The 64,734-nt window shown below is 36.7% G+C and overlaps 4 protein-coding genes across 6 annotated transcripts in view; 2 read left to right on the top strand and 2 right to left on the bottom strand.

Annotated features, from left to right (window-relative positions):
- The window catches only part of LOC107754581 (HLA class II histocompatibility antigen, DP beta 1 chain-like), a 5,010-nt gene extending 3,084 nt beyond the window's left edge, over window positions 1-1,926 (bottom strand). Inside the window, exons 1-2 of the mRNA XM_016571073.1 lie at window positions 1,799-1,926; window positions 1,351-1,626 (exon numbers count right to left, since the gene is read on the bottom strand). Coding sequence (XP_016426559.1) covers window positions 1,351-1,626; window positions 1,799-1,871 — 349 coding nt within the window. The 5' untranslated portion in view covers window positions 1,872-1,926. The remainder of the gene's footprint in view (window positions 1-1,350; window positions 1,627-1,798) is intronic.
- Window positions 1,927-2,107: 181 nt separating this feature from the next.
- On the top strand, window positions 2,108-3,579 carry LOC107754580 (H-2 class II histocompatibility antigen, A-F beta chain-like). The gene is made up of 4 exons (XM_016571072.1): window positions 2,108-2,264; window positions 2,562-2,831; window positions 2,985-3,257; window positions 3,350-3,579. The coding sequence occupies exons 1-4, from the start codon at window positions 2,213-2,215 to the stop codon at window positions 3,565-3,567; spliced, it is 813 nt and encodes a 270-aa protein (XP_016426558.1). The 5' UTR covers window positions 2,108-2,212; the 3' UTR covers window positions 3,568-3,579.
- A 781-nt stretch (window positions 3,580-4,360) lies between these two features.
- LOC107754576 (zinc finger CCCH domain-containing protein 6-like) lies at window positions 4,361-14,812 on the top strand. Of its 3 annotated transcripts, none has more exons than XM_016571069.1 (12): window positions 4,361-4,805; window positions 7,044-7,239; window positions 7,322-7,444; window positions 7,527-7,758; window positions 7,895-8,028; window positions 8,108-8,236; window positions 8,335-8,449; window positions 8,586-8,695; window positions 10,513-10,730; window positions 11,183-11,610; window positions 11,723-11,896; window positions 12,738-14,812. In XM_016571069.1, exons 1-12 carry the CDS (start codon window positions 4,720-4,722, stop codon window positions 14,213-14,215), a joined length of 3,423 nt encoding a protein of 1,140 aa, XP_016426555.1. In that variant the 5' UTR covers window positions 4,361-4,719; the 3' UTR covers window positions 14,216-14,812. The 3 variants fall into 3 exon arrangements, with proteins under 3 accessions (XP_016426555.1, XP_016426554.1, XP_016426553.1); XM_016571068.1 differs by having other exon boundaries at window positions 4,362-4,805; window positions 7,029-7,239; window positions 11,183-11,607; XM_016571067.1 differs by having other exon boundaries at window positions 4,362-4,805; window positions 7,029-7,239.
- An 11,371-nt stretch (window positions 14,813-26,183) lies between these two features.
- LOC107754575 (integrin alpha-9-like) lies at window positions 26,184-57,495 on the bottom strand (the record flags this gene model as incomplete). Its single annotated transcript, XM_016571066.1, has 13 exons — window positions 26,184-26,990; window positions 30,552-30,671; window positions 32,939-33,034; window positions 34,035-34,154; window positions 34,391-34,516; window positions 40,443-40,550; window positions 41,916-42,024; window positions 43,211-43,300; window positions 44,263-44,342; window positions 44,443-44,529; window positions 50,940-51,087; window positions 55,700-55,776; window positions 57,295-57,495. Coding segments are annotated over 13 exons (1,461 nt in total), but the record flags the coding sequence as incomplete, so codon positions are not given.
- Between the last annotated feature and the right edge of the window lie 7,239 nt (window positions 57,496-64,734).

Below are 64,734 nucleotides of genomic sequence, written 5' to 3'. Positions count from 1 at the left end.
AAAGCCCAAGGGTCATGCGAGCATGGCCCGTTTATGACGGCCTCCAAAGCTCCCACTTTTGGGGTGGTGGGCAGGCCCGACAGGACAATCGGACATCTTCCCATTATAGCTTTTTCCGCCACTCAGGTGCTCCGGGATCCTATACGGGAGAATCAGGCGTACGTTCCAACCGAAACAGAACGCGTGACCATCGATCTAAAGGATGCATACTTTCACATCCCGATCGTCAGGAGGCACAGGAAGTTCCTCAGGTCCTCCATGGGAGGTTCCCCTCAGACACGATCTGCTAACGCAAGCTCGGGGCATGATTTGGCATCCTCGACCGGAATTATGGAAGTTATGGGCGTGGCCCCTGAGTGGGGTACGCTAATGTGTTCTGGTCTCTCGGCTGAGATTACCGACACTATTATGAATTCTAGGGCTCCCTCCACGAGACGCTTATATGCTTTCAAGTGGAGACTTTTTGCCTCTTGGTGTAGACAGCGTATTTTGGATCCAGTCCACTGCCCTATCGGTTCAGTACTGGAGTTTCTTCAGAGTCGTTTCTCTGAAGGGGTTACCCCCGCCACTCTTAAAGTGTACGTGGCGGCCATATCGGCGGGACATGCACTCGTAGGAGGTGTTTCGGTTGGTCGTCACCCCCTGGTCTCACGTTTTATGCAGGGTTCGAGACGGCTTAGGCCTTTCCGCCCAGCTCGAGTTCCTTCTTGGGACTTATCAATTGTGTTGGAGGGCCTGACAGGCCATCCCTTTGAACCGATGGAGTCTGTGTCAGAGAAGCTCTTGACCTTGGCTTTATCCTCCCTTAAGAGAGGAGGGGATCTGCAGGCTCTATCCGTCAGTCCTTCACGTATGGACTTTGCCCCGGGGCTGGTCAAAGTCTTTTTGCGACCTAGGCCTGATTATGTTTCGAAGGTTGCTTCGACTCCGTTTCGTTTTCAACAAGTGGTCTTGGAGGCTTTTTCCCCAGTTGAAGAGGGGTCAGTTAGCCTGAATCTCTGTCCAGTTAGGGCACTTAGGATCTATGTCGACCGCACGGTTTGGTGGCGTGGATCTGACCAGTTGTTTGTGTGTTTTGGTGGTAGGAGCAGAGGTTCTGCTGTCACTAAACAGTGAATGTCACACTGGATAGTGGAGGCTATCTCTTTAGCCTATGAGGCGCGTGGCTTGACTTTGCCTCTAGGGGTGCGTGCTCATTCTACGAGAGCAGTGGCTTGTTCTCAGGCCTTTTTCAAGGGGTCCTCGATGGAAGATGTTTGTGCTGCCTGGTGTTCCCAAAGCGATGATGTCATCGCAGCATCTCGTTCCCCCGTCGGTTTAGAATGACATCATAACTTCTGATCAGATTACCCAAAAGTGCTTTCGATGAATTTGTTTCTTGTTTGAGTTTCTCCAGGTAATTAGTTTGTCGATAAAATCCTGCTAGCACCTCATTCATGCAGAACGAGCGATCGCTGTCTTCTAAAACTGAGAACCCAGCGCTTGCACTGGGACGCAAGACAAATGTATTTTTTGCCTGGTCGAAGTATGCAAATGTGGCTTCATTCACCAAAACAACCAGCGCTTGGTCTATGGAGCCATTCTCCATCGTCCGTGTGTAGGCCAGAATATTTGCTGTCTGGTAGTCTAAAAAAACAACAACTTATTCATTAATATTATTAAGCAGTACAGTATTTTCAAATTAATAAATGCAATGGATTTACACATGCTAAGATTCTTATCTTCCTGTTGTCTAAATGATGCATTACTTCCTGTTGAAGAGGAGGGATGAGAAAACAAAGCAATATTATAACTTCACCTGTCCACATGATGATCTGAGGAGAAAGCAGAAGTATTAATGTGAATGTCTGTATGATTTCCATGTTTGCCATTCACACAGTTTGGTTCACAGAAAGTAACCAAAAGCCAATGTGTTCCTGTTAAAACCGACCGATAAAATATCAGTCACATGACAATCACATGATGTCTTGACCAGTTTTTCTTTCCATACTTTCACTTTTGATATGCCATGGTTTCCTTTTACAGGCTGGAATTATTTTTTCCCTAAGAATTTTAGTCAGTTCATTAAAGATTAAACCCATATAAAGTGATTGCAAATATAAAAGTGGTAGGTGGAAAATAACTTGATTGCACCATTACGGCACAGCATATAAAAGACCTACTTTCAAGTTTGAAATTCAACTTGTAGTGTTGTGAATACTGACAAAACAAAATGCAAGTTTTTCTTTTCGTCATGGCTTTCTTTAATACCATCCTTGCAGCAGGTAGGACATTTTGTCCAATATATTTTTTATATTTAATGTAATATTGTGTGGGAGAATATAACAAAAAAACAATGGTAAATGTTTTAAGGAGATTGTGTGCAAGCCTGAATCATATCCAAAAAGGAAACATCAGTCCAGATATGCTTATTTATTAACTTTAAACTGTGAAATTTATAAGACAAAGGCTTAACAAAAATTTCAAGTGCAAATAGGTTCTGTGTATATTTTAACATCAAATTACCTGCATGTGATCTATAGATATTTAGTAGTAACCATTTTGCAATTTATTTATTTTAGAAGAACATGCATACCAGCAGTTCATTGGATGTGCATTCAACAATGAAGGACAAGTAAGCCGTTTCTGGCGCTATGGGTATGATGGCAGAGATATCATGCATGTGGATTTGGTGAAAGAAGCTGTGGTTGCTACGAGTGAATCTGGTCAGCTTTTAGCAGAAGAGAGAAAGAGCAAAGAATACATTAAGAGAAAAGAGGCACGACTAGTAAAGGTGTGTTCTGCAGTGAAAACTGTCTTCCTAAAGTCCAACAACTCTCTCTCCAGGGCAGGTAAATCTGCAGTATATGTCTATCACTGTAAATTGGATGTATACTTTTGATGCATAAATATGTTTAAAGTACATATACTGTATATTCTCTGTTTATATTCAGTTGGTTTCACATTGCAAATTTGATAAACAATTGCTTACTTTTCAAATGTAGCAAAACCTGCATTATATGTGTCGTCTGGAGGAGAAAAGGATCAGGAATATATTAAATGTGTTGTGCGTGGCTTTTATCCAAACATCATTAAAGTACGCTGGACCCAAAAAGCAAGGCCAATCTATTTTGGTGTATCAACTACTGGAATACTCCCTCACAAGGATGGCACTTTCCAGATGACCTCCTATCTTAGCCTTAGTAACGTGAGCGGCCACGATGTTACCTGTGAGATTGAACACTTAAGCATTGATGGGAAAATGAGGATAACCTATGGTAAGTCACTCACAAGGGCATGAATAATTTATAGGAGCATAATGATAAAATATGTGAAAACTCAACTGACTTGCTCTGTCTTTTTGTTTCAGGGGAGAAATCTTTGTTTCTGTCACAAATTACAGAACATGTACTTACTGCAATGATTGCCTTTCTCCTTGGATTTGTATTACCAGCGTGCCTAACTGTACTATTTATATTCATATGGCAAAAGACATCAAAACCACCCGAAGATGAGATAAAAGACACAAGTAATGAATCAGAAGCATCCTTATCTTTGAATTTAATGAATACCTCTCAGGAAACATAAAATATTTAAGGCGAGTGTGACTCCAAACCATATATTATTATTATTATTATTATTATATTTTGGCCACAGACAAATACTTTTATTTTCATATTTGTGTAGAATTGAATCTCAAGTATAGTATGTACACAATGTCTGCATCTCTATAGGTATCAAAAGTCTATGCTTAAGCTTGTTGATCACTGTTTAAAGAGTTTGTAAATGTAGTGGAACTTGTATAACTTTTTCTGCAGTCTAACATACATACTTTATTGTCATCTTCACTTGTAATCATTCATTTACACAAAATAAACAGGCTATTTATGACAAATTCTTTATGTAGTACATTGGTATTACTTTGGGAATGTGAGTTATTCCTTTAAACTTTTAAGCTTATACATTGTTTAATTTTGCTCCATCTGTTTCACTTAGATCTTGGGCTATTTTTGAATCGCAGTCGTGTTCAATATTTAGTCTTTAAATGTATGTATTTATTTGTTTTCTTGTTTATTAAATTCCAAAACACGTACAAGAGCTTAGTACATCGCATTGCTTCAGGAAAAATAAATATTGGTCAAATAAAAGGAAAAGCAAAACCGTTAATAAAGTAATAAACATAAGAATATAAATAGTGCGTCATCCTAACATGTACGGCGAGCTCAAAATGATGGCATCCTTAATAGCCAATAGATTAACAGAAAATTGTTCTCGCGCTTAGGCGCCAGTGCTTCAACCAATAGCAGAGCGAGTCTTTGTGGCTTCGCCACGGCGGAAAACCCAGCGATTGGCTCCGCTTACAAACTGGGCGGGACCACTGGCTTCTGCAAGATCCTCGCAGCCATTTTCACGAAAATGTTGCGGGCGCCATGTCCGTGGAAGAACCAGAAAAAGCCTTCGAACATAAACACAATATTCTGCGTCTGCAGTCTCGCACCAGGGCATCTGTGAAACCGCCGGGGACATAAACAAAGCTGAGGGTATCAAAGCTGTGTTGAGACAGTGTTAAACATGAGAGCGGATATAATGTCTGTTAAGCGTCTCATGTGTTGTTGAGACGCGTAAACCGTGAGTTTTTCTCCAGACTGTCAGTAACGTTATATCAAAACCTTCAGCCAACGAGTGACTGATGCTCCTTACTCTGGTTGCGGAGAAGGGCCAGTTCCGCTTCCAACCATCATGGCTTTTGTGAGCCTCTTCTCCAGTCCCCCAAGCCCCGTACTTGACAAAAACATGACAGACTGTGAGCTGACAGGGGAAGAAAGGTCGAGTAAACGTTCTTATCTGCAAATGCTTCACTGTGCAGGTTCATGTGTGCGTATATCGAGTGAATGTGGATATTTTGACACCTATTTTGTTTTTTTCCCCAAGTACGTTAGGCTTCGTATTTGGACAGGCCTTTCCCCCAGTTCACTAACTAGTGATCACTAAGTAGTGGTCATATTTTCCTGCATGTACTCTCATTTCAATATCTGTTGCAGAGGAAAGCAAGTGACTGTGCTCATCTTTGATCGCTTTCCACACTTGTTTGCGCTCTTATTTAGCTGATTTTGAAGGACATTTGGGTTTTTGTAGAAGGCTGTAGTAGCTGGTTATTATTACAGTAATGTTAATAAGTCGTTTCAAGGCTGTTGAATATGTAAATAGTCACGACGCGTACGATGCCCCGCCCACTCACGTTCCATCGGAACGCCCCGCCCACCTGGGAAAGGAAAACATGTCTGGTAGGGATTCATGACAGGACTGTTGAGGCATTGTAAGCCATGTGTTGAGCTGTTTTAATTATCAGCCAGTGATGGGAGGCTCTGGAGTTGGCCAGGTTGGCTGAGTCTGTCTTAAATTGACCCTTGACCCTATTTATTTTCTTTCATGCGTTCCTGGTCTTTTTGTGCATGATTCATCATCAACATTTTTATAACATCACACTGAGTGTTGTCCATTTATATCAAATGGCATTATCAGAAATAATGTTGAATTAGTTCATTGAAATGTCATAATTTCTGAACTCATAACTACACAGGCCTAGATAAAATATTTATCAAGTTAGGTAGCAGATAACATAATTTTGGCCCACACTTTTAAATATCTAGGCCATTTTTGGAGGATTTTTATGTCCTGATTCTTGAATAATTTCTGACCCCAATTCAGATGCATTTATATCCTATTAATGTAAGTTGCGCTTAAGTTGCAAATATTTCCAATGGTGCTGTGTAAACATAGCATGCATTATTGAATAAAGAGATTGCTGGCTTGGCCTTGACAGCATCCAGATGCAAAAAAATCTCATTGCAGCTCCAACCCATGCTTATTACTTTTTGCAACAGCGTAACACCTTGTATCTGTGTGCATTATCTAAATTTACCCATGAGTACATGGCTCATATGTTCAATACTGAGAAAGTGCTATGTGGTTAAAATGTTGTAATAATTATTGAGTTTTCTTCCATTTCCTATTGTTTTTGTCCTCAAAGTTTAACACAGAAGACACCAAGTTAGTCATCAAACCAGTAATCTCACATACATAGTCACTACATCATCCCATTGACAAACATTGACTTTGTATTAACTATGTAGAAACAATCGTTCTGTGTTTCAAAGCACACTAAGGTACCATAGTGCCATATTTTGCCTGCTCCATGCTGCGTTATGGTATGTAATGCCATTTAGCTATATAAAATCCCAAAGATCTTGGTTTCCTTCTGTAGTGTCATGGCCTAATTTAGTAAAACTGAGATCTTCAGACTCTCAGTGTTATTGTGTCCTTGTTCTCACTTCAAACTTTAACGCTTGGAAAACTGTTGGGAATTTGACACCTGGCAAAACAAACATTCACATCCGTATTGGTTTTAATCCAATAAGAGTTTGCTGCTCCATTCATTTTGCATTGGGCATTTAAGAGGAAGGTTTATGCTGCTTCATTATGTGACTCTGGAATTACTCAAAAAAAATTAGGTTTTCATTTATTTCATCTTAAACATACCAAAAAAAAAAAAAGATTACTGTTTTAAATACTATGAACAGAAAAGCAAATTGCAGTGTTCATATCCAGCATATGCTCTTCAGAGCAGAGTAGACACTTTTTTTGTTTATTCTTTTGTTTTTAGTTATTTTTTTTATTATGGTGTTTTTGTAGAGGAGTTTTAAGTTGTAACTATAATTTTATATTTATTGAAGGCCTATGCAAAGCTCACTGCCACAATACCATGGTGTTGTTGTGGGTGTTTGCCAATGCATTGCTATACAGTTTGTAGGATGTTCTCTCTGGTTGCTAGAGGATTGTGGGTGGCTGCTTTTTGGCTCAAGTCTTTAAAACTTCATCATAAACCCCTAATTCTGTGTGTGAGCAATAATAGTAATGATGCTTAGCAAACACCATTGAATACTAGTGACTGTTTTGCTCAGAATATTTAGCTACTTCACTGATTTGATAGCACTTTCTTGGCTCATTGTTTTTGTTGATTAAATTCTCAAACATGTTTGATCTTATAGGGAGGATGGCGAATTGGAGGATGGAGAAATAGATGATGAAGGCATAAGCATAGAAGAAGTGAAGGAAACTAAGGAGGAGTCTGAAGAGGTTGAGAAAGAGAAAGGAAAAGACAGAGAAAAAGATGAAAAGTTACACCGGCATTCCCGAAAACGACACAGGAAAATTAAAGAAAAACGACGGTCGAAGAGAAGGAGACGAGACCGTCAAAAGGTACGTTCTGTCCTATCTTTTTGTGCAACTGTTACTAGCTTTGACCTTTTCTCTTACCTTTTTTCAACATTTTCCAACTCAGCATCACTCTCCATCCAGTGGCTCCAGCTCAGACAGCTATGACTCAGAGCACGAGCGTCAAGACAGACCTAAGAGCAAGAAGAGCAAAGGAACATATCGTGACCATGATGGAGAATTGGTGCAGGTGAGTTCAGGGTCAGGTACTGGATTTAACATTTCATTAGCAGCAGCTTTCAGTTAATTTTCTTTTCTACCCACGTCTCCAGCGGGAAAATGAACCCACAAAACCACCAAGATCAATGCAGCGCAAGAACAGCGATTTAGACAAATACAGTGACTACAGTGAAGAAAAGTATGACTATGATGAAGAGGAGGATTTCTCAGAGGAGCTGTCTAAATACAAACATGCTAAAGAGTCATCTGGTCATGGCAAGGCAGGGCCTAAAGACCAGGCCAAGAGACCAATCATGAAGGGACAACAAAAACAACAACAGCAGTGTATGTTGTTTACTTCACTAACAAAGAAAATAAAAGACTGCATGGGAATTCATTTGAAGACCCAACAGACTAAACCTGTAATTTTGGGCATTCCTTGTTGTTATCTCTCATTATTTTCTTTTACTTTTTTATATAGTTGGTGGGCAGCGTGGTAGAGGTCGTGGTGCCATTGGCAGGGGACGGGGAATGCCGAACAAGAATAAGAAACAGAAGGGCAAGAACTGGGGCCGGGGTCGTGGTCGAGGAGGAGAACAGGGTGGAGGAGATGGGGTGAGAATTTCTCATTTTTGAGTGAACCATCTCCAGTAAGATCTCAGGGCACTCATGTTATTGTCTTGTCCTCATACAGGATTCTAAAGGTCCACCCAATTTCCAGAAGAAGCGGCCAATCATGAGCCAGGAATTCATTAATCAACATACGTTTGAACACAATGGGAGGCACATTTGTAAATATTTCCTGGAGGGTAGATGCATCAAAGTAAGCTAATTTCACCCTTATCACACACAAAGTGGGTTAAACAGTACTTTGTTTTATTTGTCAAAATTCAGTTGTAACGTGATCTTAATGCGTCACAGGGGGACCAGTGCAAGTTTGAACATGATAATGTTGTCCCAGAGAAGAAGAAAGAACTGTGCAAGTTTTATGTCCAGGGATACTGTACCAAAGGAGATATCTGTATATACATGCACAATATCCTTTCAAAACATTTCTTGGATAGGTTTTTACAGATTAACAGTAGGAAATAATCATAACATGACATTAGTCAAAAAAGATAAGGGTTTTCTGTTGTTTGTTTCTCGTTTTGGACCTTGACCCTAAAGTGTATGTGAGTATCCGTGCAAGTTCTTTCACACCGGAGCAAAGTGTTATCAAGGAGACAACTGCAAGTTCTCCCATGAACCTTTAACCGATGTTACCAAGGAACTTTTGGAGAAGGTATGGACTAACTTGTGACTTAATATTCAGTTTTCTTACAAATACATGCACTGCATGCATATTTAAAATACACACTGATTGCTGAGAATTTTAAGTAACTTGGGGTAATAAAATGTGTTCTTAGTAACTGTCCAGTTCCAGGGTCACAATAGAGGGGGGGAAATATGACGTCACTTTGTAGGCGGATCGGCTGTTAGCATCGCACTGGTTCCCTCCACAAAAAGCCAATGGGATTTTTCCATAGGCTTTTGGATAATCGCAAAAAATAAGCTCCGTGTTCAATCATAGTTCATGAAACTTACACGTTTTGTCCATCAAGATAATCTTCACAAAATAATATAACTTTTATGAATTCTGAAGCCAAAATAAAAGCGCCAGAACTTAAAAGCTAAACTTAGGCTATAAACGAACTACAGCACCACGGTCGCTCGCTTTCAACGTCACCACCACCATGCTTCCCACAACTTTTCAAACTTATTTTTAACACTTTCAGTGAAAAAGATTTACTCTGTATATTAATTTTAATCTACGCTACATGAACTTTTTCATATAAACTGGAATAAATACAAAACTAGAGCCAAACTAAAACTGAAATGAGACATTAGTAATAAATAGTATAGTGAATAAATGAAATAATCATAACTAAAGGACATATGAAAGCACGTATTTCTGTACATTTCGAAATAAGGTGCATTAAAAGTGAATAAATCTTTGATTAATATGAATATTTTAATTAAAAACGCGTCTCCACGGACTATTCAGTAAAATTCTAGTGCATTTCATCTATTAAATAATGGCAGAGTGAGCGAGTTTTTGGATATGGTAAGATTAAACTTACTTTAGGGAATAAAGTACCACATTTCAGCTATCGTTTTGTTAGGATGGGTACACAAAATGTTATTTTATCTTTGCTTCTAGAAAATCCTCAATCTATATGTTTTCTAACAGCTGCTTGTGGCTGTAAACATTTTATTTTAACGTGGCTTTAAGCACTATGCATCGTTTAAGTTTCACTTTCACCGCGACTAAGCCGGTAAATGTGCTGTTTACATGGAATAATCATATGAGTGTACCTTATGGTCCGAACCCAGAGTCTCCGCATCAGTAAGTGGTAAAACGAGCATCTTCCATCCGAAGACTTGTTGCATTTCGGGAGAAAACAAAAAAAAACATTGTCGAACAACAATATAAAATGCGGTAAACTATTAAAGGGTTAGTGAAATGAAAATTGACAATTTTTAATATAACTCCGACTGGATTCGTCTGAAAGAAGAAAGTCATACACCTAGGATGACTTGAGGGTGAGTAATTTATGGGCTAATTTTCATTTTTGGGTGAACTAACCCTTTAATTGGTTATTCTACAATTAATTGTACTATAAATTATACTACAATTGGAATATACTGTAAGTTGATAAACTGTTCAGCGTGATGACGTTTAATGTCTCCGACATCGCCTGTAGTCCCATTTAGCAACTTGTTAGCAACCGTCTTTTTTAAAAGTATCTTGAGCTTGTGTGAACCACGGACCTTATTTTAGGGGATTTAACCAAACTCCCGTTCAGAAAACCCATTGACTCTGGGACGATGGAACCGGAAGTGCTAAAATGCTAACTCGCTTCCGGGTTTTTGCCTACAAAGTGACATCATAGTTCCACCACTCTATTAGAGTTATTTTAGCACTTTATAAGAAGTCCAGGTATGAAACTGTCACATCTATCAAGGTATACGTTTTAGCATCAACTCTTGAAACTATTTGATGTCACATTCAATGAATAAATCACACATTGGAAACCTAATTGCTGTTGCACATTTTAGATCCTAAATATAGACGAGGAAACTGTCAATGAGGATGAGCTGGAGTTAGAAGATCTGAGAAAACAAGGAATCGCTCCACTACCTAAACCACCTCCAGGAGTTGGATTGTTACCCACTCCTGGACCTGGAAGTCCACCGGATGGAGGCAAGAAGATCCCCTCTCTTTTTGAGATTAAAGTTCAGCCTACTGTGGACTTGGCACAGAAGATTGCTCTAAGGTACTGTTGGCATTTATTGACTTAATCCTCTTAACACTGACTGTTTACATCCAGAATATTTGGTCAAGTTTGGTCTGTTTACACATCATATAACCTGTTTTAGCATTATCATTTAGCTTTTTCTTATATCCCATTCACAAGATGGCAATATCAATAAATATATTTTCATTCTACAAGTCAAAATGAACAGTAGATAATTATTTCTACATTCATAAAGGTCATTATTTCTAATGTTTTGCCAAACTATAAAGTTCAGAACCACAGTTTCAACCAGTTACTTCAGATTGGCATTGTATAGATTACCTATTCATTATTATAGAAAATTTTAGAAAGATGTTTTTCCCCCAATAGTCCAAGTGAGTGTCAATTATATTACATACAATTACATAAACAAGTTATGTTTTTGTTTGGGCTTTCATTTGTTGCATGTTTCATTGTGGTTTTCATTGCAGGCCCAATTTCTACAACAGTACATCTCCCCCTGCTGGACAGTTTCAAGGTGGTCCACAGTTTGGCAGTAGCCCTGAGGATATGCAGGCTGGCAATATGATGTCTTCTCCTCCCAATCCTTCCCATTCCCCTCATCCAGGCTCCATAGGGAGCCCTCCCCTTCCATTCACAGGTCCAGGAATGCCCCAAAGCCCACCAGGCCCACCTCCACCCCAGGGTTTTGGCCAGTGCTCTCCTAGGCCACCTCTAGGTCAGCCGCCTGCTTTTCATGGAAACATGCAGCACATGAACCGTCCTCCACTGACTCAACAGGGGGCTCCATTTCAACCTGTGCCTGACATGCAAATGAACATGCCTTTCCAAAACATGGGCCAGATGCCCTCGGAGTTCTTCAAGAATTTGTTTAGCAGCCAGTCTCTGGCCCAAGGTAGTAGGTCTTTATTTACTATTAATTTGTATTTTTTCCATTAATAGATGCCCTTAAAGTATGATATTTATTAAATATGAATCTATTGACGCCCTGTTTTCCATTGTATCTACAGATGAGGGACCCATGCAGGACTCGCAGCCACATGGTAACGCTGATTCCAGTGGGATGCAGGACTTCCTTCCGGTTGTACAGAAGGCTTTGCTTTTACATCTCAACCAGAACAAGCAAGACTCTGACTCTCACAGGGATGAGGGACAAGGGTCTGCACCTCCCAACAGAGAGAAAGGTTAGAGTGGGATGTTGGAAATAAACATTTTGAAACAATAATTGCTTTAACCCTGAACAACAGAGTGCTGCAGGTGTACTAAAACCTGGAAACAAGTTAGTTTTTTGAATTTCTGGATCCATCCTCCTGAAGTCACTGGTTTTTTAAAAATGTTTTTTTGGTCTGTGGTTAACACAGGCTTGTCACATTTTATTCTAGGACATAAAATATATGATTAATACATCACTTGTGATATTTTGTGTCTTGAAAAAAGTGGTTTCTAAGTGGGACTATAGAGATTGTTGGGGGCGTTAAACGTAATCACAGCGAACAGGAAAATTAATCTATTCACTGTTACAGCATACTTTTGTTTATACTAGCACTCTTGCAAAATATTCTAACTCTAACTTTCCAACTTGTAGATTTGAAGTAAAGACTAAAAGAGTTGTAGGAAGCTTAATATTGATGACTCTGAAGTCATGCATTCGTGGTGTAGTTTGTTTATAGCCAAACATTAGCTTTTCCTTTTCTGCAGATTGTTTTTAGGCTTTAAAATGCATAAAAGTTGTGTTTATTTCTGAAGGTTATCGTGATTAACAAAACTTGTTAGAATCATAAACTTTTGTTGGTCACAGAGCTTTTTTTTTTTTTTTTTTGCAATTTTGCAATAATCCAGAAGCCAGTGGAAAAATCCTTTTGGCCTTTAGCGAGGGAACCAGCATCATAATGTTTTATATATAGTCAAATCAATTTTAAAATTGAATAGTAATACATTAGCAAAGTAGGTTTAAAATATGAAGACCCTGGTTCCGGTTTGATTCTATTTGAATGTTCATACTCTAATATAATTTCTGTTTATTAGATGAAGCCCCTAATTGGTACTCCAGTGATGAGGAAGAGGGCAGTAGCGTAACAGCCATCGTTAATACTCTGAAGAAGCAGAATGACATGCTGAAAAACCAGCCTAGCTTGGGACCAGCCGACCCCAGACTCCAGAAGGAACGAGTTTTGCCCAACGATCCTCGAATAAAAGCTGACCCACGTCAGCGTCCCCCAGATCCCAGGAAAGACGCTGGAGATGGTATCGGGGACCCCAGGCTTGCCAGAGACCCACGCAAGATGAAACCTTTGGACTCCTCCAAACCTGACCCTCATCGCCACCCAAACCCCCCCGTGTCCCACAAACCTCCCGCCAGAGAGGATGATGACGAATGTGAGAGAGAGCTAAGGGAACGAGCAGCCTTGATCCCGTTGGATCCCAGCCCTGGAGCCGCGCTGCGAGACCCCCGCTGTCAAATCAAGCAGTTCAGTCACATCCGGGTGGATATTCTCCTCCAGCGTCCGGCGTTTGCGCAGACCGTGGTTTGGGCTCCAGAGGACCTCATTCCTCTGTTGATTCCCAAACAGGAGCCCTCCATAAATCTTCCGCTCCCACCTTTAATCGCAGATGCTCAGCTGAACCGTAGTCTTTCCTCCCCACCGGATCACCCTCCATCATCAACCCCAACACCTCCTGATCCACGTCTGGCAGCCGCCCGCTTCAAAGAGGGAGTCGGGCGACTCGGCAGTCCTCCTCGTAGGACTGTGGATACTCGTCACCACCACCCGGACAAGCCCGTGGACCCACGTACACACAAGACTCTTGATCCCAGAATCAGCCGGTCTGGAAGCCTGGACTCCAAGCTACCGGGAATAAGGGAGAGTACATCTGGAGGAGGAGCCTCTGACCCGCGGCTACAGCGTGGATCTTCAAACCAACCGGTTGGCGCTTCCACTAAGCCCGAGTCGGAAAAGTTGCCCCCATATGCTCCCCGCCTGGCGTCTTCAATGGGTGCAGGTCTTGAAAGCCCAACCACGCTGTTAGGCGGGATAAGTTTATACGATCCACGCAATCACAGCCTACTCTCCCCGAAACGTGAAAGTGAGGAGCACCCTAAAAAACCAAGTATCCTAAAGCCGTCTGCGAAGCTTCCAAGCTCTCCACCATATGCCTCGCCGTCACAGGGAACAGGAGTAGAAAAAGACGAAAAAAGTCCACTTGATGACTCTGAGAGCAACACAGGTGGCTGTCCGTCAAATCCTCCTGTGCCTACCGTAATGCCAGCGTCTCCTTGCTCGCCAGTCCGGGCGGCAGCTCCCGCTGTGCACAACTTGCCTATCCAGGCACTAGCAGGACTGATACGGCCTGCTTACACTGACCCGCGGCAGAACAAACCTGTGGGCCCTGCTGCTGGGACTCCGCAAGAAGATGAGGAGGACAAAGACAGTAAGAAGAAAGACAGGCCCTTGAGGGATGTCTTTAAAACCTTTGACCCCACAGCCTCTCCATTCTGTCAGTAAACACGCCTATACTGAATATAGCTCATGCATTTACTGTATTCTGTACATCTGTTCTTTGTATTCACCCTGCATGTATATGAAGCTTTTCTATTTATTTATATTGGTTTGTACATATATTCTCCACTGCTGCATCATGATCTAACCAGATATATTTTTCTTTTGGCCTCTTGTGCATAGATTCTCATTGGATAGGCAAGGACTTTATTTGCTCAATAAGCATTTTAAGTACGTTTGTATCTGGTATATGGAGACTTTGGTAAGCAGAGTCTGCTAAACTGGTGAGTATATGTAATATCAGTGACGCAATGGTTCCGTTGCTGTCAGCGGTTAAAAGGGATGTGTGGCTTAAAGTATTCATATTTGTAGTACTGTGTAATGCATAAAGCTATAAAAAAATATATAAAATTTAGCTAAATTCCCACAGTATTTATCACATAACTACTTACAAAGTATATATAAACACTGTAATATAACAGCACTTCTATGTCTCATTCATGTCAAGTGTGCATTTCATCAAAGCATTTGTGATTTTGGTGATGAAAAGGTTCGTATGAGATTCCATTCAGAGAATCTCTGTTGTAAATGGTTTTCTTTTTAACAACTTTTTTTCCATCTTTTTTATGGTGATTGTTTTTTGCGTAGATAATTCTATTTTATTTGTATATGTTTTTCCACAGAAAATGCTGAACTGTTTTTGTGTTCTTTTACCAGTATGACTGAAATGCTAGTAAGGGAATTTAAATACAGCAGTCACTTTTTTTTTAATTCGATGTCTAAAATAAAATAAAAAGGATTAAGTGATTCTGATATTAGTGTTTTTAAGTGGATGTCACTTTTGTGTTGTGAAACCCATCACAATAGCAGCCAGCTGAGCAACTTCAGTCATTGTTTTAGCGTTCAGGCTAATGCATTTTACTGTACAATGAACTTTGAGGATAACATCTTTTTTTTATTTTTATATCACATCATCAGTGTCCAACTAAATTTCACACTTGATCTCATTTATAATTTACAATCATACTTCTAAAATGCATTTACCATAACTCTTCAAATACATGTTGATATATATATGCATACATATAATTCAGACAAAAATGTGCAATGTGAAAAAAGGACCAATACAAAAAAAAGAACCTAAAATGCTAGTATAAATAATCATACTGAAAAATAAAAATTATTGAACAGCTACATGTAATGTATACCATTTAAACATTTTGTTAATATTTGTAGCTTTCAAATGCTAAAAAAATGCTAAAAAATAGTTTTTAAAGTTTGATTTACATTACAACATATTTTTTGTTTATGTCCTTTTTCTACAATTTTTTTTTTTTTTTGGTTAGTAGACATACCTCTTCTAATACATGTATTTATGTTTGTTTTTAAAGTATTACAGTAAATGATTTATAAATGAGATCAGGCCTGCAATTTTACTTGGACATTGATGATAAAATGATACTGAAAAATTTTTATCTTTTGACTACTCACATTATGGGTACTTTTTAATATTATTTTATGACCGCAGTATAAATATTTTTGAAGACTTTTTTTCTTAAAGCACAGTGTGTTCATTGTGCATTTTTAGTTTGGTTTGTGAGGCTCAAAACAACTATAAATCAATGTGATATACCACAGTGTTTGGCATGGCTGTTGACTTAACATACAATAACAACAGAATAGCCAAAAGTTACAGGCAAAATTTAGACCCTTTATTTTGTGTTTACTCTGTAATTATCTAACACATTGATGGGTGGTGCAAGGCTGGGCGCCGTTGAATGTTGGGAGGTCCTACGTAGACCCAAATCATCAGTTTCTGGGTTAAGCTGTTCTTGAGCTCGGTGCATAAGGAGACTCTTTTTCCACTGGAAACAGAACGCTGCTGCTTTTGCTGCTTCCGAGTTTGGCTCAGGCTGTTTCAAACCCTGTAAAATCAGAAAGAGCCATTTAAACCAAAGTTAAGCATGCTAAATATCATACAAGAGAAGATAGACACGACTACTTTTGACTTATTCCCTGGTGCATAATGCTCCTTCACAATCTTATTTCCCCAAGTAGTTGGAGGAAAACTTTCTCAGTTTCTCTTACCCTGATGCAGGCAGTCTCTGCTGCTCGTACTCCTTGGATAACTGTCTGGAGTAGATTCTGTGCATTCTTCACCAGGATCTCATCTGATGATTTGCACGCAGGAGTAACTGCATTAACACTGGAGAGACACCATGCACCCCTTGGGTCACATGACATTTTTGCATGTTTAATTTATTGGTAATGTTGTTTGCACATGTTTGAATGTGTCAGTGATTTAAGAAAGAAAGTAACTTTCAGATGCTGCAAGAAAGACCTTCAATCAGAATTATTGCAAGTCAGGGAGATATACTATTGATTGTCTCTCACCTTGAAATGATGGTAAGTTGGTTAGAAATGGTCAGAATCTGCTCTGCAATGACAAAGAGCTCCTCGGTGCAATGCTTGTCCAGACAGTGGTCTGCTATGACATGCACAAACTGGGTGATTGACTGGCCGCTTGAGACAAGATCCTTTGCAGATGTTACAAAAGCATCTTTGGTCTACAGGTGAAACAAACTTGTTTCAGTATGGGAACATAACCTTTATACAAAAGAAAACTTTCAAAGCTTCTGACCTGGATTGGCCCTTTCTTCTTTAGGTACTGGGCCATGTGATAGAGTTTATCTGCCATTTCTTTTGTCACCTTGACAATCTGGTTACCCTGGTCATCCCACTTCTCAGTCTCTCGTTTCAGAAAGAGAGAAGTGTAAGAGAGGGTCGTATCTACTAAGTTGAACACAGGACCTCTTGGGCTCCTCTGGGATGTCTCTTCCTGAGGTAGAAAAATATGTTACATTGCTTGATCTAAAATGTTGTCCATTCTTCAACTATAACATGATTCATCAATTTGTATTACCTTATTTGGTTCCTGATTGAACACATCTTGGACACCTGTACTTGGTTTGCTTTTAGTAGGACCTTGATTATTTGTGGATAGAGAATGTAGTGTTGCCTTTTTTGTGAAACTTGGTGTCCGGGAGACTCCACTAGACTCTTTGCCCTGCAAACTACACTTGATCTGTTCCTTTGTGACCGCAATAATTCCATCTACTTTACAAATTTCTTCAACAAGGTAATGTGCCTTTGCTGACCAGCACTGTGACTGAATATCAAGGGTGAGAGTGTCTCCAAGAGTTTGCGTCTCTGCTATTAGTCTGGCTCTACTCATAATGTCTGACATCTGAAATGTCAAGTGGTCATTTATGAATCTCAGATTGGACCTTTCCTTTGGCTCTCTAATGAAATTGAAACAGTCCTGAATGGACTCTGTAGCACTTTTAACATTCTGCATAAGCAATTCTGCAGCACTTTCAAACTGTGCCAGAGTGTCTTCAGTTTCCATGTCACTATCTTTTGTTTGGACAGAGCATGCCAAAGCTATAGTATCTTGAATGGCCGTCATATAATCATGGTTAACTTTGCTCAGGAGACAAGAGAGTGCTTTCATTTTAATCTGAAGCTGTCTCTGATATAGCTCTGATTTAGCCAGCATCAGGATACTTGAGAGGGACACCGTACCAACTTCTTCAGCAGCCTGTAGGTAGGAATCTGTAAGTGTCTTCACATCTTCTTGTAGTTCTCCTAGCAGTTTAATTTTATAGCTATCTCGACAGTTCAAAGAATACAGTCTCACAGCTTCTTGTATGCGAAGTGAGTTCTCAGACATTACTGACAACCATTTTTTGGGTGCCATTTGATGTGTGTTTATGTGCCCCTTACCATCAGTCGTAGCTGTTCCCACAACCTTATCCAATGAGTTCAACAGTACCTGGACAGACAAGGCCCAAAGCATGCAGAGACCGTCAAGTTCATCAGTTTGAGTTGGTCTTGAACCCACTACGTCTGTGAGATTCTTGGTGTTGGTTTGAGCTTTTTGGAGCTTGCTCTGCAAAGACATTATACTCTCATGACAATCACCCATCACCTTTATATCTGCTGATGTCACAAGTTGCACGGCATCTGCACATAAACACATGACCTCGGTGAGTTCCTGTGTGATGGACTCCAACATATTGGGTACATAGTTTTGGAACATGGAGTAAACGGCATGGTACCACATCCCTACCACTGGCAGCAATGTCTTACGGGCATTTTTGATGATGTCAGAGAAGTCTGTACTGTATTTATAAATGCCATCTGTACTCATGGATGCACTCATAGCTGTTTCCTGCGCTGTCTGGACAAGCAAGGGTGTCAAGGACACGAGTTTGGACCGCAGACTTTCCACTTCCTCACTATCAGCCATGTCTATGACACTGGTGGCTTCTCTTGTAGCTTGGGCATAGCTGTTTGAGAGTACTAGAACTCCAGTGCAAGCCCTGTTAAGAGCCTCTACATCTTTACCTTTGGTCATGCAGACAACTTCACACAAGAGAGGCAACAAATCAATATTATGGAGCTGTACGACAGATTTAGATTCCGTGACAGGTGCAATCCATGCTTCTTCAGGGTTTGGTACATCATGCTCCACTATTAGATGAACAGCCGGCTTTGCTAAACTATCTTTGAGTTGACATGGAATTTCTTCACCAGTGGAACTTTGCACTGAAGACTCAGATTCTGTTTTATCAGAATGATCTTCAGTTGATCTTTCAAGTTCTGAAATGGGCATAGCACATGGTACAGTACCGGCAGACTGGCGAGCTCCCTCCCGCAGTGGGCTAAGCAGATGTGGATGCTGCAAACCGTCAAGTCCTTCACGTAGAATGTCAAAGTGTTTTAGGGCTGTTGAAACACAATCAGAGAGCAATGAGAAAGCCTCATTGCTAAGACTGGTATTAGAGTAGATATCAGTGACACAACTTGTCACCTCGGCAGCAGATCCTTCCGCTTGCTTTATCAGTACCAGAAGTCCATTACGGTAGATTGGATTGTCACTCTTATTTACATGTTTTCTCACGAGCTGGATTACCAAGCTCATATGGCCAATAAGCAAGCTTGCCTGTTTTGTGAGATACTGTGCATCTTCATCTTCATGTGCCTCAACAAACTCCATCCAGTTGCTCTGGATCTCCTGAAGAGCAAGACAGACAAAGTCCTTCACGTTTATGATGCTACTACATGCGTGAAAGAGCTGCTCAATCTCCTCTGACCATCTCTGTTGCATCTCTTTTAGTTTTTCCAGAGCTTCACTTGAACGCACCTCGTCTTCCTCTAGATTTTGCATAAGTACACAAATTGCTTGATTCAGTCTCATGATGCATCCCCTTGAGTTCTCTACGCCCTCAAGACTCTTTTCATCACACGCTAAAGCTGAGACGAAGCCTGCCACTTCTGAAATCTTGTCAGCATGTGTTATGAAGGATTCAGATTGAACCTGAAGTGTTTCCACATGCAACTTATCTTCATCTTGCACATCCTGGAAGATACAGCTCACGGTGTGCACCAACTGTTCCAAGGGAGTTGAAGTTGTGACAAATATGTCCATTACCCGCAACTGTGTGGCCTTTACCGTAGCATTGTCAAGTTTGTGGATTTGATTCAAAAGAGAAGCACATGTGTTTGCAAGCTGTTGATCATCACAGCATTTCATTTGTTGTGACATCTCTGACCAGAGCTGAAGGACTTGCTTGGAGTGTGCAGCAACCTCAAACTGAATATCCCTGCGAGAAGTGTTTGCTACTGCCATGCTGTGGAACACTAGGTCACGAAGCATAACGTCAAAACCACCATCTTTAACACAAGCAGGATCAGAAAGCAGTCTTAGTAATTTGTTCCGTATTACGGTGTAGCATCCACATGAACCCCTGGCACCTGGTTCACAGTTGCTCTTGAGTGTGGCTGTGATGCCATTTACAGTTGAGTCCACCTGGTTTAAGATGTACTGCTTTGCACTCTGTGCCTCCTCGCTGTGTGGATGTTTGATTGTCGTGTACATGGCAGTGTGCAGCATGGAAACACAGTTTTTCAGTGTTTCTAGAGAAGCCCTCAAACGCTCCTGTTGTTTGTCGTCACGCAGCTCCTGAATTCTTTCCACTACCAAGTTGTGAAGAAGCAGCATTGCCTTTGAGTATACTTGAAATGCTTTCAATAAGGATGATATGTCTGCTGCAGCTCCTACTTGAGAAAGATACTGCAAGAGCCAATCAGCAACTGCAGTGATCTTCCTTACAGTCGCATCATCTTCCACTAGAAGGATCTATAGAGACCAAAAGAAATGGAATCAATCATTAGGCATTTCAGTCACAGAGGTTGGTGGTAAATATTTTTCTACGAAACTCAAGATATTTGAAATTTCTAACAAGTTCAGCTTTAGGGGTAGGCTCTAAATAAACTAGGAATGCCATGTGAATTTTTCAGGTTTTTTCAAAGAATGAAGATTGTCATCTACACCCTGTTCCTGGAGACACTCCAAGACCCTGTCCCAAATCACACCCTAAACCCCCGCGTTCTTCCTTTGAGTCCACATTTCGTGACGTAATGGCACTTTGACTGTCGGGGAAAAGTCTGCCATGGAGCTCGGCAGAAATGCTCACCGAGTAAGCATAGCGGCCGCAAAGGCGGTGCTTGCATGCACCTTTCTGAAAGCTAAAATGACGAATGGGACACCCTACAGCCTCATGGACTTAATGGACATGTTCACATGGCGGCCATTGTAAGTCCGCCAGTCCGCAAGTACACGTGACATGAAGTGTGCTATTTGAGACAGGGCCCAACATTACACAGTTTTTTTTAATTCTTCCTAATCAAACACTCCTAAATCAGCTCATTAACAGAAACTCCCAAGACCTGAAATTTATGGGTCAGATAAGGGAGATATCCAAAATCAAGTCACCATTACCAATTGGGAACCGGGCTGCACTTTTCTTCTCAAAAAAAAAAAAAATTCCTGGGCCAGTGCCCAGATCCTGGTTCCAAACTGGAACCGAAACTTTGCTGATCTCGAACAAAGGAACCTATGACATTAGTAGGCGGAGTTTCCACTACAGACCGGAGTTTGAAAGGCCATCTGAGTTGAAGTAAATTAACCACATTAACAACAACAATTAAATACATCAGTTCACCAGTGGTCGGCAGAAGAAACCAATGCTCTCCTTCCGCAGAGGTAACAACTGATTCCGGTCACATGTTTGTGATGTAGAGGGTTCTGCTCCCTGCCATGGACATGCGAGCTAGTTCTGAAGGAGTGCCACTCTTGGCCGAGCACCGACTCCAGCTCCGGCACCAGCCCCAGTGGAAAAACAGCAAGGGAATCCAACCCTGCTTCTGGAGAGCTACCGTCCTGCAGACTTCAGTTCCAACCCTGCTCCAGCACATCTGCCTGTAATTATCAAATAACCCTAAACACCTTGATTAGCTGGTTCAAGTATGTTTGGGTTTGGGACGGAAATCTGCAGGACGGAAGCCCTCCAGGAGCAGGGCTGGAGGTTTGGGAACACTGATCTAGATATAACCATGAAGGCCATGTGGGCCAAAATCAGTTTCCTGGAGAGTGACATTTCTGCAGTTTTTAGCTTTAACTTCAATTAAATTAAACTGAACCAGCTAAAGGGCCTAATGGTTAAAGAGTTGGACTTGCAACCCTAAGGTTGCAGGTTCAAATCTTGGTACCGGTAGGGATTATAGGTTGGGACACCATACTTGGCTACAGATCATGTCACTTTAATCAGGTCCTCCAGGATTATTTGAAAACTACAGGAATGTAGTTTAGGTTGAAACTAAACTCTGCAGGACTGTGGCCCTCCAGGAGTTTTTATAGGATAAGAACATATCCCACAACTCTATGATTTTTGCATGCAGCTATTTTCCTTTACAACAAATAACGTATTACCTTGACCACACCTACTAGCACATTTTGAGTGGCTTCAATGAGTTCTTCTCTGTGCTCTATGATCTCTGGTTGTATGCTGAGCTTTTGGGTGGCAAGGAGCACATGCTGACCAGAAACAGTCAGGGATTCCACGAGTGGATCCATTTCCATCTTCAGGACATCATCATCGGTATCTTCCACTAACCTGAAAGCAAGGATATGTGGTATAATGTGAATGTCTGTTCTCTGTGGAGCCATTAACACATTTAGTACAAACCACAATGCAATACCATGGTGTGTCCTTGTTTTTGGTACCAAGCTAATGTCCCATAGTAACATTATGTTGTTTTTGAACATGTACCATATTACCACCTAATTCCCCCCACTTTAGTACTTTTTCTTTAAGCAACAAAGCACTTTTGTCAATGATATATACAGCTATGTTTTTGTTTTATGAGGCAAAGTAACTTTCATGTCAGCGTTTATTTTTGTAATGTATTTATTTATATGCTTCATCTTCTACCCCGTCAGGAAAAATTCATGCAACTGACCTTGTTGCCACAGCTGCCATGTGTTTGGATGCTTTGGCCACCGCTTTAGCTGCAGCTTCCAGCCGGGTGAATTCATCCAGTTCTGTCTCGCTCCCGCACAGTAGGATGAGGTGACACAGGTGAGTGGACAGAGGGGCCACCACCTGCGCTATTGAACCTGTTTTTATCAAGCCATCCTCCAGTATAGATGTCATTTTTCTTGCACTGTAACAGAATACGTGTCAATATATATGCATTCTACCTGAAAAAAATGTTACATGTTACTCTAATTTTAGCTTTTAAACAGTTGTCAGGTCAAACAATTTTAGTTCCTGACATATATGGAATAATATTAAAATGTTTGATATAAGCAGCCAGGTGAAGATCTTCTTTGCTAATTGATATATTAAAATAGAAATTTACCTGGTGGTGTAGTAGCTCCATGCAAGTGCTCTGCCTGTCACACAGTAGCAGCTAATGAATAATGCAGCGCTTTTACTATGGGACAGCACTGTTTGTTTGGCTCTCAGATGTCCCATGGTAACCAAAGTAATTCATCCCAGCCTAATTACTAAGAGATATAAATACAATAAAATTTATTTACAATACAACAAAAAAAAAATGTTACAATTACAATAAAGAAAGTTTATAATACAAGTAAAATTAAAACAATCCATTCATTGATTCAGCATATAAAACATTTTCATTTCTGTTTTTTATTTTTTTTAAATGTCTAAACCTTTGGGTAGATGCTTAGTACTTTCCTCCATTACTACAACTTGTGATAACTTTATGCAAACATTTATGTCCATCCATCATTCTAAATAGCAATCACTCTTATTTATAATTGAAAAAAAAAAAAAAATACAATGCATTTCCATACATTTCCAATATGAATGAACCATTCTACATAAGCTGTGATTTTTCATAAATCGACTCATCATTTGATTGCATTTGCAAAGGTATAGACATTTTACACAAGACTGACCTACAATTATACCTAATATTATAGTTAACTAAAACTGAAACTAAAACCATTAAAATTCTGTACTTTAAATAAAATAAACATAAAATTAACTTTTAATTTCAGCCATTTGCCAAGGCAACATTTCTCATCTCTCTCGCTCTCTATACTAAAAATGAAAAAATAAAAATAAATAAATGCAAACCAGTTCACAATATTAAGAAAAACTGTAATAGTATCTCAATGGTACTAAAACAACACTACATAAAATCCAAAAGAACCATTTTAAATGAAAGATAACTGGATACCACGTTTTAAATTCATACTCTTAAAGCATTTACTTTTTATAATGTATTGTATAATTCTTTTGGTCACATACAAAAAAAAAGCAGACATTATACACCGCAATGTAGTGTAAACATTACACTCGTATTACACTAGAGGGCATCAGTGCAACAAGAAACACCTCACTAAATATTTGGGTGGCACGGAACAAAGCTGAAACGAAACATCTGTTTGTGATTTTTAATTTGAAAAAAAAAGCAGTTTCAGTACATAAATATACAGCTTGAGCTTGTACAACAAACATATTTCTCAATACATCTATAAAACATCAGTGACAGTAGTTTATTCTAAAATGCTCAAAATAGGTGATAATGGCAACAACACTCACAGTTAGGTTACACACTTACAAAGTCAAGTATGTGTCTCTCTGAAACACACCTATGCAAGAACCTGGTGTTGGGCCGGACATGAAATGCAGACGTGGTTTTGCCATGCCAGTGGTGATTATTGATCAAATAATATAAGATATTTTTTGGAGAATCTTCCAGCGATCATCTAATATCCAATTGCAAAGCTACTGATCAGTTGGTTAACATCAAAGAAATGGTTTCTTTCAAATGAACCCTCTAAAATGAGAGGAAAATGCAAAAAACAAGCAACCAAGTTCACTGAATAAAACAGCTCCATGTAAAGTCTGACAGCGAACAGCTCATGTTGGGGCTGCGCTCTGAGTGAAGTCCAAAATGGTGACTTAAAACAAGCTGTTCCCATAAGCTCCACGGTACGAGTTTGTGCCCAGTGATGAAGTACTGCACATTCCCACCTATTTTTAGGCCATTACACACTGCAGGTCCTGCACGGTAAAAACCTGAACCTATGCAGTCTGAACTTCAAAAAAACTTGTCATAGGACTTTTTAAAGGGATAGTTCAACCAAAAATGAAAATACTGAATTTCATTTTCCTGACTATTTTAACGATGTCCTTACTATGTTTCTGTGCCTTGATCTTTACCCTTGCTGTCTATGGGAGGGTCAGAGAGCTCTCGGATTTCATCAAAAATATCTTAATTTGTGTTCTGAAGATGAACGAAGGTCTTACGGGTTTGGAACGACATGAGGGTGAGTAATTAATCAGAATTTTCATTTTTGGGTGAACTAACCCTTTAAAAAGCAGAAGACACTATATGTTGTCACGTTTGCTGTAGAATAATAATTATAAACATGCTGTAGGAATTTTTGGGAGAATATATGGCAGATTAAAGTGTTTTTATACTTACTTGGAATGTGTCCCTTGCATAACGTCTAAAATGTATATCTTGAGATCTTAGACCGCCAGAGGTCAACCAGTTAGGAAGTTTCTGAGTGAAACCAGGAGAATTTGTAGGGTGGGATTTGATTTCATCCATTAGTAATTGATTAGATTGGACTTCCGGTTCGAGGGGCAATGGAGTAAGTCACGTCTGCTGATGCTCCTGCAGTGCTTAACTATATTCCAATCTTGTTGTCTATTTATTTTCACCACCCAGTTATGCGTGTTGGGTATCTTATTTCGATCCAAAATAAGTGAATTTCGCACTGAAATATGAAGAATAAATCCGGTAATGTTGCTAATGCGTGGTCGTCTCATCAGCGGCCTGCTGTTTTCGGCGCGCTCGCGAGATAGTCCAGACAAGCAAACGGAGACGTCAGCCGACAATGCAGCTCTTAAATCTGAACTTTTAACGTCACTACGCAAGGAATTGATTAGATTGTGAACAGCTTCTAATTTACAGGTGGTTGGAAAGGAATACAAAAAAGTCAGTAAAAGTTCATATATTTTGTGAAAGATTAAGAAGACAGAATCTTTTCTTTTGGAATAACATGCATCTTTCAGTGGGGTCAAAATCCAGTGCAGTACAAATAATGCTCTAAGCTGTGAATTTCACATATACTAAATAAAGCGTGTTTAATCTGAGAACGTATATGGTTTTCTCTTTCTGTTTTAACTGGACTGAAATGAAATGAAAACTGTCTGAAAATGTACTCATCCTCAGGCCATCCAAGATGTAGATGAGATTGTGTCTTTATGGGAACAGATGCTCAGCAATGGATCCTCTGCAGTGAATGGGTGCCGTCATAATGAGAGTCCAAACAGCTGATAAAAACATCACAAGTAATCCACACCACTCCAGTCTTGTGAAGTGAAAAGCTGCATTTGTAAATTAAAAAAATTAATCAAGGCATTTTAACTTTTAATGGAGTGGTGTGGATTACTGTGATGTTTTTATCAGCTGTTTGGACTCTCATTCTGACGGCACCCATTCACTGCAGAGCATCCATTGCTGAGCAAGAGATGTAATGCTTCATTTCTCCAAATCTGTTCTGATGAAGAAACAAATTCATCTACATCTTGGATGGCCTGAGGATGAGTGCATTTTCAGCAAGCATTCATTTTGAGGTGAACTACTCTTTTAACAACTCGAGCAATAACAACTTTGGTTTGCATCTCCTCTTTCATTTGTTCATGCAACATTTAACTCGGGAGTCGTCTGAATGAAGGACACAAACTTTTGCTTTGCATTCTTTGTAAGTTAACATCTTGAGGGGACAAAGAGGTACAATCCATCTTCAAGGTTCATCTGAGAACTGATGTGCACCAGAACACTGTGAAGGAATAACATCAACTCTTTGGCGTGTGTCAGTCATCAGTGCTTTAAAGACAACTCTTGAAGCTCTCTTCTATACAGTATGGAATACATTTTATAAAAAATAGATTTTTGCTTTTCAACAGCGCCCTGAGGGTTGTAATTGTCTGCTAGTATTGACACGATATCCACATTCGTTCCAGGAAGTCTCTCTTTCCGTCTCTTCAGACCCACTGGCAAGAGGCCTGTCCCATTGGGATCAGTGGAATTCCACTGCGAGTCTCTTCTGGCAGGCCACACGGTCACCTCCAACATCAGCTAGATCACCATCAACGACAAACAAAAAGTGTCAAACCTCCGAAAAATCTGGAGAATATTCTTTTCTTCCACATATGGAAGGCTGGAGGGTCTGGGTCTTTGGAGAGAGCCGGGGTATTGGATTTTCTGAACCCAATCCAAGCTCTCATTGGCTCTTCTGGACCCAATCCCAGCTTTCATCGCTGTCCTTTCTGTTCTTTTCGGCCTCTATGATCTCTCTGTAATGCCTCCTGAAGAATCCCATCTGCAAAACACAAACATAATTGCTGCGTGTCGGCATACAGGGTGGGACAGTGGACAAATGACAAAATGATATTCCTTTTTCCAATCACACGTTACCTTGCTGTTACAAAATACAAAAAGTGTGGGGTCAAAAATATATTTTTAAAGAAATTAATATTTATATTCAGAATTCTTTAAATTTTTAAAAATGACAGTAAAGGTGTGTCTATTTAAATGAACTTCTTTTGAACTTTCTATCCTCTAATAATCCTGAAAAAATGTGTCAAAGTAGCATAACTGTTTTCATGCACATTTTACTGAGGACAGCTTCCACAACACGAGGGAGTACAGTGCCGGATTCGCCAAAAGCTTTTGTTGAAAGACGGAGTAAGGGGCGTGGCAGTAATGAAACACTGTCTAAGCTGTTCGCCAATCACAACGCACTGGGACAGTTAACCAATCGCAATACATTTTATTTTTCGGAAGGCGGACCTTCATCAAAGCCGGAACTAATCGAGTCGTTTGTGCCAGGCGGGGGAGAAAGGGACTTTAATAATGTAAATTATGTGAAAAATAATACGTTTTTCGAACCACTAAGCATGAGGGCATGCTCTAGTACACCCCCAAAACAAAATCAAGACTTTGTAAAAGAGCATAATAGGACCCCTTTAAAATCTATTACAATAGAAAACAGTTATTTTAAATTGCAATAACATTTAACAATTTTACTTTATTTTTGATCAAATAAATGCAGTCTTGATGAGCAGAAGAGACTTCTTTGACTTTGACTGGCAGATCAGATACACCCAACCTAATGCAATCCTGCTGTCAGACATATGGCCATTAAAACATCTATTTAATCAAATTAAAAAGAGTATATGAAAATACCACCCATTTTTGGGGCCTTGACCCAAAACAAGTTAAGGTTTCATTATGAAACCCCTCATGACTGATGATATTCAAACTGTAAGAGGAATGCTTTATCATATCATATAGGTATCCAAAAATATTTATACATCCTCTAACTTCACATTACTAAAGTTATTAGGTGTAATTGATGTCTGGATTGAATGTCTGAATATGTTCAAATACGAATGAAATTTGAGCTACAGCGAAGGAGATTTAATGCTAAAATATTTTAGTTTGCCACACACACAAGGTTATCATACGACTTGAGAAAATTTGGAACGTATAGTGAATATGGTGCTTTTCATTGTATTGAAAACACTGGCTCTGAGCTTCTTTAGTGTTTCGCAGAAGAAAGAAAGTCACACAGATTCGGAGCAACAAAGGAGCGAGTAAATGATGTCATTTTTGGGTGAACTATCCCTTTGTGAAGTTGGAGCCAATGGACAGGGTGGGAGTCAGATAACTAGTGGGATGGGCGACACAGCGCTACTGTAAAGAAGAGCGTCAGCGCAGGAAATGTGCTGTTCCTCTTCCTGTGACTCAACAGGTTTGTCTTTGTTTGAATGCGGTTTATTGATTCAGACCCCGGCTCTCTCCAGGCATTTCCTGACGCTGGAGTAGCTGGACATGTCCAGCTCTTGTTGAGGAAGTTTATTTTGGCAGATTTGGGATTTGGGGGGATAAGTATCCCTACACCAACATTCCAGGATTTGCTCTAGTATTCCCGCTGGAAAGTAATGGAGTGGAAAGGAAAAGAAGGACTTGTTTGAGAAGCCTTGAAATCCGTTCGGTTCACTTTTATGTGTACGTGTAGATTATTGTCGGCGCTGTGTTTTGTTACTTTACGAAAGCTCTCTATTGACCCCTCAGGCCAAGAAAAACAACAGTAGTGTGTGAATGAGGGACATGTGACTCGAGACGAGTCCAGTTGAGGGAATATCTTTCAAAACTGGACTACCATCAGAGCACTAATTCAAAGCTGCATCATTTCATTGTTTCTTTTTATGTTCATGCACTAATGTACTGTAAGAACTGTTTATTTCAAACAAAACAATTCATCCGCATCCGCCTTACTCTGCCTTTTTTTTTGGCAGAGGATATTAAAAGCAGCCCGATGCTAATTTAGCTGTAACGGGACGCTGCACACGAGCAGGTGGTTCTGCTCTTTCAAGACGGGTCACATTCTCCGCTCACACTGACTTTGCTGAGCTGAACTGCTGTCTAACAGGAACCGTCTCAGGCATGTGATTTGAACTCGGTCTCATGAGAAAAGACAAGCAAACAGCCTCATCTGGAAGTCTGTGAGGACGGATATCTAGTAGAAAGTCTGATGTATATTTGCATGGTTCAATATTTTCTGTTGGTTCTGGAATAATGTTTCTATCAAGCAATCATCCTTAAATATGACCCTAATCCTAAAATCAGTGAGAAATGACAAGTTGATCATGTTGTTTAAGCTCATGATCTCAATCCTCAAGGCATTAGGAATGATCTGAAAAGTGTGTGGTGCACATTAAAAACCTTTTCAGCCAAGCTCATGAGTAGTATGGCAGTAATAGTATAACAATATACATGTTTTCATATCATGTGATATTGATGTTTAAACATTTTTAAATATGTCATTAATGAGGAAGGAAATGCTTTCCACATGTTTGTTAGACCTCAAGAGTGAATGTAAAAACTTCTTTGTTTACAGCTAAACTCTACAGAGAAGCTACCTTTTAATTTTAATTTTTTTCACCAATTCTGTCTGTCTGTCTGTCTATCTAGCTATCTGGATTCTGTAATTTGTGATTTAAAACAAATTTATCTGAAATAAATTCATACAACTTTTTTTTTTTTTTTTTTTCAAAAAATGTTACATTTACAAATATAATCAACTGAAAATATATCAGTAAGTTCACAGCACACCATTGCATTTTTTTTTGTCTAATATATATTTTTTAATTGTTTACATTTTTAATTTAAATTGTGAAAACATGGATGAAAAATATCTTTGTTATATGATAACCCTTAAAATAATAATAATTATTCTCAAAGTAATAATAATGATAATGACAAAGTGCAAGGATTTAATAGTAGTGGTAGTAATAATACTAATAATTATTATTATTCATATTATTACCATTTCTACTACTATGACTTTATTGATTATGTAAATTGAAGACATTTTGACAGAACTATCTTAATATTTTATAGTAAAATGTACTTTTATGTTATTATATAATATATAACACACATATAAAACATATAAATATATTATTACTTTGAAAAGTAAATCTTATAAAATAGTAACGTGTCTGTCATCGTTTCTATCACGAATGTCGAAAATTACTCCAAAATTCATTCTTGATATTGTGGATTTTTATTTATTTTTTGATAAACATCCATATTGCTTCTGCTTGGTCTTAAAGTCGTTGTTTTACAGTCTGTGGACGGCTCCTATTTTTTCATTGTACAGTGACCGGAACGCTCAAAATATAATGATTATTTCCCAAAAAGTGTGGGTGGTGACATTTATAAACGTATTATAATGGTCGCTGCACTCTTGCCAACCCTAAATCTAGGTTTATAAGAATGTTGTTTAAGCCCCTAAATCCAGAGCAAACCCGGACGCTGCTCCAGAACCAACAAGGATGTTGACTGAGAAACATGTGTTTGTCTGAAGCGCTACCTTCCAGAGCAGCACCGCCAGCAGCAGGAAGATGAGGATTCCCACGAGGAGGCTGATGGCGATGATCCATCCCACCACGTAACCCCTGGGCTCCTGACTGTGAAGGGCCTCAAACACCAGCTGCAGGACAACACAGAGAGAGTGAACATACACACACGAACCAGACGGGACACGACATTCAGCATAACATCACCGACTTAAATAAACATATTACAGATAGTCATTTCTCAGCGGGACCCAAGATCAGACTTTACAGACTATGAATCACCGTGTCATTTCCTGAATTTTATAACGTCTGTGCTGAGTCTACAGAATATTGGGTGTTGACTCGATCCAAAGGAAATGAGATTTCATTCTTCAAGTCAACAAATCAATCAAACACAGGTCTGTGAAGGTTTTCATTAATCCAGATCATCACAGAATGCCAGGAGGAGTTCATTTGTTTACTGGACTGGACGTCATTATGTGAAGTCTGTTTTAACCATGGATGACCGCTGGATTGCCTCTGAATAACATACATACACATAGTTTCATGCACAATATGTGTTATATGGCATACGTGCTCGCTGACCCTTAAATGTGGAAGAATTTCACCTCTGAAACCATAATGTACTGCCACAAAAACACAGCGAACAGTTCCCTCAATGGATCTGGATGGAAATGTCGCATGAAAAGCTAGCAGAAAATCCCAGTCCCAGTCTGGCTTCAGCTTCTGGCCACAGTTTCACTTCTTGAACGTGAGGGTCGACGGAAAAAACACATTCAATCAAAATCACGAATGAGAGATAATGTCTCGGTTGTTTCTTTGAAACAGTAATGAGATACAAATAAGACTTTTGATGAAGTTTAGTTGAGAAGAGACCTGAAACTGCTCAGTTGCCAAAATACCAGTGTTATTTTAGTATTATTTACTATTATATTTGATAAGATGTTTATTTTTTTAAAATATTTTTTTATATACTTTTGTCATTTTCGTTAGTATTTAACATTTCTATTTAGGAATTCTTTAACATTTCTATTAGCTTTATTCTTATTTGTTTTAGTTTGATCAGTTTTAGTACTTAAACCTGAACTTATTTAATTTCAGATAGATAACAAGTTGTCTTACTTTTTCTTTTTTGTATTTACATTTTATTTCAGCTTCATTTCACTTAACAAAATTTACTTTTACTAGTTTTAGTTTGAGTTACAAATAAGAAAATGCAATATATTAACTTGAGCAATGAAATCTCAAAAATCTCGATATGAATTGAAATATTTTTCATCAAATTCTATTAATATCAGATGATCTCAGTTCTATATTCTATGTAATTTTTTATAGTTTTGGGGGTTCTATTTATTTAGCTTTAATTTATTTTTAATGGTTTTAGTTTGAGTAATTTTAGTACTTAAGCCTAAACCTATTTTATTTCAGTTAGTTGCCAAGGCAAAATCTTTTGACTTTTAATTGTTTTAGTTTTAGTTAAAAAATAAAAACAATGCAAGATACTAACATCAGCAATGAAAACTATAAAAGAGCTGTGATATATTCCTCTGTGTGCCGTCTTTGGGATAAACATTTCTCTATGATCAGACTTATTTGTATTCAATGGAAACTAAAGTGTAAGATATAAATATTGCACTAAATATATCTCGAGCATTTGTTGAGTTCAGCTGACTAAACTAATGATACAGCAGCATATAAAGGTTTAATGCTCACAGTTGGTCTGTCATTTCCAATTAGTTCAAGTTGCTGTGAACATGATGGAAACGATACAGTTGAAACACGCTACAAGACTGTGCGGTATTAATGCTTAAATGTGGGCAATGCCTTTTGTAAATGAGAGTTGCGTGTCCAACGTTTGCCCCAGGGAGCGTCGTGTGTGACTTAATAACGGATTGCTTTGGGACCGATGCATTTCCTAAGTGCTGAGGGCAGAAGGGGGCGCAGACACTTTTAACAGCCCTATTAGGAATTGGCCTCTATGCTACAAATGGGTGGCTGAAACTGGGTCAGAAACCCAATCAGCTGAGAGCAGGGCTGAGCGAGTACCATGGCACCAGACACCGAAACACAGTCCCATATTCCTCTAATCAATCGGCACGCCGAGGTCTGCAGTATTAGAGGTGACTGTTCTCGAGCACAGCTGTAGAGTAAAAAAAGACCCCTGCTCCCATATGAACAGCAAACTCGACCCAGATGTCGGTGGCTACTACGAGCCGATGAACTCAGAATCATGCGATCGGACAATTTCATTTTCTTCCGTGCATCAGGGGTCCTGACCGCTTTCAATCTTACAATGAAAACCACCAGCATGTCAGATGAAGTCTCTGAAGCTCTGAGTCTAGTTTACAGTAATGGTACTGTTGACTGTTGGATTGGATTATTCATGTGTTTGATCACTTACAGAAATCTCCTCTGGAAGGCCGGTTGAGACCTCCACGGCCCTGTCGTCCAGCTGGACGTGACCTCGTGTCACAAACTGGATCACAGAGGAGCTGTCCTGCAAACCACACACCAAGACAGACCAGAGTTATTATACTTAAAACCAAAACTTAAAATTAAACCACTTAAAAAATGTTATTACATAAAATAAAACATTCACTGAAATAAATTAAAGTATAAAAAACGTTTTATTTCAGATAGCTGCCAAGGCAACATTTCTCCCTTTATTTTAGTTTAACTTAATGTAATAAAATAACTAAAACTTAAATCGCAATGAATAAAAATAAAACTACTAAAAATGACAAAACACAACAAAATTACTAAACTAATAAAGCTACCAAAATGACTAAACCTTAAACTAAAATTAAAATGAAAAACTATAATAGTATCTCAATGATAATAAAATAACACTGAGACAGATTTATGCTCAAACAGCAACATTACACACTAACTAACATTTAAAAAAGTGAAATCGCAATGAACCACCCCTTTAATATTTATATTTCATTTTATTTCAGCTTTATTTCAAATATTCTAAAACAATGTTTAATCGTTTCCATTACTACCGAGTAGTATTTTGTGACATTTGTAGTAGTAAAATATCTTGTTCAACACTGTTGTTTATCACTTTTTGATTAGGTTATAAAAATAGGGGTGTTTTTATTTGTTTTATTAGTTAAATGTAGTGTAAATTTATATGTTGAAGTTTGACTGATCTGTCACAATAAATGAGATCCTTATGGGATTTGTGCCAGATAAATATTTATAATAATATATATTGCTGCTTATTAGCCTCAATGTAGTTCATCAACTTATGTTTGTCAGTAGCTTGTCATGTAGCTAGCTACTTTTTATTTAACTAAAGGTTGCCGGTTGACTGATACTGTAGGTAAACAGCTGATAATTAGTTAGCTAATTAGTTTAAGCTATTACCAAGGCTAGCCTGGCAGTATTTTAACTAGTTTAGTAGCTTGTTGCACTTAAAGTCTTAATCACACACTCTGAAGACTTGCATTGACACTTCAATAACTTTGTACTTCATTACAGCAATAACTCACCCTCTGTAGTATTTCAGTGTTCAGTAGCATTTGCACATCTATGTTCGTGGCTTCTTCTTTAGCCTGAGAGCTCAGACTGCAGGAAATAGTAAGACACGCTCTGCCAGGCCGGTCACAGTCCTGTTGACACAGGATACCAGAATAAGATTCACCCCTTCAGCACAAAACCTCCTGTTTTATGGGGCATTAAATGCTGTGATCCACTGCACTAATGTACATGCATTGACAAAAATGCCAGGCAAACAACATTAAATATGCAAATATGGCTTATTTCCAAGTGCTAAATGCATTTTAATGCCATTTTCACACATTGTGCTTTTTCCTCTGAACTATGAACAATAAGTGCTTTGTCATACCAGAACTTTTCTGCCTGATTTGGTGAAGAAAGCAAAAATGGTGTGGAAGATGCTCTCCTTGTCCTGAGGAATTGTGCAGGGTTTGGGGTTCCTGTGCCACGTGCAGTTCCCTCGACCTTCAGATACCTGCAGACAAACAGAAAACAAGAAAATGAGTGAATCTCACAGCTCTTTCTCGGCTAAATATCACCTGATTCCATCACAGACTTGTTTACTGCACTTACTCATAAAAAAGAACAACAACATTAGTACATTAGTATTTAACTAACAAACTGAATGATTAACACACATTTCAATGAGCATTATTTTAGTGTTATTGAGATACTATAGTTTTTATCTTTATATTTTCAGTTTTCATTTTAATTCCAATTAAAGTTTTATGAATTTTGTTGTCTTTATTTTTATTTTTTTTTAAATATGTCTATATAGTTTTCATAATTATTTATTTTGGTTTTATTTTTAGTTATTTTAGTACATCAAGCTAAACTAAATCCAAATGAGAATGTTGCCTTGGTAACTAGCTGTAAATATTTTTTTATGGGTTTTAATTTCAGTTTTAGTTTATTATAATAACCCTGACTTCAATCGTAATTATTTGAGTACTGGATAAATTATACTGATCAGTTTTAAGAACTAAAATTATTACTCATTCCTTATCAGTATTCTTTATTTTATAACAACAACTTAAGAAGTTGGCAATGATTAACAATCACATGCAAAGAGAGGGAAGTCAGATTTTTCCAGCATGGTTTGATACAGAGTGTATAATGTAAGTAAATGTGAGTAAATGTTGAAAATAAGTGTTATTTTGTGTGTGCATGTGTGCTAAAAGTTATCCTGCTACAGCTGCTTTATAACAGAATTTTGGATTTGCCTCATTGTTAAAGTATGCGTCATTAATTTTACTTTTCTGTTTAATACTGTCAAGCTGCTTTGAAACAGTCTGTATCGTATAAAGTGCTATAAAAATAAAGGTGATTTGACTTGACTAATAGTTAGTTGCAATATTTAGTGAATTCAAATGAAAAAAAGTTTACTGAAGTATTATTATAAATATTGTTTTTAAACTGGCTTACTCAAATATTTGAGTTGCCTTAACTTTTTCTTAAAGTTATTCAAATCTACTTAAATGTTTTCCCTTACAAAGTTCATAATCAATACTTTTGATTATGACTCAATATGACTAGGGTTGCAAAAAGGTGGAAAATTTCCAATACATTTTGGAAATATTCCAGAAATTTTGGAAACATTTCAGGATTTTTTGGAATATTCCAGGGATTTTTGGAAAGTTTCCGGAAATTTACCGGAAATTTTCCACCCCTTTGCAACCCTAAATATGACTTAATGCCTCATTTTTTAAGTGTAAAAATGTTTCACTAAAAACATTAAGTACATGACGACTGGAAGCTGATGTGCTGAGATGCTCACAGACATTATCATTTATCCAGTGAGCTCAGACCTGCTAAGCAATTCAGATAACGAAAGGAAGTTCTTTCCCAGCGGGAGTTGGGAAGCCTTTCTCTGACAGCATGTCCCATCTGGAGTGATTTAATGTCCCGCTGCCCCTTCCTCCCCTCTGCCCCCGGGGAACACTTCACCTCTTCCTTTAACCAGCATCCTTTCCAGTCAGACCTCCATAGAGGAAAGCATCTGAAGACCTCACATTGTCTTCTCTCAAGTCAAAGGAAGGATCTCTGCCTGTTTCACGCATGATTTTACAAGTACACTAGTCAAAGTCATTCATGGGCTGATTTCACTACAGTACTGTTTTAAAACCTAGCGACTTGCCTCCCTAGATAGTGTTTTAAGTAGACTTGTGCCGGTATTCGGTAATGCGATATATCACGGTAATGAATATGCACGATATTGTTATCGTGGGCACTTCTAAATACCGTGAATAATTATATATTACAAATTATTCAGAATTTTGAATGCATTTTAAGAATACTTTTCCCATAAACTGGTCAAAATGCACAACACCGCCGTATGCTGCATGAAAGATGCGTGCGCACTCTGATGTAAACAAGCGCGGACGAGAAGCACATGTTGTTAAAATCTAAAGTTGCAACTGTGTTATTTAATGAGCTAACATGAACTAAGACTTGTATTTTTTAAACAAAGATTAATAACTTCTTTAGCAAATGTAGCTATTGCTCATTGTGAATGTTAATGCATTAACTAAGGTTAACTAATGAGGTCTTATTGTATTGATACCTATTGGTAAAGTGATACCTATTCTTTTGCACTTTAATCTGTGTAAAACTTTTAACTTTATAAATTTTTCTGTGTCGCTTTATTTCATTTAAATGTTCAGTTATTTTTGTTATAAGAAAAATTTTATTAAACCTGTTATACTGTATTATGACAGCACTTTTTTAAACTAAATTTCAACATCGTGATAATACCGCATACCGTGATAAAAGCATTAGCAATTAATCGCAACATGAAAATTTGATACCGGCATATCCCTAGTTTTAAGAAATATAAACTCAGGCACATTGGAAAAACACTTCTGCAAAGTGATATTACATTATTTCTTGCATCTTTTGCTTTCAGACTAAAATGTGAAATGTCTGGGGAGTGGCACTAAAACTGCTTGCAATTTTCCAGGAAACAGATAAACACGAATCTGGCAATGTTTTATTATGTACATATGGTGGCAGTTTGGAAACTAAATATCTGGTGAGTGTGGTGCTAAAAGCTACACTAAACCCTATCCTAAACCTAATACAAACGTGAGATTAAAACACATTTTACTGAAGCAACCATGCCATTTTAGCTTGCTTTTACAAGTTTTTGAGCTCTTTTATCGTGTAATGCTGTACCAGGTGAGCTACTGAGTAAGTTTACTATGTCAGAAAAGCCATGGATATGAAGCTGGTTATGTGATGCAAACCTCATAATGTATTAGTTTACAAATCATGCACTACGGAAAAGCGTTTTTTTTGTTGGTTTTAAGAGTCAAATTAACCCAAATGATAAAATATATATTGAATATTTTAGTCTATGCTACTATAAAGGTTTTTCTGTTTTTCAAAGTGTTGATTTTTGGCGAATTGCATAGAAACCAACAGGGGTCAATTTGATTGTGGGCACAAAATTCGTACTTTCCAAAACACGTTTATGTGTCAAAACTTTGCATGCACATTCATGACCCTAAATGAGGAAAAAGTCACCAAATTTCAAGAAGAAATACTTTAAAGGGTCATGAAACCCCAGACTACTTTTTTCTGAGATTTTAGCAGAGGTGTTTGTGTTGCACATCATAGAAGACAATGTTAGCATCCGATAATTTTAACTGTTGGCGAAAACTGGTTAATTTTAAACTTTTTTGTGCTATTTTCATCTTCCGGGTTTAAAATCTACATTGTGTTGACGTCACAATTTGTGACATGGCAAAGGACTATAATACATCGATGACGCGTTGGTGTCTATTAAATTATTCATGAGACTGCGTGTTCTTATCCTATGAGAAGACACTTCGCTTAATTATTCACAACAGCATGTGCGGATTTGCTATGACAGACTGTGAGATCGCGCACATTAACTGAGAGAAACGTTCATGGATCGGAGGAGTGTGTTTGTTTTTGCTTTGTAATAAGAGTTCGGCACAAACGCGATTCATTCACTTGGTGAGCATAACCGTTTTTACAGCTCTGTGACAATTCGTCAAAAGGCTAATATAAACGCCACAGAATAAGCCTTAAAAGTTCTCAGAGGTGCAACAGCACGTTCATATATATGTTTTCATTGCAGAGTGCAAATGGCTGTGCATTTATTTGTGTTTTTAATTCGATGGGAGCGAAATGAAACTGTCTGAATGCGAAGCTGTGTGTGTTGTCTGTCTCTCCTCTTCCACCACCGCTCCACTGCGCACCACGCCCACTTTTTTAGCATTTTTTAAAACTGTGGTGAGAACTAACCAGTGCTGAAACGGGGGGGTTTCATGACCCTTTAATTAGTGTTTCGAGCTGTTTAAATGTGGGTCAAATTGATCTGAACACAAAATGAGGGTTAAAGTGTGTTTGGAAGGCAGCTCATTAAGGTTTTGTTTTTTAACAAAGCTGATGTCACATAACCCTTTCTAATTTAAGACATCTCATCAGCATCGAGGGACCAGCCCAAGCTGTTTATGTATAAATGCCCCATATGTTTTCAGTCATGTGAGGAGAGGAATTCCTCCACGTGTGCATTTTTAATTAGGCCGAGTGTTTATGCTGTCCATGTGGGTGCCTGGGAACCTTCGCTCCTCCTTGAGTAGAGTTAACCGGTATTGCCATTGTGCTGCAGGTTAGTCAGGGTGAACAGAAACTTTCCCCAAGTGTCCCATTCCACCCTTTCGTGCAAACCATTTAATCCTCTCGTAAGTGATTCCATATGAGACGTACAGGGTGGGATACAAACCTCCCCCGTCCTCCCATTCACAGTAAACAGGTTGATCCCTGGCCTGATCTTGCAATATGGCCGATGCAAGGGTTAAATCAACATAGTATGTGGTGCTGGTCTTGAATTTCTACCCTCTGTATTAGTTTATTGTGCGTTTAACTACCTAAACCCATCTCTCACCTCTGAATTCATTATAAGCCTGAGGATGTTGACCTCACTGAACTCTCACTGTATGAGAACAGAACATAATCAACACGCTGCCCTCGCTTCTATTGATATAATATAGATAATGCCTAGCTCTGTATATTTAGCTTCAAAACATGCAACAATTGTGGCATTTATAAAGTACTTTAAATAATGTAATCTTATACTTAACCTTAAGTAGAAACAATGTTTTAAAGGTAATATAAGTAAGACATAATTGACATTGGACCATATAATTATTGAAAACTTAATGCATGTAACACAGGCATAATGTGAAGCCTTACATTTTTAATAATGCACCAATCTAGCTTCAATTACTCCACTTATATACCATGATTACGAAGACAAGTTTTGTCTCTAAAATGCTCAAAGTACTTATTTACTTTGCCAATTAACCCTCGACAAGCCTGTGGCATCATTTCAAATGTGTTTGTTTGGAAATTACGTAGCAAAATTATAAGGAATAATTGATGACAGGGCCGTGAAATTGTTGCAAACCAATGCACCCTAAGGTTGCAATGCAGCTATGAAGCATAATTTTGTGGTAATTTTCATTAATTCACAGTAAATGCTACATTAACTGATCTCTGCACACACTGGGAGTTTGGGTTTAAAACGTTTAAGTTTATAACATGCGTTTGGCAACACAACATGCACCAACAGTCCAATGAGATGCGATAATAAACCTGTTGTCAACAAAACAGAAGCTGCAGTTTTCTGCCAAAATAAAAGCTTGATGTTTTAATGTTTGAAAATGAAGAAATTAAGACAGCCACAAATATTATTGTATTGTAATTTTATATATTATATTGTAATTTTATAGTTGTATTGAACAATAAAAATACTATTATTATTATTATTATTATTATATTTCTTACATACTATTTTTTTTATTTTACACTGAAATATTATCATTAATATTTCTTATTTTGTTTATTTATAATAATAATAATAATATTCATTGTCATATTGATATATAATAACAAAGTTGTTGGCCAAATTGTGCAGCCCTACTAGCACAGCAAACCTGCTGCTTTAACAATTCTATAAATAAAAAACAAAGTAAAATAAATAAATAAACAAATAAATAAATCAATATTTTGCAATAACAATTTTTATCAGAGAAATTAGATTTCACAATTAAATTTTCCCCCCCAAATCATGCAGCTCTAAAAGTACAGTGAGTATCTTGCTTAAAATAGCATATTACTAGCTTAGAAAGAACATGCTGAATTGATATGGAAATTATTCAAGCTCTAAGACTGTCAACCAATCAAAAAACAACAATGCTGTGGTGTAACGCAAAATAACACCCAATAATACCTAGCATGAACAGGTCGTAGAAACCACTTACAGCACAAACAAGTGTGATGAGAATGGACAGCTGTATAACTGATGTGAGGGAAAACGATGAGAATGAAGTCTAGCTACATAAACAAGCGCATGAGTGGCAGGAACTCACTTGTGTGTCAATGATATGGAACATATCTGCTCCGTTACCAGTCAGGCGGTTGGGTATCCTGATGTCCACCGTGGAGCCTGGAAGTCTGCTGGGCCCATTGTTTATCACCTACACAAACAACACACAGGAAACAGATCAACGCTGGGATTTACGCTCAACACTAACTAACAGCTAATAGAGCAGACAGTACACTTCATATACATTTAAAACACATTATAATGCAGCTTGGTTCTGGATTTGTCAAATGTGACATTTTGAAGTCAGATATTGGTCCTTTTGGTTTCTTTAGCTGGGGGACAATGAAGTGACATAAATGCACTATTGGATGAGAACTGAACTGAGCTGGATGATGGCATCTCTGTTTTCTCCAAACCTGCTTTATACATTAATTGAACTCATTCCATAATTGATGAACTTTACACAGTTATTGAATCAAACTGAATCAACAATGAACTGGATAATAACTGTTGTCATTTTAGTGCTGCTCTGTATTTTATAAAGTGCTATATGAATAAAGGTGACTTGACTTGACACTGAATTATTAAAAAATGTATATAATACAGGCATAATGTGAAGCCTTTCAATAATGCAATAATGAAACATTTTCAATAATACTACAATCCAGCATCAATTATTTAGCTCATACCATGATTACTACTTGTTTACATCAAGACATTTCCCAAGTGTTTTGTCCCTAAAACAATTCCTAAAAGTCTTTACTTATGCCCCCAATTAAGCCTCAACAAGCCTGTAGTTTTCTGTAATTTAAAGCAGGTTTATTATGGTATAAAAACTTTCTCTACTTGAAATAAAATAAACTTTAACTGAAATAAAGTAATATATAAAAAACTAAAACTTATTTTATTCCAACTAGCTGCCAAAGCAACAGTCCTCATTTTCATTTATTTTAACTTGATGTGCTAAAATAACTAAAACTGAAATAAAAATGAGTAAAACCTATATAGGAAAACTAAGAAAAATGACAAAAAACACAACAAAATTAAAACAGAATATATATATATATATATATATATATAAAACCTAATTCAAAATATGAATAAAAACTATAGTAGTATATCAATGACACGAAACAATTAAAATATTAAACACGAGCACCCCCTGCTGGCCTCACTAACACCTCTTCCAGCAGCAACCTAGTTTTCCCAGGAGGTCTCCCATCCAGGTACTGACCAGGCTCAGCCCTGCTTAGCTTCAGTGGGTAACCAGTCTTGGGCTACAGGGTGATATGGCTGCCGGATATATATATTAAACTATATAAACTATATATTACTTTTTTTTTACCAAGTAATTGATCCCCTGATATTGCTAGTGCTCATGAATAAATAAATAAATAAGATACCCTGTCAGGGGTTTAATAACCAGCTAACTCTATTAATTTACAGATTCTGCAATAAAATGTACTGAAAAACATCACATCTGAAGTGCATATGAACATATTGCAGTGTGGGATACCTGAAAGGTGAAGTTGAGCGGCTGAAAGCTGCATTCCATGTCGTCCAGCTGAAGGAAGCGTGATCGGTCCACTGAGTTCCCATACACAAAAGACGTAGGCGTGACCACACTGTAGAAAAGGACTTACAGTTACTATGGCAAACTTTCATTGTGCTATATTGTTCTATCTCTCACTTAACGTGATTCATTTGATGTACAGTATAATATAGAATACATGTGCTGCTGTCAGAATTACTTTATTTTAGTAAAACATTGCAGCTTTTATAGCTCAAACTCTTGGAAACTAGTCCATGTGTCTGTGGAGTGTTGCATAGGTTTGTCTATATGCGACCCTGGACCACAAAACCAGTCATAAGCGTACATTTTCGAAATTGAGATTTATACATCATAAATAAGCATTCCATTGATGTATGGTTTATGATAGGACAATATTTGGCCGAGATTATCTTCATGGAACATGATCTTTACTTAACATCCTAATGATTTTTGGCATAAAAGAAAAATCGATAATTTTGACCCGTACAATGTATTTTTGGCTATTGCTACAAATATACCCCAGCGACTTAAGACTGGTTTTGTGCTCTAGGGTCACATATGTACTAAATACATTCTTTATATTCACATACTGATTACAGAAACCATCTAATACGTATGAAGTTAACTTGTTAAATGACATAAAACAGACTTTGATCTGATTTTACATCCAACCCCTGGAGATCATGTTTATATATTAAAGTGTAGCCTCTAGCACGCTCATCTAAAACATTACAGGGAGGACGTTCTCATCATCAGCCTGTACATCTTGCTGTAGAACATGTTGTGTATTTAAGCCTCATTCATCTGCAAAACAAGTGAGCCTGTAACTTTGAAATACTCCAGCGCCGCAAAGAAATTGGTGCCAAAAAAGAAATGTGCACGTAAGCACTGTATACTGAGCGGACCGCAGATGTTTCTGGTGCTATCAGACGTCTGGAAGTGTAATGGGCTGCAAAGCTGTTACAGGAATAGTCTACCAAAAAAATGAAAAGAAAACTCTTTTATTATGTACTTACCCTCATGTTAAAAACCTGTATGAACTGATTTTCTTATGAAGCACCAAAGATGTTATGCATTCAATGAAAGTGTTTATTTTTGATAATCAGGCTTCAGAAGACTTGAAATATAGTGCACAAGTCATAAAGACTACTTTTAAGGTCTTTTTTGTAGTTTTGAACATGAAGGTGAATAAATAATGATGAATTAAAATTTTTGGTTGGAGGTTTTCTTTAAGCCGTCTCATGAAGTGTAAATCTTACCCTGTGATTGTTGTGTCCACCTCATGTACCAGCGGTATGGACAACTCCAATGTGTTATCATGAAGTGTGCTATCATGTTCTGGATTGGCACTAAAAAAAAAGAAAAATGAAAATATTAATAAATAATAACAAAAACAATTTATTTTGAATTTATTAAGTCATTAGTCATTCATTTATTTAAAAAAGGTTTTCAAATAACATATAAATCACTGAGCAAGGATGCATTAAATTGATCAAAAGTGACAGTTAAGACATTTATAACGTTGAAATAAATGCTGTTCTTTTGAACTTTCTATTCATCAAAGAATGCTAAAAAAAATATGTCATGGTTTCCACAAAATATAATAAGCAGCACAACTGTTTTCAACATTGATAATAATCAGAAATGTTTCTTGAGCAGCAAATCAGCATATTAGAATGATTTCTGAAGGATCATGTGACACTGAAGACTGGAGTAATGATGCTGAAAATTCAGCTTTGCATCACAGGAATAAATTACATTTTACAATATATTAAAATAGAAAACAGTTATTTGAAATTGTACAAATATTTCACAATATTATTATTTTTTCTGTATTTTTGATCAAATAAATGCAGCCTTTGTCAGCAGAAGAGACTTCTTTCAAAAGCATTTAATAATCTTACTGACCCCACACTTTTGAACAGTAGTATAGGTACTGACATGCCATGTGTCTTTAGCATGGTTGTTCGTACAGTGTAATTGATTAAGTTTATACTGTAAGATGTGCATTATGAGAGCTGCATTTGCCTCACAGAGAGCTAAGAGATCTCTAAGCAAAGAAAACACATCTGGCCAGCATTAGATTAATATCATCATGACCTCAATATCAAGGCAAACCACTTAATTTCTCTCAAAATAGCCAAATAGGGAAAAGTCCAAATGTCTAATCTATCTAGTTGCTTCATATATAAACAATGACATTCACTAATGTGGACTGATGATGTGAACCATGTGTATTTTAATCATAGAAATAAATCATGTATTTTTAAAGAGAGGAAAGTTCATTAAACCGAGACTGATCAAAGCTCACCTTCTAGCATGAACTAAAAATAGCAGCGTCTCATTTTCACCAGACAGATGACTCGTGTCGAAAAGCACCGATAGATGGTACTGAAAAAAGAAAAGGTTAAAACTACAAGGTTAAATGGAATTGCACTATAATTAACTAGATCACCAAGTAAATCATTATGCCGTTAATTTGACATACTACCTTGGTTTGCGCTCTCATGAAAGGAAATCCAACGCTGCACATGAGGAAGTCCAGCTCTACCAGCATACAGGAAATGCCCTTCTCTTCCTGGAGCCCAAACAGACAGAGAAAACACCAAATGACAGTGAGAATAACCAGCTGAAACCTTCAAAAGCTGTACTAATTTGTTGAGACCCCAGCAGAAAGTCACCAACCACAGAGTTTTCCCCAAGCTATGCTTAAAACAATACAAAAAAGAAAAAAAAAAACATTCAAAAGAAACCCATGAAATCACTGACTGCCATGCAAACATACAGAAGGCATGCAAATGGTTTACTGTTGACAAAAAATAAACTCTTGCAAGCTGGATTCAATATGCATTACAATTATGTTTAGATCTCCAATTTAGATCTCAGCTGGAGTGAAACAAATCCCGTTTTTATTTTTATGTTAGCTCTTGCTATTTCAAGCAGTGCACACACCTGTTCGGCAAGATTTTAAACAAGTTTGAAATTTGTTGCAGCATCTGCAATCAATTGGAACTGCAAGTGTGCAAGTGTGCACACTAGCAGAGCATTGTGGAAGCACATGCTATGGATGGGTAGTGTGCACAAGGCTTTACGTAAAAGTGTTGGTGAAGTATAACATATGCATGGTTAATTTAAGATATCAAAAATAATTAACACACTGGGGAAAATTAAATATGCACTAACTTTTGGAGTTTTTAAAATGGGGTTTAAAAAAACAATTAATATTCAATAATATTATTGATCTGACAGCACTGACCCTATCAGATGAGAACAAAACTTGAACTGAATTGAGCTGAATAATGACACTATTGTCTTCTGTAGAGCTGTTTTATAGCTGAAACTATATTTGGTTCATAACTGATGAACTTTGCAACATTCACACTTTTTGAATTAAACTGAATCAACATTGAATCTGAATTAAACTGAATAACGATGCTATTGTCTTCTGTAGAGCTGAAACTGACTTCATTTCATAACTGATGAACTTTGCAAATTGTCACTGTTATTGAACTGAACTGAGTCAACATCAAACTAAACCGAGCAGAATAATGAATAATGACACTATTGTGTTCTGTTAAGCTGCTTTATAGCTGAATTGAACTCAATTCATACAGTAGCTGATGAACTTTGCATCATTGACTGTTATTTAGCTGAACTGAATCAGTACTGAACTGAGCTGAGCTAAACAATGATGCAATTTACTTCAATAGAGCTGCTTTAGAGCTGAATTGAACTAGTTTCATACAGTAATTGATTAACTTTAAAATATAGTTATTTAACTGAACGGTATCAACACTGATTCTGAATTAAGATTAATAAAAATTTAATTTAATTTGTTTTATAACTGATGAAGTTCACAACATTTATTCAACTGAATTGAATCAATATCAAACCAAACTGAGCTGAAAAATGACACATCTTCTACAGAGCTGCTTGACAGGTGAATTTAACTTTTAATAATTGATGAACTTTGCAACATCAACACTGTGTTCTATTGAACTGAATTGAAACAACACTGAACTAAATTGAGCAGAACAATGACACTATTTTCTTTTGTAGAGATGCTTTTTAGCTGAAATATAATTTGTTTCACACTTGATGAATTCTACAACATAAACACTGCTCTTTTCATGTTTATTAATGAGAAGCTGCTTTGAAACAAACTGTATAGCATGAAGTGCTATATAAATAAATGTGACTTGACTAACACATAAATAACTGTATTCTCACATGCATTGTACACTAGGAGAACAGTAACAGGGACAATCGCCAGTGAGAGTTGAGAGCTTTCTCTAAACACAGCAGAGCAGCACCGGCTGGTTTGAGTAAACAGTTGAGATTCGACCCCGTGCGTGAGGAGTGAGCATTCCTCGAGCGAGAGTTCACCAAGCTGTCCTTTTACAGAGCAGAGAGCCTTCAGGAATCTATCAGGGCCACTGATAAACCCCACGGCCTCACGCTGCTGGAACAATGCAGAGGATGAGCGCTTAACTCTGGGATCTCCAGTTCCATGTGAGGTCCTGCATGTGGTCCATTCTTGAGTTTATATTCAAGCTATTCTTAGCAACGTTGCAGCAATAACAAGAACTGCTGCCGGAGAAAATACATCAATAAATAGTCAAAGCAGCTGAGGGGGTGCGGGAAAGCCTGTGACTGTTTGCAAAACTCATATTTCATGCACTTGGCGGCTCTCTGGGGAAGAGTTTGAGGCTTTGGCCTCACGTTCTGCACTCGTTTGGAGCGTTTATGCGAACACCCTGGTTTCCCCAGATTTGAGTATTGCTAACGTACAGCAGGGCACCTCGACTGGCGGCACTGCGGAATAAATGTGGCCCGTTAATAATTTCTGAGTTCAAGAGCGCTCTGTGGTCGACAATTTGTGGTCTGCGGTCCATATCCGCACCGAATCATGCATTTTTACACTTTCTGGCTGTAGTTCAGCTACCCTATTTCCTCAAAACATGATATTAGGCACAGATATTCAAACATATCTGATATAATTAGATGTACACTACCGTTCAAATGTGGTCTTTTTTCATATATATATATTTTTTTATTAAGCAAGGATGCATTAAATTGACCGAAAGTGATTTATATTTACCAAAAGATATTATGACCAAATATGACCCAATATTTACCTAAATATATTTAGAATGTTATAAAATATTTCTGTTTTAAATAACTAAACTTTCATTTAATCAAAGATTTCCCAAAAATTTTTAATGGTTTCCACAAAAATAGATAATAATAATATTACTACTACTACTACTAATAATAAGAATAACATTGATAATAATAATAAATATTTCTTGAGCAGCAAATAAGTATATTAAAAAGATTTCTGAAGGATCATGTGGCACTGAAGCTTTTCTCACAGAAATACTGTAAAGTAGTTTAAATGTTCAAAAAGAAAATCTTAAAAATATTTCACAATATTACGGTTTTTACTGTATTTTTTAACAAATAAATGCAACCTTGGTGAGCAGAAGAGACTTCAAAGTGTGTTCAGTTGCATTTTTCACATCAGACTCAAAATGCTTCATAATGGTTTAGATTTGGTCATGTTTTGTCACAATTTTTATTTACATAATATGGCCCTCAAAAGTGGTGTAAGATCCCTCACGTACGATATGTGGCAAGAATCATTCAACATTATTTATACAGTCGTCTCCCTCTTGCTCAGCACTTTTTCCGCCGTCTGGCCTCAGTGAGGAGACGTACCCTTTGTCTTCATCAAATGGACTTAAATAAGCAACACTCTGACACAACGTCCTCTAAAGCACTAGCAGGAAAACCCAAGGACAGCTCGAGTTCAAGAATGTCCTCTATTTCCTCAACTGCAAAGCGTTGCCAAACAAACGGTGCTCCCACGGAGGAGAGCAGGCAGCAGGGAAGTGCACGTTTACATAAAAACAGTAATATTGTGAATATTAGTACTATTTAAAATAACTGTTTTCTGTCTGAATTATACAGTATATTTAAAATTTTCAGCATCATTTCTTCAGTGTCACACAATCCTTCAGAAATCATTCTAAGATGCTGATTTGCTGCTCAAAAAACATTTCTGATTATTATAAATGTTGAAAACAGCTGTGCTGTTTCATATTTTGTAGAAACTGTATATATTACTGACCCCAAACTTTTGAATGTCAACATTTTTTACTAACATTTCACAAGCATTAAATCTATTGTTGAACCACTTTAAACCATTTGAAGAAATGGCAATTAAATGTCACATTTCTAGTTTTGTCACTACTGTTTGGGTAATTGTATTCTGTGGTGTTCAGGAAGGAAAGAGGTGTTTTTATTAAGTCAGTACTCTCTGCTCTGTGTGTTACTAAACTGAAACATTAACAAATCTCAAATGATGTATGTATTGGCTGTGCGACTGTAAAATAAACTCTTATATTTCATCTCCAGCCAGCTTGTTTCCCTCTCTCGGCCTCGTCTTTTAGTGCTTCAGCAACACTGAAGTTAATCTAATCATTTGCTCACCAATTTGAAGGTCTTCGCTTCACCTGCCGCAATTTAAGAAGGACAAAACACTGTTTATGTAATTACACTGAGTGTGTTTCTTTGCCAGAGGGGCCCCGGGGCCAGCCAAACGGTGCGATTGAGCTTCTGAAACCAATTCACTGCTGCAGATGGTTTGGGTTGCAAGACAAACACAGAGACAACAGGAGCTACTATAAAACAAGAGGCGAGCACGAGTTCACACTCGGCATGACGGAGAGCTGAAGCGCTCTGAGGGAGACGCTTGTAGATGGGTCACATCAACATAGATGGTTTCTCACGGCGCTGGGTAATTAGAGGCGTCCTGCTGCGTGTATAGAACTAGAACAACAAACAAAGTGCGGTCCCTGTGTCTTCTCGCAATACACTTCCACCTGGACGCCCGCATGCGTCCTCTTCAACCCTTGTTGGGGAAAGTTACTTTTAAAAGTAATGCATTACAATATAGCGTTACTCCCTAAAAAAGTAACTAATTACATTACTTCGTTACTTATTATGGAAAGTAATGCGTTATGCTACTTTTGAGTTACTTTTTAAATCTGGGCAGGGCTTGCTTGTTTGTTTTCAATATTAAAAAGTTCTTCTTTTACAAACGTAAAAGCCCTTTTCACATTAGAAGTGAAATGAATACGCCTCAGGCTGAAGGAAATGCAAATTCACGTCTGTACCGTAGAGGGCGCAGCTCAAACAAATTGCATGAAGAATAAGTCGCAGGAAAAGAGAGTTCAACACTATTCAGCAATAACAAAAATGAAACAAATGTGTCATTTTTGCTTATTAGTATGGTTGAATTATATCATCGAAGGTCAGTAGCAAAGACATTGGTTAATAAAATGGGATTAAATACATAAATGATATTTGTCTTATTTAACATATTTAATTATTGCAGGTTTATATTATATTCTGAGTTTGCATTTGACTGTTTTATTCCTTTTGAGGAATACTGAATATACAGTAACATCACAGCGCACACAACGCCTCTGCACTTACTCCCCATTTTTCATGGCAACACGAGAGCTGTCAGTCAAGACATAGGAAACAAAGTAACTAGTGTTACTTATTTGAAAAAGTAACTCAGATATTTTCTTCTAAATTAAAAAGTAATGTGTTACTTTATTAGTTACTTGAAAAAAGTAATCTGATTATGTAACTTGCATTACTTGTAATGCGTTACCCCCAACACATGAGGAATTACTTTCAGAAGAGGGAGGTAATGCTGCAGAAATTATCCAATGAAATTTAAGATGGTAAAACAATGTTAAGAGCTCCGTCGGTATCAAGACTCTATGTTTACGTTAGAGATAATTGAATTCTTTCAGAAAGATTTTGGAATGCAAAAACAAATGATGGCCAAAATATCAAATACACCATTAAGGCCAGACCAAAAGTAAATGATTTTGAATACTTAGTAGTATTTTTGTTTTTTAATAATTTTTTTCTAAAAAATCATATTTTTTGTTAAATGTTTAATTTAAATAAAAAAAAAAAAACTAAAAACTATTTTGAAAAGAAAGAACATTATACTAGTTTGGAACAACATGAGGGCAAGAAAATAATGTCAGAATATTCATTTTTTGGTGAAATATACTTTTAAGAAGTAGTATTTCTGTCAGTTACTGACAGTACATTTTTGCATCTTCTGTGTTTCTCGTTGTTAAAAAAATATAGAAAAAGTCACAATTAGGAAACGCATGATCAAATATACATATAGTATAATCCATTAAAAGTGAAAGATCATCCATTAAAATGTACAATTCCACTGCTTTGTTTTCTTTTTGAGAAGGCTGAGTTCATTTTAAAGTGGTCTGTCTAGCAATCGTAAAGAGTCTCTCCATTAATCGTCAAACTAAAGGAGGAAATGTTCTTGCTCATGCTGCTGATAACTACAGAATGCTTTTCAGCAGGGGAAACAGAACATGAGGGAGCTGTAGGTCAGTGTGAGACACGTTCGAGAAGCCCGAGATAACGACACACTGACCAGCTGCAAGAAACTGTGCACTTCCTCCTGTTTCCACAACTTCCTCTGCTGACCGAATGCCTATCTCTTTATATTCTACACGCTTTTCTCGAATCTGTCCCTTTAAATCATGGATATGATGACCACATACCCTTAGAAAGGAGGATTCAGACTTGTCACATTTTCCAGCGCATATCATTGAACCTATTTGTCACCATTTGGCACGACGTTCATGGCCCACCCATGGGCCGCCTGGTGCATATTACAAACAGAATGTTCAAAGACAATGTTCTTCATGCAATTTTCAGTAGGTTTTTATCAAATTGGTCTTTACCAATGAAAACATCTTAGGAGTCACTGAACTAGTTGCTGGATTTGCAAGTTTACCAATTATATTGGAGTATTTAGTTTGAAGCAAATGGCCAGAATAAACTGCAAACTTCAGAAGCCTGCAAGTCACTAGTCAAAAGGTCTGGTGTAGAGAAACCATTGGCAAATATAGAGTTTCACTGACTTACTCTTTGTAAGAAGTTGATGTAGTGAACCTCTCTGGAGAAGTTTAAGTAGATGTTGGTGTCGTAGGCGTCATCTCCAGCATTAGAGACGGTTAAATTTAACGAGACGTTTCTTACTCCACCAAGAGCCAGATGAGAACTGATGTAACGCCTGGGAAAATGATAGAAATGAGAAAAAGTGAGACAAGGACAACAGGATGAATCTCAAGAAACCTGTTAAGAATATAGGAACCTGGTATTGTGTATTATGAATATCGTTGGCTTTTTGACAAATTGCTTTGCTCCTTCTCTTTTAATAAAAGCATCTGCTATTTGCATAAATATAAATCTAAAAATGTTTGCATCATATTTCACACCATAAGCAAAAAAAAAAAAAAAATCTTAAAGAAAAATTAGGCCTATTTTAGGACAATCAATATTTTTTGCATTGTGACTTTATGACAGTTTTATTAGCAAATTCTCATGACTGTACTGTGAAATTAATGATTATATTATTTTAATCTTCAATTACCTACTTAATATATCACTGTAGTATTTCTTGTAACATTACATTTTGATGATTTAAATAACAAAAAAACAAAATCAAAAGAAATGAGAAATTCAATTTTGCATAAAGAAAAATTAAGCCTATTTTAATATAATTAATATTTTCGCATTGTGACAGTTTTCAAGACAATTTGATCTACAAATTATTATTACTGTAAAATAATTTGTGAACATTTTTTTTGTATTATTATTTTAATCTAAGTATTTATTATATATTACTGTAGTGCTTAGTATAACACCAATTTTATTTTATAATTAATTAAATTAAATTAATAATGAATTAAAATTAAATTAAATATTGCATATGAACAAAAATAAGCTTAATTTAGTATTCTATATGAAAATTAAGCACATTTGCTTGCAAATTCTCATGAATATGACCCTGGACCACAAAACCAGTCATAAGTCGCACAGGTATATTTGTAGCAATAGCCAACAATACATTGTATGGGTCAAAATCTTTAGATTTTTCTTTTATGCCAAAAATCATTAGGATATTAAGTAAAGATTAGAGCCCGACCAATATGGGTTTTTTGGGGCCGATACAATACTGATATTAGGGAGTAAAAAAGGCCAATATCGATATATCGGCTGATATTCTTTGTGTATATTATAGTACAGTACCAGTCAAAAGTTTGGACACTTTCCCATTCGTGTGTCAACACATTTGACTGGTACTATATATAGAGCATAAGACAACGCTTGAATGCTGCTGCCTGAACAAGAGACCTCCTTACTGAAGTGAAAGTGTTGGCTGGTGTCACTATCTCGCAAATGCGCCGGTGGATCGCCACCAAATTCGGGGGATCCCTTCGGCTCGAGGAGCCCTCTCGAACGCCACCCTCCGCGCGTCGGCAGCCCCCCGGGATCGCCGGACCGCGAATTTAACCACCCGTAACTCCCGAACCCCGGGGGCTATCGACGCGGGGGTGGTCTCATTCGAAAGAGGGCCTCGAGACGTACACTCGATTCACGTTCGAGAGGGTTCCTCGAGCTGAAGGGATCCCCCGAATTTGGTGCGGATTCGCCGCGCCTTTACGGAGATATGGCCGTTCAAAGTTTCAATGGTTTTCCATAGACTTAAGCTTTAAAGCGTTTCATCCAGGTCGCCAGTAGCAAACAATGGAGCACGCTCTGCTGGACAAACTAAGTAATTACACCATTTCAAGCATTTTAGCTGCGTTATATGTTCTGTAAAAAAAATTTTCATATCGGTGACATATTCGCTGATATATCGGTATACAGGCTCATATCGGCCGATAATATCGGCTAAACGATATATCGGTCAGGCTCTAGTAAAGATCATGTTCCATGAAGACATTTTGTAAATTTCCTACTGTAAATATATCCAAACTTAATTTTTGATTAGTAATATGCATTGCTAAGAACTTTATTTGGACAATTTTAAAGGCGATTTTAATAAAAGTAAAAGTAAAATATCTAAATGTATTTATGCAATAAAAATATTGTAATACAAATAAATAAATAAATAAAAACTGGTCCTAAAAATAGACCTAATTTTCCTGTCACAGAACATGAATGCTTGTTTTGTAGCCATTTCAGTAAAATGTGTTTTCAATTACTAGCACATACAGTAAGCAGTGAAATCACTATCCACTCTTTAAACAGTGAAGGTTCAGCATTTAAGGAAACACTTTTGATTACAGAGAAACCAGATCATTGGGAACCAGACTGCAGGACCTCCTTCAGACTAGCTAATGAATGACGTCATGGGCTGCTGAGAGTCAAGCGTGTGTCCACACCCACAGACTCAGCCCTACTGACGTAAATCTACTGAAAGCAGGAGAAGACCAGGGGCTTTACCCAGAAAGCAGCAGTTTCCCATGAAGCCTCAGGTCAGCGGCGCAGTCCTCTGACAGACAGTTCTTCTCAAACCACGTCTGTGAAGAGTCAAACAGAGCACAGGATGTTTACACCACCTCACTGTCAGTATAACCCGAGATGGGACACAAATACTAGAGGGTGCTGTTGTGCAAGACTTCACACACTCGATGGGACATTTTCCCAACGGCCTTCAAAGCTCCAGTATTTGAGTAGTGGTTTCAAGCGTAAAGCACAAGAAAGTGCCGTGTGTTTGCGTTGGACAGATTTAGACATCGACACCTTTGCTTTAGCGCTACAGACAAACTGCACAGTTACTAATAGCCTCAGATTCCATTGTAATGGATTCCTGACGCGCTGAAAGATGCCAGCAGCGTGTTTCCTAAAGCTGAGAAGGAAAAGCATGTGGCCTAATGGGAGGGTGGGTTACGAAGTGGGGTGTTGGCAAATAAATTCATCAATCTTCCACATTACACTCACAAAGAGTCAACAGCCATCATCGAGCGCTAACTAAAACCACATTTATAACTAGAGAAATGGATCATTTCTGGCATTCGGAGCTGCTGGGTGATGCCAACGGCAAATGAGTAAAAAGGTGAGAAACAGAGTAAATTAAAATAATGTACTATATGAGACCATTGTAAAAATATTAAAATGTAAAAACATGCAAAAACTACATAGAAATGTACACACTCAGAAATACAGGTACAAAATCTGTCACTGGAGCAATACCTTGTTAAAAGGTAGTAATATGCACCATTTAGGTACTAATATGTATACTTTTGATGCTAATGTGTACATTTATGGTACTAATATTCATCCTTTAGGAGTACATAAGATACAGCTTTTGAAAGGGTACCACCCCAGTGATAGCTTTTGTACCTTTTTTTCTGAGAGTGTACACACACACACACACACACAAGGGGTGTCAGCGTTAACGCAAATATATTACTGAAGCATGTGGTATTGCATCATTAACATAATTTAGTCACTGAGATGATACTGGAAGTTTGGAGTTTATCACTGAGCATCTACAGGGGCACAAGGAGGCGGTAGGCGGAAATTTCTATTCTAACCCTTTAACCTGATTTTGCTTCTGTGTTTGTGATCAAAAACCACTCATCTCTGGGAACTTCTTCAGTCCGATGAACCATTAAGCAAATGCATTCAAACAATCAATCTAAAGCAGCTCTGCTGTAAAGAAAACCAGACTGATTACACTGATCACATTCCTGGCTGTATAAAGCAAACCAGTGTTTCGCTAGTAAAGTTTTGAAAGATAAGGACTGTAATCAAGGCAAGATGATGCAGTGACATACAGGAGTCATACAGTAAGCACAGAGATTTTTCAGTACATTCAGTACATTTTTTCCACACAAATTCAGGATAATGTTTTGATTTGTCATGTGTATGTTGCTGTGTTTGGTCATTCTGAATGGATTTGTGTAACCCCCAACCCCCGGGGGCTATCGCCGCGGGGGTGGTCTCATTTGAAAGAGGGCCTCGAGTCGTACACTCGATTCGCGTTCGAGAGGGTCCCTCGAGCTGAAGGGATCCCCCGAATTTGGTGCAGATTCTCCACGCCGTTACGGAGATATGGCCGTTCAAAGTTTCAATGGTTTTCCATAGACTTAAGCTTTAAAGCGTTTCATCCAGGTCGCCAGTAGCAAACAATGGAGCACGCTCTGCTGGACAAACTAAGTAATTACACCATTTCAAGCATTTTAGCTGCGTTATATGTTCTGTAAAAAAAATTTTCATATCGGTGACATATTCGCTGATATATCGGTATACAGGCTCATATCGGCCGATAATATCGGCTAAACGATATATCGGTCAGGCTCTAGTAAAGATCATGTTCCATGAAGACATTTTGTAAATTTCCTACTGTAAATATATCCAAACTTAATTTTTGATTAGTAATATGCATTGCTAAGAACTTTATTTGGACAATTTTAAAGGCGATTTTAATAAAAGTAAAAGTAAAATATCTAAATGTATTTATGCAATAAAAATATTGTAATACAAATAAATAAATAAATAAAAACTGGTCCTAAAAATAGACCTAATTTTCCTGTCACAGAACATGAATGCTTGTTTTGTAGCCATTTCAGTAAAATGTGTTTTCAATTACTAGCACATACAGTAAGCAGTGAAATCACTATCCACTCTTTAAACAGTGAAGGTTCAGCATTTAAGGAAACACTTTTGATTACAGAGAAACCAGATCATTGGGAACCAGACTGCAGGACCTCCTTCAGACTAGCTAATGAATGACGTCATGGGCTGCTGAGAGTCAAGCGTGTGTCCACACCCACAGACTCAGCCCTACTGACGTAAATCTACTGAAAGCAGGAGAAGACCAGGGGCTTTACCCAGAAAGCAGCAGTTTCCCATGAAGCCTCAGGTCAGCGGCGCAGTCCTCTGACAGACAGTTCTTCTCAAACCACGTCTGTGAAGAGTCAAACAGAGCACAGGATGTTTACACCACCTCACTGTCAGTATAACCCGAGATGGGACACAAATACTAGAGGGTGCTGTTGTGCAAGACTTCACACACTCGATGGGACATTTTCCCAACGGCCTTCAAAGCTCCAGTATTTGAGTAGTGGTTTCAAGCGTAAAGCACAAGAAAGTGCCGTGTGTTTGCGTTGGACAGATTTAGACATCGACACCTTTGCTTTAGCGCTACAGACAAACTGCACAGTTACTAATAGCCTCAGATTCCATTGTAATGGATTCCTGACGCGCTGAAAGATGCCAGCAGCGTGTTTCCTAAAGCTGAGAAGGAAAAGCATGTGGCCTAATGGGAGGGTGGGTTACGAAGTGGGGTGTTGGCAAATAAATTCATCAATCTTCCACATTACACTCACAAAGAGTCAACAGCCATCATCGAGCGCTAACTAAAACCACATTTATAACTAGAGAAATGGATCATTTCTGGCATTCGGAGCTGCTGGGTGATGCCAACGGCAAATGAGTAAAAAGGTGAGAAACAGAGTAAATTAAAATAATGTACTATATGAGACCATTGTAAAAATATTAAAATGTAAAAACATGCAAAAACTACATAGAAATGTACACACTCAGAAATACAGGTACAAAATCTGTCACTGGAGCAATACCTTGTTAAAAGGTAGTAATATGCACCATTTAGGTACTAATATGTATACTTTTGATGCTAATGTGTACATTTATGGTACTAATATTCATCCTTTAGGAGTACATAAGATACAGCTTTTGAAAGGGTACCACCCCAGTGATAGCTTTTGTACCTTTTTTTCTGAGAGTGTACACACACACACACACACACAAGGGGTGTCAGCGTTAACGCAAATATATTACTGAAGCATGTGGTATTGCATCATTAACATAATTTAGTCACTGAGATGATACTGGAAGTTTGGAGTTTATCACTGAGCATCTACAGGGGCACAAGGAGGCGGTAGGCGGAAATTTCTATTCTAACCCTTTAACCTGATTTTGCTTCTGTGTTTGTGATCAAAAACCACTCATCTCTGGGAACTTCTTCAGTCCGATGAACCATTAAGCAAATGCATTCAAACAATCAATCTAAAGCAGCTCTGCTGTAAAGAAAACCAGACTGATTACACTGATCACATTCCTGGCTGTATAAAGCAAACCAGTGTTTCGCTAGTAAAGTTTTGAAAGATAAGGACTGTAATCAAGGCAAGATGATGCAGTGACATACAGGAGTCATACAGTAAGCACAGAGATTTTTCAGTACATTCAGTACATTTTTTCCACACAAATTCAGGATAATGTTTTGATTTGTCATGTGTATGTTGCTGTGTTTGGTCATTCTGAATGGATTTGTGTACTGCCGTCTGCTCAAGACAGTTGGTTTAGTTTTTTTTTTTGGCATCTCCAGTATTTCTGTTTGGTACAAAAGGTTGTGTCATGTTAGAACTTAATTTTGTAGGTGTAGTAAAAGGTGGAAAATTCAAACCTCGTTCTTTGCAGCGATCTTCTCTCCTTTTTTCCAGCGTAGAACAGGAGTGAGTGAGGGAAGGTCACGGTCCTGGTGTCCATCCACAACGTGTTTTCCTAAGCTGTAGGCTGCTTCAAACACGATGGCAGCAAACACATCCTTCACTTCTTTCTGTAAAAAGTACAAACATGGGAAAACGTGATTTATAATTTTCTTTTCCTTTTATTTATTTATTTTTTTACATATGTATATATAGTTTTATTAAGCTTTAGTTTTACTTCTTTTAGTACTTAAACTACTTGAACTAACCTAATTGAAAATGAGAAATGTTGCTTTGGCAAATAGCTGTAATAAAATGAGTAATAATATACATATATATATATATATATATATATATACACACACACACACACATATATATATATATATATTTTTAAATTTTTAAATTTTTAATAGTTTTTTTATATTTTATGTTATATACACACACACACACACATATATATATATATATATTTTTAAATTTTTAAATTTTTAATAGTTTTTTTATATTTTATGTTATATACACACACACACACACATATATATATATATATATTTTTAAATTTTTAAATTTTTAATAGTTTTTTTATATTTTATGTTATATACACACACACACACACATATATATATATATATATTTTTAAATTTTTAAATTTTTAATAGTTTTTTTATATTTTATGTTATATACACACACACACACACATATATATATATATATATTTTTAAATTTTTAAATTTTTAATAGTTTTTTTATATTTTATGTTATATACACACACACACACACATATATATATATATATATTTTTAAATTTTTAAATTTTTAATAGTTTTTTTATATTTTATGTTATATACACACACACACACACATATATATATATATATATTTTTAAATTTTTAAATTTTTAATAGTTTTTTTATATTTTATGTTATATACACACACACACACACATATATATATATATATATTTTTAAATTTTTAAATTTTTAATAGTTTTTTTATATTTTATGTTATATACACACACACACACACATATATATATATATATATTTTTAAATTTTTAAATTTTTAATAGTTTTTTTATATTTTATGTTATATACACACACACACACACATATATATATATATATATTTTTAAATTTTTAAATTTTTAATAGTTTTTTTATATTTTATGTTATATACACACACACACACACATATATATATATATATATTTTTAAATTTTTAAATTTTTAATAGTTTTTTTATATTTTATGTTATATACACACACACACACACATATATATATATATATATTTTTAAATTTTTAAATTTTTAATAGTTTTTTTATATTTTATGTTATATACACACACACACACACATATATATATATATATATTTTTAAATTTTTAAATTTTTAATAGTTTTTTTATATTTTATGTTATATACACACACACACACACATATATATATATATATATTTTTAAATTTTTAAATTTTTAATAGTTTTTTTATATTTTATGTTATATACACACACACACACACATATATATATATATATATTTTTAAATTTTTAAATTTTTAATAGTTTTTTTATATTTTATGTTATATACACACACACACACACATATATATATATATATATTTTTAAATTTTTAAATTTTTAATAGTTTTTTTATATTTTATGTTATATACACACACACACACACATATATATATATATATATTTTTAAATTTTTAAATTTTTAATAGTTTTTTTATATTTTATGTTATATACACACACACACACACATATATATATATATATATTTTTAAATTTTTAAATTTTTAATAGTTTTTTTATATTTTATGTTATATACACACACACACACACATATATATATATATATATTTTTAAATTTTTAAATTTTTAATAGTTTTTTTATATTTTATGTTATATACACACACACACACACATATATATATATATATATTTTTAAATTTTTAAATTTTTAATAGTTTTTTTATATTTTATGTTATATACACACACACACACACATATATATATATATATATTTTTAAATTTTTAAATTTTTAATAGTTTTTTTATATTTTATGTTATATACACACACACACACACATATATATATATATATATTTTTAAATTTTTAAATTTTTAATAGTTTTTTTATATTTTATGTTATATACACACACACACACACATATATATATATATATATTTTTAAATTTTTAAATTTTTAATAGTTTTTTTATATTTTATGTTATATACACACACACACACACATATATATATATATATATTTTTAAATTTTTAAATTTTTAATAGTTTTTTTATATTTTATGTTATATACACACACACACACACATATATATATATATATATTTTTAAATTTTTAAATTTTTAATAGTTTTTTTATATTTTATGTTATATACACACACACACACACATATATATATATATATATTTTTAAATTTTTAAATTTTTAATAGTTTTTTTATATTTTATGTTATATACACACACACACACACATATATATATATATATATTTTTAAATTTTTAAATTTTTAATAGTTTTTTTATATTTTATGTTATATACACACACACACACACATATATATATATATATATTTTTAAATTTTTAAATTTTTAATAGTTTTTTTATATTTTATGTTATATACACACACACACACACATATATATATATATATATTTTTAAATTTTTAAATTTTTAATAGTTTTTTTATATTTTATGTTATATACACACACACACACACATATATATATATATATATTTTTAAATTTTTAAATTTTTAATAGTTTTTTTATATTTTATGTTATATACACACACACACACACACACACGGTAAATAAACAGTAAAAAAAAAAAAAAGAAGTTAACATCAGGTTTTTTGCTTTTATGTCCCTCATATTAATTTTTAATGTGGAATCTTATTTCATTTTGACATTTATTTTTTTCAAATGTTTATTTCTTTTATTGTATTTTTATTTTTATATTTCTTATTAAACTATTTATGATTACTATTATTTTAAGATATTTACATTACATTTACAATATGTGACCCTGGAGCACAAAACCAGTCTTAAGTCGCTGGGGTATATTTTTCGCAATAGCCAAAAAACATTGTATGGGTCAAAATGTTCTTTTTCTTTTATGCCAAAAATCATTCGGATATTAAGTAAAGATCATGTTCCATGAAGATATTTTGTACATTTCCTACCGTAAATCTCAACTTAATTTTTGATTAGTAATATGCTTTGCTAAGAACTTCATTTGGACAACTTTAAAGGCGATTTTCTCAGTATTTTGATTTTTTGCACCCTCAGATTCCAGATTTTTAAATAGATCTATCTTGGCCAAATATTGTCCTATCCTAACAAACCATACATCAATGGAAAGCTTATTTATTCAGCTTTCAGATGATGTATACATCTCAATAAAAAAAAATTGACCCTTATGACTGGTTTTGTGGTCCAGGGTCACATATATACATCAGTAGGCTGCTTATGGAGTGTTTTGAAAACCAGACAATGACAAAAATTGGGACTCATGGCAATAGTACGGGAGTAGAAGACAGACCGGCTTCCCACTCTGGTAAAATCACACAGAGGAGACACAACAGGAACCAGCACCTCCTGCACACAAGGAAGTAGTAGAGGTCAAATCTGAGCCTTGGCCTGTGTTTTACTAGCTTTTATCATCATTATTAATGCCTCCTTTCGCCTTCTGCTTCCTCCGTTCCCAGCCCCCCAGACTCCATGCTTTGCTCCATTATAAACTGTATTTATAGAGCAGAAGAAAGCACGCCTCAGGTCCTTTAATTGGGTGGGTGGAATCTGAAGGGACCCCAAACAACTGTTCTTTACATGCCGCGGACACACATCGACAGACTCGAGCCAAGCAGGTCAGTCAGTCGCCACAGGGCTTCACTGTACGAGCCGCACGGCTGAAGTGGCGTCTGTTTCCTTACATTGTTTCCATTTGGCACAGTAAAGCCTTTCACGGAAAGACTCGGCACTATACAACGGCTTCCCACAGGCAGATTCGCAAGTCATAATAGCACTTTTTACAACAGCTATAAAACGAAACGGTCAGAACCAATGGCCACACTTCAGGCTACAGTGCTCATGTTACTGTGTATTAATATTAGTAATCATTCAACACTACTGAAAACTAGTATATGATTAATAAATAACTGGCTGCTGCATCTGTGCATGCCAAGTCAAGCACCTATATAATAAATAACATGTGCATAAACGGTAATTATTTTGGAGAGCTGCTAATTAGTGGTGTTTTCATATATGTTTGATTTACAACCATTCAACCATTTAATATACATTTGAAACATAACATAGTACTTGATGATTGTCATGTGTATTTTCACTACTATACAAAAGTTTAGGGTCAGTGAGTATTTATTTATTTATTTTTTTGCAAGAAAGTAATACTTTTATTCAGCGAGAATGCATTAAATTGATCAAAAGTGACAGTAAAGACATTTATATTGTTGCAAAAGATTTCTATTTCAAATAAATGCTGTTCTTTTAAACTTTCTATTTATCAAATAATCCTAAAAATAAACAATATATGGAAATATGAATCAGCACAACTGTTTTCAACATTGATAATAATCATAAATGTTTCTCGAGCAGCAAATCAGCGTATTAGAATGATTTCTGAAAGAGTCATGTGACACTGAAGACTGGAGTTATGATGCTGAAAATTCAGCTTTGATCACAGGAATAAATTACATATTACAATATATTCAAATAGAAAGCAGTTATTTTAAATTGTAATAATATTTTACATTTTTAATCAAATAATGCATCTTTTGTGACTATAAGAGACTTCTTTCAAAAACAAAACTTTTTATGACTCCAAACCTTTAGTGGTAGTGTACAACTGTATTTAGATAAAGATAATTCAAAGACTAACATATTACAGTAAGACAAAAACATGATATTAACAGTAGAGTGTCTAAAATGGTAAAGTACTTTTTTGAGATCTTAAAAGTTTCACCAAACAAATGTGATAGACTCTAATCGACAGTGTTTGTAGGTTATGTGTTACCGAATGTAATCGGATGCTGTCATTGAGCATACTTGAAGAAAAGTATGATTGAAAAACCTCTATAGCCACGAGTGTGGGAAATACAGTGTCTAATGTATGAAGGGTTGGATGACATCCATTCCCAAACTTACCAGAGCAATAATCTCTCATCTGAGGATCACTGAGTCTGACCTCATGCTTTTGAACATGGAGACAGTGGTGAAAAATAGTGCTGATTGAATGATAAGAGCTTGTGAAGAGCATGTTTAGAGTTTCACACAAAGACGTCTTAATGAGCATGTGTTTAAAATAGCTGTTTTCTATTTGAATATATTTTAAAATGTAATTTCTGTGATGCAAAGCTGAATTTTAAGCACCATTACTCCAGTCTTGAGTGTCACACGATCCTTCAGAAATCATTCAGATTTGCTGCTCAAGAAACATTTATTATTATTATTATCATCAATGTTGAAAACAGTTGTGCTGCTTCATTTTTTTGTTGTAAAATGTATCTTGTTTTAAGGAAGTTCAGACATCTCACGGGAAAGCAAGACATCTTTGTGGAATGTAAAAAGGTTCTCCAATGGCATCAGGCTGTAAAACAGCTTTTCTGACAAACCCTAAGTTTAAGGGAGGCTGATATCATGAAATGCTCTCAAGAATGTAATTTGTATTTAATGGCTTACTTTCTTCAGTTATGTGCCAATATGAGAAGATTTGCAGAACAAGCAACCAGCTTTGATACAGAACTTGTCAGTTTATCTTAAAGATAAGCAGGGAGGCTGAACTCAACTCCTTTCTGTTCATCAGGGAAGGCAGAAGGGATGATGTCATCTGAACAGACGGCGATTGTGATTGGCTGAGAGGATCCGTGCACACGTGGCTACCACCAGACTGTTCCAAGAGTTATTAAATACATGCTCAGAGTGCACAAACCGGGGCTTTATCGAGATCAAGACCCTCGAACTAAACTCACAGTTCCTGCTATTAATTTACGCTCCGCTGTAGGATTCCCTTTTAAGGGCAGATGCATGCGTGACATGTATTTAGAGTTATGCTAAAACTATGTACTTCAGCAATACATGAACTTCAATCCAAAGATCACTATTATTATTGCTCATACATTTGAAAAACTATTCAACTTCAGCATGCAATCTATCCTGCATCATTTGTTCTGCAGATACAATAATGTACTAAAAACAACCAAGAAATACTTAAAGGGATAGTTCACTCAAAAATGTTCATTTGCTAAACATTTACTCACCTTTAGGGCATCCAAGATATCGATGAGGTTGTTTCGTCATTGTAACAGATTTGGATAAATTTAGCATTACATCACTTGCTCAATGGATCCTCTGCAGTGAATGGGTGCCGTCAGAATGAGAGTCCAAACAGCTGATAAAAACATCCCAATAATCCACACCACTTCAGTCCAAGAGAGTTCTTAAATTTATCAGCTGTTTGGACTCTCATTTTGACGGCACCCATTCACTGCAGAGGATCCATTGGTGAGCAAGTGATGTAATGCTACATTTCTCCAAATCTGATGAAGAAACAAACTCATCTATATCTTGGTTAGCCTGAGAGTGAGTACATTTCAATAACCATTTTCAATAGAAAAAATAGAAAATTTCCTGTATAAAATCTCTCATATATTTCATTCATACTCACATGACTCACCTGAACATGATCCCCCCATTGGACAACCCAGCAAAGTTGAACTATAGTACAACGACGTCAACTCCTCTAATATTATTGTCCTTGACAGACATTGTTCAAGACAACAACATCCCATATGGAACCAATTATAAGACACAGAAGAGGAACAAAATTCAAGGCATTAAAATTAATAACTGTGATGAAGTACACAACTCATGGAGCCTGAAATAACTGTGTTTATGTGCTGCATGTGTTTGCAAATGCGATTAACTTATTCATGTGTCAGACTCAGAACAAACAGATTTAGACGTTTTCAACACGAGTTCCACCTTGGGATAAATCACTTAGCCTGTGGAAAACTACAAATTAGCATGATAGATTAATATTGCCAGAACAGTTCTCTGGACCTGAGCAGGTGAAGCTGCATTTGATTCCCGCATTAAAAGCTGGAATGAACCGGACATGAACCGCGCAAAGCCTGAGCGTGGAGATATTTCTCAGATCTCCCTCCAAAACCCACATGCTCATCTGAAACTGATGATAAATCACAGACACTCATTCCTGAAGTGTTAGTCCATGTACAGAAATGCCTTATTTCATAAACAAATCAAACTAGCAGCTCTCCAACCGCTTCAAAACGGGCCAAAGAAAAGAAAGTCCGATGATGTCAAACAGAACATAATTGTGCTGTGTGCAGAGAGACATGTTGAGGTT

Source organism: Sinocyclocheilus rhinocerous, unplaced genomic scaffold (assembly GCF_001515625.1).
Source record: "Sinocyclocheilus rhinocerous isolate Xijiao unplaced genomic scaffold, SAMN03320098_v1.1 scaffold3489, whole genome shotgun sequence".
Lineage (NCBI taxonomy): Eukaryota > Metazoa > Chordata > Actinopteri > Cypriniformes > Cyprinidae > Sinocyclocheilus > Sinocyclocheilus rhinocerous.
The sequence above is the reverse complement of the archived record's forward strand: the minus strand, read 5'-3'. Positions and strand labels throughout refer to the sequence as shown.

Coding starts and splice junctions, on each gene's coding strand:
- LOC107754576 (XM_016571067.1), top strand. CDS start 4,720: ATGGCTTTTGTGAGCCTCTTCTCCAGTCCCCCAAGCCCCGTACTTGAC. Junction 8,450..8,585: donor TATCTGTATATACATGCACA/ATATCCTTTCAA, acceptor CCTAAAGTGTAT/GTGAGTATCCGTGCAAGTTC. Junction 11,611..11,722: donor CCAGTCTCTGGCCCAAGGTA/GTAGGTCTTTAT, acceptor TTGTATCTACAG/ATGAGGGACCCATGCAGGAC.
- LOC107754580 (XM_016571072.1), top strand. CDS start 2,213: ATGCAAGTTTTTCTTTTCGTCATGGCTTTCTTTAATACCATCCTTGCA. Junction 2,832..2,984: donor CAACTCTCTCTCCAGGGCAG/GTAAATCTGCAG, acceptor TTTCAAATGTAG/CAAAACCTGCATTATATGTG. Junction 3,258..3,349: donor GAAAATGAGGATAACCTATG/GTAAGTCACTCA, acceptor TTTTTGTTTCAG/GGGAGAAATCTTTGTTTCTG.